Source organism: Nannobrachium achirus (assembly GCF_963921795.1).
Source record: "Nannobrachium achirus genome assembly, chromosome: 10".
Classification (NCBI taxonomy): Eukaryota; Metazoa; Chordata; class Actinopteri; order Myctophiformes; family Myctophidae; genus Nannobrachium; species Nannobrachium achirus.
Window position 1 is genome coordinate 1444023 of NC_137819.1, and position 63949 is coordinate 1507971.

Below are 63949 nucleotides of genomic sequence, written 5' to 3' on the forward strand. Positions count from 1 at the left end.
CTTACTGAAGGATTCGAGCAAACTGCATAATAATAAGGCAAGCCTTGCAGCCAGAGGTAGCATCAACTGACCTGTGCTCTGCTTCAGAAGGTTGTCATGTTGACTCAGAGTGGCCATTGCTGTCAAAGAGAGAGGAGGAGAATCATGAGTTAATTTGCACTGCTCAAGAATACAAGTATTTGCCCTTAAGACAAATGCATTGTTTGGGGTGGAGACACCTTAAAACATTTCCATGGGGGAGGGGGGTAGCCTATTTGTGTTTTGTGTAGGCCAGGGGTCAGCAACCTTTTCGAAATGAAGTGTCATGTTTTTATTTTCTAGATAGTCAGTGTGCCATGTCAACATACATTTTAATGACACGCCATCAAACATTCTGACATATTTTGATTGTCAGGAGTGGACATTGTTATAACGGTCATTCAGAGCAATAATCCACCTCTCCCAGACTCCCTCCCCAGTCAAATAATTATGTGCAGGATGTTATTTGCTGCAAATTAGGTGATAATTTAATTGACCACATGTAATACAATATTTTAACCTGACTTTCGCCAGATGGTGGCAGCATTGCTTATGCATTGCTTTACCATCTGGGCTCGCTCCAGCACAGTTGATAACACTCGTAAAGTCCCGGGCCGGACCAATCAGCGGCAGCTATGGGCGGGCTCTGAGCGGCTCTGAGCCAATAGAGTCTGATTGCAGACCACGTGGAAACCCAGGAGGCGGATTCTGGGTGCAACGTCATGCAGACAGGCCAATATGAGTGGTTGGAGTTGGCACGGCCATATCCAATCACCTGCTTTAGAATTTGAAAAAATGGCCCGCCCCTTACATCGGTTGTGCTGGACCGAGCCCAGATGGTAAAGCAGAGCGTTATGCAGGCATACGCAATGCTGCAAACCATCTGGCGAAAGTCAGGTTAACAATATTTGATTTTAAAATAAAAATCCTCTCTCACACTTCTGCCAGTGTGCCAGTGATCAACCTCCCCTGTGCCAATGTTGGCACCCGTGCCTAAGGTTGCCTACAACCTGGTGTAGGCTATCTAACCCAGTGGTTCTCAACCTCTTCAGGCCGCGACCCCCAAAAGTGGAGGCCAAGAGTGGAGGCATTACATTTTGTATAAAAAGGTTCTATTGTGAAAATAGCAGATCTACATGCTCACAAGGCCTCGCAAACGCGAGGCGTTGTGAGCATGTAGATCGGCTATTTTCACAATGTCTGCCTCTAGTAGGCCTATATGACAATTCGGCCAATGTTTAATTTGACATTTTAGAGGTATTAAAAAGTCCTTAAATTGTCACTTTAGAAATGTGCAGATACACTCTTCTATACACGTAAACTTTATGTTGGTTTGTTTACTGTTGATTGAGAAAACAATGTTGCACATAATTTAATCATCTGGGGACCCCCCAAAATAATTTGGGGACGCTTGGGGACCCCCCTGGGGGTCCCAACCCACAGGTTGAGAACCACTGATCTAACCTACCTGACAGTAGTAGAACAGTCCTGGATGATGAGCCATCATTGAAGCTGATCAGGGGAAATCTCTCAAGAATATATTCTGTGCTGCGGTAAAAGAACAGCAGAGGGCGCTGTTTTCCCCCTTTTTTCAGACGATGGGTCCACCATAGATTGGATCAGAGGAAACTCCAAGGAATGGACTGTGCGTGGCTGCGTGCGTATTTGATAGGCTACACTGTAGTAATAAAAAACACCCTGAATAATTATTTCCACGCTGTTCAGCTGTCCTGTCGCTCAAACTGCCCATGCCTCCGCCGAGTCCGCTCCATGTATTCAGTGTGTAAATAAACTTGTGCTGTCACGTGAGGTGTGCGTACGTGCCGTAAAAATGACAGGAGGAGGGATATTATCACAGAGGCGGTGCTTGTGATGTCACTGGGGGCGAGTGGGGAATCCCCAGCCTACTCGCAGTGTAGCCTACTGGCTGACACTTCTAATTATGATTGATTGATTGATTGATTGATTGATTGATTGATTGATTGAATACCTTCTTTATTAGGAGTTAGAAAAAGTAAAGCACAGTGAAAGAACACTTCAATTAATACCAACAAGGGCATTAACGACTTGTGATTTTTGCAAGTCGAGTTGAAGTCGACTTTATCGTTTGATGACATCATCACATCACACACAACCCCCCAATTATTTTGGGGGGGTCCCCAGACCCCAGATGATTAACTTAATGTTAAACATTGTTTTCTCACTCAACTGTAAACAAACCAACATAAAGTTTAAGTGTATAGAGTATCTTCACATTTCTAAAGTGACAATTTAAGGACTGTTTAATACCTCTAAAATGGCAAATTAAACATTGTCCAAATTGTCAAATATATAGAGGCAGAAATTGTGAAAATAGCCGATCTACATGCTCACAACGCCTCGCGATGAGCAAGATATCTGCTATTTTCACAATAGATTTTTTTTTTACTTCGACTTTTGACTTTCTCTGGTGGGAATCGACTTGTGTAATGAAGTCGACTGAGTCGACTTGTCGACTTTTTTGTTAATGCCCTACTACCAAGAGGATTTTAAACCCAAGAAACAGTTTACAGTTTACAGTTTAGGCATTTAGCAGACGCTTTTAATCCAAAGCGACTTACAATGAGCAGATAAAACATTACAATAATAAACAAGGTTAAATGTCAGTACATGCGGGCGCCCGCTGGCCTGGTGGTCAAGGCGCATACCACATACTAGGCTATGATGCCTGTTGGCGTCGCCGGTTCGATTCCCGATCCGGACAATCTTTGCCACATGTCATTCCCCATCTCTCTCATTTCCTGTCAGTCTACTGTCCTATCCAATAAAGGCATAAAAAGCCCAAAAACAAATCTTAAAAAAAAAAATGTCAGTACATCAACAGCAATATAACAAATGCAAATGAATATCTATCTAGAAAAACAATATAATCCGTAAAGAAAAAACAGTTTTCTAAAAAACCTAAAAACAAATGCTATAACTAGCTTCATGGGTAATTGATTTTTCCAGTAGTGCTAAGGGTTTAGGTGGAGTCTGAAAAGGTGAGTCTTCAGTCCACGGCGAAAGCTAACGAGTGAGTCCGTTGTTCTAAGTGCGACAGCCGACAGGGAGTTTATTCCACAGCTTGGGGGCCAGGAGGGCAAACTGTCTAGCGGGGTCCTTTCCCCTTTGTTGTATACTCAATTCATAGACACATTTAATGATGATTGATAGATTTATTTATTGATTGATTGATTGAATGCTTTATTAACAGTTTGACTAGTGGTACGATTATACAAAGTCTTGTTCCCATTGTGGTCCTGTGTATTGCATTAATCGAGACATTTAAAGACATACAATGATATACAATAATGTTCACAACATCATCAACACATAGTAATAGTATAGCAATAAAAACGTATAGGCCTACAGACAGGTGTCAGACAGACTTCTACAGCCCAAAAGCCACAGTGACAATCAGGGGCGTCACACCAAATTCTGGGCCCTGGGTACAAGGATTCACTGCGGGCCCCCCATGAATGTTAACTATTATACAAGCTCACAGCGCGGCAAAGAGTGCCGCGCTGTGAGCTTGTAGATCTGCTATTTTTGAAAAATTGAGAAAATAACCCCAGAGTCAACCAGAAGTGTAACTTCATTACACAAGTCGACTCCCACCAGAGAAAGTCGAAAGTCGAAGTAAAAAAATAAAAAAATAAATCTATTGTGAAAATAGCAGATCTTGTGAGCTTGTAGATCTGCTATTTTTCAAAAGCTAAAGTTACTAGGGCCCCTCCACCTTGGGCCCTAGTAACTCAGTCCCCCCCCCCCCCCCCCTTGTGACGCCTCTGGTGACAACACAGCACAGTTTACATGTCTTTCAGGTGGAACATGTTTGTCCACAATGCTGGTAATTGTGGTCAAAAGAGAACCACGTGGTCAGAGAGCTCCAGGCATCTAGCTGTCTCATCATGCTGCTGTATTATAGGTGTCAGCAGAGATTAAAACAAAACAATAAGACAATATTAATCCCCCACCTTTTATTTTCTTTATTCAATAATTATTGCAGGGTTGTCAACATTGGACTGTCAGTTGTACAGATTTGATGACTGAAGCAAAGGACATCTTTAATAATGACTTCTCATGTTTAAGTCATTACTTAAGTGAATATCTGTATGATCTTTCGTGCATGCATTGCCCCCACCCCTAAAGCGGGGGGTCTGCCCAGACAAATTTTAACATATAGATGTCATTTCCTGTGTTCTGGTGAATTTTGGGAGTTTGATACAAAATCCAGGAGAAATCCAGGAGATTTGCCAATCCAGGAGATTCCCAGGAGATGGGGTCAAAATCCAGGAGACTCCTAGGAAATCCAGGAGCATTGACAAGCCTGAATTATTGTGTTATTGCGACCGTAGGTCGCATGCATGTTTATTATGAAAACCTGCAGATCCGTCCGTCCATCACATGAACCCATTGATCCCTGATGTCATCAATACACGCTTTGTCCCTTTTATGCCCATATGTGGAAATCTCTGATCTCATCAGTATTAAGAGCGGGCCAGGGGCCGCGCGAGTTACGAAGCCGTGGTGAATGCAATCGTTATATTTATGCCCAGGCCGCACACGATAAACGCATGAATGGGATGAAGATCGCTTGCTTTACAGTTGTTCGCCCAACTGGGACACCGCCCAACTGGGACTAGCCCGAGTTATAGGCTATACAAGTGATGACGCGCCATAGCCTATCTAATAATCAAATGGCTATTTGCATAACACGTTTACCAGGTTTACCAGTGAGTGGTGGGCTTGTGCATCCCCCATAGATTCACAAGCCTATTCATATGGATAGGCTACTTTAACACCTACTACTGTAGGTTTCCAGCGGTGACTGTATGTGCATTGTGTGTGCGTCCTCGGCTACATGGCTCCATTACTGTGGTAGGTACTGTTTGAGATTCGTTCAAAGCAAACTTTTTGTGTCTCTACTGCAGCGCAGTATTTTCTATTTGCTCCATGCGCACATGTAGGCGCACGCACACATCTCAAGGCACGCGTGCACATGACTTCAATAAATGACCGTCAGCTCTGAAAAGAACACCACTGCCTTGGGCCTTATAAAACACAAGTATCACACATGATGAGTCTACCCCTACTCTCCACTTCTGGTTGACTCTGGGGTTACCTTAGTCAGGGACCCACCCCTACAGGATGTGAGATGACCTGTGATTTTCTGCCGTACTTTTTATAAATATTTTTCTTTTCCTGTGTAGTCAGAGTGTAGTGGAGTCAATGGGACACTGAATATACAAATGGCCATAACTTTTTTTCGCGATGTTTCCGGCAGAGCAGGCCTCTCATTCTGTGGACCTTAATGACCAAACTAATAGTAAAACAGAAATAAAAAGTATGGCAGAAAATCACAGGTCCTACCCTATTCCTTGAGCTTTTGGGCTTTTGGGCTAACCTGTGATGTGACCATCACAGGTTAGAAAGTCTGGCAACATGGTGTTAAGCCAAAAGGTCCTGAACTCCTCCTGAACCTCATAAAACTCACTGCAGACAGACTGAGACCTCCAATTAAGCTGGTCTGAAAAAGGGGAGGGGGGCTCTTTTGTTATCTTATCTCTATGGTCAGAGAAAGTTCACGTTTCTGAACAGAAAGGGGCGTCACAAGGGCGGGGGGGGGTTGGGGGGGGGGGGGTTGGGCGACTGAGTTACCAGGGCCATAAGTGGAGGGGCCTTAATTATTTTATACTTTAGCTATTGAAAAATAGCAGATATACAAGCTCACAGCGCGGCACTGAGTGCTGAGCTTGTAGATCTGCTATTTTTTGAAAAGTTGTGAAAATGTGTGCAAATCTTTGAATGTATGTATTTTTTTAATCAAACATTTGTAACTAAAATGTTGCCTCTGGGTGGTCCCTGGAACTAAATATTTTGAGATGGGGGTCCGTGGCCATTTTCAAAATGTTTGCCTCGCTCTTTCTTATAGTATTTGACAATTTGGCCAATGCTTGACCAGTTTTTATTGCATCATTTGTTGATTGCTTTATGGTCTTTTTTTAAGGCATTAAAAAGGTCTTAAAGTCTTTAAACTGTCATCTGGGGACCTGTAGAGGCAAAATATAATCTTGAGCGTTATGCATGTACACAGACCATACCTATAATACCTACCTACCTATATAAAATGATACAAAAAGGTTCATATACAGCACTGTAACATTCACACATCATTAGACAAGTTGCTTCAGCAAGGCAACAAAAGTGGACTAACTTGCCCCCCACAGGTCAATATTAAACGCTAAAACAAACAAAAACATCTTCTTCTCTGCAGAGCTCATTAAAACCTTATCTCTTTCTCACATAGCCATAAAACAGACCACTGTGGCATCTATGACTCCCTTAACTATCCTCCCCCACCAGCAGTTGCATCTCAGGGTCATATAGCGCAGTGGTTCTCAACCTTTTCAGGCTGTGACCACCAAAATAATCATATTTTAACTGGGGACCCTCTCGCCCTACGATCAATTCGAGCTGAGGCATATCATGTTGTATAACACGGTTCTATGTGAAAATAGCAGATCTACATGCTCACAACCAGTGGTGTGATATATGGATTTTAGAAGTGTGGATCCTCTAAATTCATGACGTCATGCGCGCACGCTGTTTTTATTGTTAATTAGTGTTTTTATTGTTAATTAGTGTGTGCATATGAGGCGCGCGTGCGTGCAGCAAAATAAGTGTGGGCTCGCCGAGCCCACACTTACGCGAGGCGTTGTGAGCATGTAGATCTGCTATTTTCACAATTTCTGCCTCTAATATTTGACAATTTGGCCAATGTTTAATTTGTCATTTTAGAAGTATTAAAAAGTCCTTAAAGTGTTACTTTAGAAATGTGCAGATACCCTCTATACACTTAAACTTTATGTTAGTTTGTTTACGGTTGAGTGAGAAAACAATGTTGCACATTAAATTAATCATCTGGGGACCCCCCAAAGTTATTTGGGGACCCCCCAGGGGGTCGCATTCCCAAGGCAAAAAGACAAATCTTAGTAAATTTACCCCCATTGATTCCGGAAGGGGACCCAAATGGATCTGGGTCCCCATCCGAATCCGGAATCAATTGAGATACATTCATTGTAATATTTTTTTTGTCTTAGGAATGCAACAAAAAACTAAACATATTATTAAACTCAAGTCTCCACGGCATGAGTAATCAATAGGAAAAAAAAAAGTCATTTTGAGGGTGAACTACTCTGTAGTATATTCAGGGGTTATGACTTGTCCACTTTCTCTCCAGCAGTGATGTAAGGCGACACAATAAGAGGCAAACAATAATCCTCGTTTCACCCGTCACAGATCGGGCTGGGTTTTATTAGTTATCACAAGTAGGTTGCAGTCAGCGTCACGGGCTAATTGACCAAGGTTCGCTGTGTGGCCTCGTTCGTTGGTACAAAGAGCCCCGATTCTCTCTGTTGAACCCCTTTTATACCCCCCAGTCTAATGTGTGTCTTTGTACGTGCATGTTCACCGTGCGTGTGGCGTGTGCGGTGTTAGAGCGCCACCGAGTCTAGAAAATGTGTACATGAAGGCAATTTAGGTGACATGCGTTCTTCACAGATTAGCATATATGGAAGGAATGACCGGTGGAACTCCGGCCAGCTCCGGCCACCTTCTGACCCTAGTTCATTAGTCAGTATCAATGTTTCGTGCGTTTCACGTGCGTCTAAGTGCTAAGGTTGTGTATATGATGTCTTCTTCTTGACCTCCACACGCACGGGGCTCATGATATGTGTGTGTGCTGGGGAAAAGAGTGTGTGTGAGAAGGGAAACAGGTGTTCAACCCCAGCTCAGCAGTGTCCCGGCCTGGTGGGTGGCTGTGTGTTCGTGTTAGACCAAAACTCTTACGATACTGCAACTCCTTTAATGTTTCACTTACCGGTGAAAGCATAAGAGGCTTTCACATTCGCTTCAAACTGCCATATGTCATTCTCTGCACTGGCCCTGTTCATGTCGTAATAAAACCTTCTTCATTTGATACTTTTATATTGTTTTGAGTTATTCTCTGAACAAAGTGTTGTCTTGTCCTTTTGTGAATCTTTCCACCACATTTCTGGTGTCAAGAAAGTGGTATTCCACGACTGGATGTCGCGGGACGCCTGGTGCGGTTCCTGGTTGGTCAACCAGAGCCTTCTCTGCCCAGGGGTGTCGCACCAAATTCTGGGCCCTGGGTGCTTTAAATTAGGCCTAGAATTATTGAATGCTTTAACCAGTGAAAAATAGCAGATATACAAGCTCACAGCGCGGCACCGAGTGCCGCGCTGCGAGCTTGTAGATCTGCTATTTTTGAAAAAGTCGTGAAAATGTGTGCAAATCTTTGAATACATGTATTTTCAAAGCGAACGTTTGTAACTCAAATTTTGCTTCTGGGTGGTCCCTAGAACTAGATATTTTGAGATGCGGGTCCGTGGCCAAATACATATAATTTTGGGGGTCCTTCACATGAAAAGGTTTGAGAACCACTGACATAGTAGTCTCTCAAGAACAGACTAAAGCCCTCCACAGACTAAGAGATTTCGTCTAGAATAAGATATTATAATTTTTTCATCGGATCGTATGAGCACACACACTACACCATCCTCAGTCTTGACGATTATTGGGTCGTGTGTCCCGCTGTGCGAGAGACGCGCGACAGAACCGCACACACAACAAGACCTCTTCCCCGACACCCCTGTGGTGAAATCTGGTGCGAGACGTGACGAGACAAAAAAAACAAAAACATAACTGAGCTCCAGTTGAATTGAAAAGGACCTTTTCTTTAACGATGGCTGGCCAGATTGCTGACATAGAAACATAGGTTTTTAAAAAAACCTTAAAAGGATTTAAAAAGACACTTATAGAATCGGGTTTTTCAAAAATAGCAGATCTACAAGCTCGCAGCGCTGCACTCGGTGCCGCGCTGTGAGCTGGTATATCTGCTATTTTTCAATAGTTAAAGCATAAAATAATGATACACAATAATGTGTACCCGTTCTAAATGGGTTAACTATTGAAATATAGCAGATATGAAAGCTCACAGCGCGGCACCGAGTGGTAGATCTGCTATTTTTTTTTTTTTTTGAAAATGTGTGCAAGTCTTTGAATATTTCAAATCCTTCTAAGGTTTTTTGTATTTATAAACTATGTTTTTATGTCAGTGGTGCTCAAACTATTTCATGTGAAGGACCCCCAATGATATGTATTTGGCCACGGACCCCCATCTCAAAATATTTAGTTCCAGGGACCCCCCAGTCCCCAGAAGCAAAATGTGTGTTCCAAATATTCGCTTAAAAACACATACAGATTTGCACACATTTTCACGATTTTATCAAAAATAGCAAGCTCGCGGCACCTGTGAGCTTGTATATCTGCTATTTTTCAATAGCTAAAGTATAACAAAATGAAGGCCCCTCCACCTTGGGCCCTACTCAGTCCCACTTCCCTCCCCCCTTGTGACGCCCCTGCCCAGAGCCTTCTCTGCCATACATCCCCATCTGCGGCTGCAAACCATCATTGGACCCGCCAAGGAGGAGGCGGGGTTGGCGTGGGGGCAGGGTCGTCACAAGGGGTAGGAAAGTGGGACTGAGTTACCAGGGCCCCAAGGTGGAGGGGCCCTAGTAAATTTAGCTATTGAAAAATAGCAGATATACAAGCTCACAGCGCGGCACCGAGTGCCGCGCTGCGAGCTTGTAGATCTGCTATTTTTGAAAAGTCATGAAAATGTGCGCAAATCTTTGACTATATGTATTTTTTAAGTGAACATTTGTAACTCAAATTTTGCTTCTGGGGGGGTCCCTGTAACTAAATATTTTGAGATGGGGGGTGGGTCCTTCACATGAAAAAGTTTGAGCATCACTGACATGGAAACATAGGTTTCTTGGCACACGTTTTCAGGATTTTTTCAAAAATAGCAGATCTACAAGCTCGCAGCGCGGCACTCGGTGCCGCGCTGTGAGCTTGTATATCTGCTATTTTTCAATAGTTAACATTCATGGGGGGCCCGCAGTGTATCCTTGTACCCAGGGCCCTGAATTTGGTGTGACGCCCCTGCGTGGGGGACCCGCTCCGTGCTCCTGCGGGGGCCAGCGCTGGGATCTTTGACACAGTGAGATAATTCACACATTTGTTTTGACAACCATTATTATTACCACGTGCTTTTATCTCCGTCCTGACATATTCTTTTTGCGTAATCTTTTTTTTCTCCCCTACATGGGCCGTTTCCTTTTTCTCACTATTGTTCCATACATGGTATCGTGTATATTGTTCTTGTGATTTTCCTTGGGCTCTGCGGTGCTTGTGTGGCTTGGATTTGTGAGACGTACAGGCCCTTTACACTTTTGATTTTAATTATATTTTAAAGGATTATAAAAAAAAAGAAAAACAATTCTTGAAAGAATTCCAAACACTTTTAAGAAGTAGTGGAAAATAGCAGATCTACCACAGCATCCTGTTGTGAGCTTGTAGATTGGCTATTTTCACTAGTTTGGGTCCAAAGGAGACATAATAGTTTTCTTTCGGGTCTTGAGCTAAAAGGCGGTGTAGCATCTAGTGATACTATGATGTACCCAACATACATTTGGTAACAGGCACTTAACCATATTACCTAACCAGGTTTCTGTCACATGTACTTTGACATGTTACAAACTTACAATGTGTTGTAAGTGGATGGCAATAAAAGAGGATGTCGTCATTTAATGTGGTACACTACAGTACATGCATCAAGAATATGTCATGTTTGGGCTTTTAACATGGTCCATGCATCAATGATCTGATATGTTAGTTACAGTATAAAAGGCCTCTGTTTTAGCTTGTCTTTGGTCTTGTGCAAACCGATCACTCCAGAAGACCCCTTCTGTCCGTTTCGCTAGGATGGAAGAAGTACAAATCTAACTTAGGAAATCACTCGATTAGGAGACTTACTGTGATTTCCAACCTGAGAGGAAAATTGTGCTGTTGACTGAGAAGATACACCTGTGAACTTTGAAAATAAACAAGAAGATCTGTTGTAACTGAGAAGCTGTTGTGGACAATCCCTTTCATAATTTTTTCCTTCAGATGCAATAGTGGGAACCACTGTTTTAGAAAAGGAACAGCATCGCTTTGCCTCACAGCTAGAAGGTCTTGGGTTCGATTCCCGCCGGGGGACGCTGTGGGTGCTGGGGGCGTGTTCCTCCCTCCGCGTCATCAGCACCCACACCCTAGGTGGGGTCGGCGATAGGGCCTTTCTGTGTGGAGTTTGCATGTTCTCCCCGTGTCTCCTAGGGTTGATACCCTCACAAAAACATGCAGTAATTCTAGTCTCAATAATGCCTCCCCCTGGCCAGCTGGGGTGCTTGATGGAGGGGAAAGGAACTGGTTGGAATAACGTGTTCCTTCCACGCGCTACGTCCATCCCGGGGAAATCCCCCCTGTCAGGTGAAAAGAAACAACTTGGACTACTCATGCATTGAAGGAAGCATGAGGTCAGTCCGTTGTCTCCCCAGGCGCGGCAGAGGGAGAGCAGAGCCCAGGATTACATAGGCAATTGGCACTGGGTGAAAATGGGTTGCAAAATCGTGGGATAAAAATTATAAAAAAGAAAAAGAAAGAAAAGGAACAGCATAATATCATGATATAACATGACAATAATATGTAACGCAAGACAATATTAAACAAAACATTATACTGACTGTATGTGAATTGATTTCACTCAGCTGACAATATGAGATTAATTAGAAAGTGTATAGTGTATTTGAAGTTTAGTACACCCTCTCTGTGTACTGTGGAGTTATTAAGCAGCAGGCCAAGTACAGTAGCTATTCCCCTATAGGCAAGCGGCAGACTCATACAACAAGACGGCAAGTTATAAGGTGTTATGATATGCAAGAGAATGTTTCTCATATCAGGCGTCAGCTCTGGCTAGGGCAGTGACTATGGCCTTGGCATATAGCGGTCTTCCTATATATTCCTTGGCATATAGACCTTCTCAGTCGATAAGAATGGAACACATGCTGCAGCAGTCGGTCAGGGTAGTGTCGCCGCTCTCGGACGCTGAGCGTGGAGCAGTGTTGCATCTGACAGGGAAAAATGATGAAGGGATGTCCACACAACTTCTCAGATCTTGACGTTTTATTTTCAAAGTTCACAAGAATCTCTTTCCAAAAACAGCACAATCTTCTTCTTCAGTTGGAATCACAGCTGTTCTCCTGTCCTGGCGGACAGGGGGGTCTCTCTCTGAGTCACGAGCGAGAAGACCACCGCACAATTGTGGGTGACTCCTTTTACATGATCATTAAAAGCAGGTACGTACAGAGAGATTTGAAGGGGCAGGTGCTTAAATCTAAGAGGCACCATTAAACTAATTTAAAAAGAGACAATGCTCAAACCCCCTTTCCAATCTATCTCTGCACGTGCCTGGTCTTAAGTGCCCCTTCATGAAATAGTGCCCAGCCATGACACCACCATGACATGTCTTTGATGGCACAGTAAATGATGTTCTCTCCATCAGCTGATTGCACATTGTTGTATGTCAAAGTACATATGACAATAACCTCCTTAAGTAAGTGCATGTTGCCAGATTTATGGTTAAATTCTAAGACAGCCTAGTAAGACAATCAATACATTGATTCACCAATCAATACATTAATTCACCAAATGCATTAAACCAGTAAAGTCACCCATTTGGTAATGGCTTTATGTCATTCTTTCTTTTGTGCGTTAGAGGAGACTTTGACCTTCAACAATTTAGGCCCACCAGCTGTAGAACATTGAGAACACAAAGGATCTATTTTATTCTTTTGTTACATTTTGGTACATCCCTAGTATCACTAGATGCTACAGCAGCACATTTCATAGTCAGGCATAATAATTGACAGAGGTTCACACTAACTCGGTTCGAGATTTTGTGACTCCCCGAACCAAAATAAATTCGGCTCTAAAGTGGAGTATGCGTTGGCCCTAAGGCCTCGGAGTCATGTAGGTCTACAGGTCAAGTTCTAAAGGTCATGCTCACTTGTCCGAAAACTGCGAAAAGTAAATCTAATTAATGTTCAATCCAGTCGGCAACTGCTGAGTGGCAACACGACAGTCACTTTGGAATTCTGAATTGACTTATTAGCGGGTAGACCTACTTGTAAAATGGTAACGTTCAATTATTTGTTTTCTAGATTTTTCTTTTATTTATAAATGAAATTAGCCTACTTTTTTCTTTTAATCATGAAAATCTTAGCTTTTTAGGAAAATGATTTGAAATAATACGGTATATGTATTTATTTTACATGTAGCTAAAAATTAAGGGACCCATATGACATATCATATTAAAAATGTGGACCGTGACCCACAAATGGGTCCCGACCCAGAGTTTGGGAACCAGTGGGGTAGAATGCTGATGGGGGGAGGGGATTGTGGGTATTGTAGTTTGACGCTGTTAAATGTTGCGTGGAGTCAGTCAAGAACATAAGGACGTCGAGACCCGAAACGCCCCCAATACCAGTTAACTGCTGTGAAGGAGAACAGGGAGAACGTGTGTCTGTCATTAGCCGTAACGTAACGTCAGGATTCGAGCAGAAGGTGGGAAACAATACCTTGATCGACATTTTTTGATTGCTTCCATGTGAAAGTGAAAGTAGATTGATTCCGACGCGGACGTTAGAGGTAAGTTACTTTAACGAGGAAAGAAAACACGGAGCTGTTTAGTTGGTGTGATCGCTGATAGCAGCTGTCTGTTCCTGAACGGTGCGTTACACGGTCATCGGTGACTTGTCGAATGCCGCCGCGAGCTGATTCTCGAGAGTTCAATGTGAACATATGTTTTCTCGGTTTGAGTTTCAGTGGTTTCAAATGTTACATCACGGCACTAGGAATGTTGAAACGGTGACAGCTGGTCACATCACATGTTTTATAGCCTATCTATTGATCTCTATGAGTCTGACTGAGACGAGAGTCATTGAATGATCTGGACAGTGGCGTCAGTTCAGAAAAACTAAGGTATGGCAACATGACTGGTGTCTTGCACGCGCGCCCTCGCGCGCGTGCAAGACACCAGTCATGTTGCCATACCTTAGCAACAGGCAACGAGTACAGTACATTTTATTATTTCCCCCCCTGTAGCCAAGGTATGGCAGCTGCCATAGCTTGCCATACCCAATTGACGCCTCTGATTGATCAGTATCGGTTTCCTGTTTTCAGGAAACAAAAACACGTGGAAATCTCTCAACAGTTTGTGTTGACATAATTAATTGTTGCGTAATCTTCGCAAAGAACAGTCACTTGAATGGGAACATCTCGGTTTGAAACAGCAGGTTACTTAATGTTTTAATCTCAATTAAATTGGTGCCGTGGTCGTTTTGGGGTCAGATTAGATCATTCATTGACTGTAAATCATGCCGCCCTGTTTAGCTGCTGCTGTGTCGCCATCTGGTGGACACTGTAGGAGAAGTTTTGATTGATTGAAGCATTAATTAGAAGTTTGCATAGAAGTACAATTTCATGACGGTAGCCTACAGTTCACTGGTATAAGGTCAACTAAAAGAAAACACGTTTTTTCTGACTATCTACTGCATAGTAGTGTGTTCTATCCGTCTGTCAATGTTATAAGAGATACTTCTCAATGTTTTCCTGTGCAAATAAGCCAAGTGCTTGAATACCAGAAAACTCGCCCTCTTTCAAAGTCGCCCCAAACTCGTTTCCCAACGGGTCTGTGGCCTTAAGCTAGATGCAGATTAGACTAAAATCAAATTTGTGCTTCTGGGGGTCCCTAGAACAAAAACGTTTGCAATAGGGGTCCATCCGTGGAACAAAATGTTTTGAGATGGGGGTCCACGGCCAAAAACACATTTTGGGGGTCCTTAACCACTGATAAGCACATTCTACAAATGTCTTCTAAATCATAACAATTTTCTGAAAAAAACTTATGTTGCCATCAGTGTTTCTCAAACTTTGTCATGTGAAGGACCCCCAGAATGATATGTATTTGGCTACGGACCCCCATCACAAAATATTTTGTTCCAGGGACCCCCAGAAGCAAACATTTGATTTTAGTCTATTCTGCATCTAGCTTAAGGCCACAGACCCGTTGGGAAAACTGGGAAATGAGTTTGGGGCGACTTTGAAAGAGGGTGACTTATCTGGCTACCAAGTGCTTTCTAGTATTTCCTTTTAGTTGACCTTGTACCAGTGAACTGTACCGTCATGAAACTGTACCTTTTTCTATGCAAACTTCTAATAAGGTCTTCAATCAATCAATCAATCAATCAATCAATCAATCGTGTTTCAATTGGGGTTCTTTTTTAAACTCAACATTGAATGACAGACAAATCAATGACGTACTTTTGTTTTTATATTGATTGAATACTTTATTGAAGACGTGACACTAGTCCAGTTCAGATACAAGGTCTACTACTAGGATTTAAACCCAAGAAACTGAAGAAAGCACTATGTATTGTTTTACATTGGGGTCCTTTGTACCCAATTCATTGAGACATTAAATGACCAAGTATACAATAATACTAGATTTTTTTTTGTTTCCTTCAGACATTGCGACAGCATTGCTAAACATGGCACTTCAAGAAAAGGGGAAAACTAGCAAAAGACAAAAGTAGGCTAATAACAATGGAAGAAAGTCAACGTAGGCCTAATATACAGTACAGTGTTTATTATCCACAGTGTATTTTATACACTCAACACAGCATTTTGCCAGCAGCTGCCACAGTAATCATATTATATTGTATTCAGAGGAGAGGGAACAGTCTAGCACTTAAAAGTGACAAAAGGAGCAGTGCTGTCTGCTCTGATGTTATAAGGCAGGGGTCTTCAACAGGGGGTCCAGGACCCCTAGGGCAGTGTTTCTCAACCACTGGGCCTGGGGACCTTTGTGTACCCCTGAGAAGGGTCAAGTGTGCCCCTTGAAACTGCTTGAAAGCCAGTATTGTATTTATCATTTTAAAAACGATTTAAACTAGCACACAACTACAAGCACTCGCAGTGCGAGGCGTTGTATGCTTGTAGATCTGCTACTTTGTTTCACTAATGTTGTGCGACAGCCTTGTATGATGAAGCAGGGCTTTACTTTGCGAAGAAACATACAAATTTGAAACTTGGAGATACAAGGTTTCTTCCCGACAGTGACGATATTTACACCCCCGTATTATGTTGGTGTGCCCATGGATTCTTGGGACATGAAAAGTACAGAAAAAACATGGTTGAGAAACATTGCCCTAGGGTTTAAGAGTCTTGCTCAAGAACACTTAAACACTAACTCTGGGGGAGCCCAGGATCGAACTGTGAACCTTGCGGTTCCCATCCGGCCGCTCTACCTCCTGAGCCACTAAGTACAGGTCTGCCTGAGCATCAATTTATACTCCATCCCACGACTGTGTCGTCGGCTTGCCTAGTATGCCTACAAGAACTGATCTTCAAGCTACGTCTTAGTTTGTGGAGGGTATTATCAGCGAGTAATGCTGTTGAACGTCAGAGTTTGAATTAGGCATTACCTGGCTTCCATACTTAGTTAGTGCTTCTTTGTGTTGTATATACTTGTTGTCAATACATCAATCAATCAATCAATCAATCAATCAATCAATCAAAAAGTTCCAAGACAAGTTGCATTATAGAGATGCTCAGATTTTTTGGCCGATACGATCAACTGGAATCAGTATCTGCCGATACCGATATTCCCGATCACAGCGTCAAATCCATAAATTCTATTTATTGTGTTACTGTAGCAACATTTATATATTTAATGATTCTTCTTACAAAACATTGACATTGTATATTAAGTATAAACATTAGGAGATTGCTGTGAGAAAAAGAACTTCTGGGAACTCAGATTGGGAGATTGCAGGCTGAGGTCCTTTAGTATCCAATTCAACTTGTAGGAAGCTGAGGTTACATTCAGTCCCACAGATAAATATTGTGAAAACAGCTGATCTAGCTTGTAGATCGGCAAAGCCGATACCGATCAAAGCCGGTAGAGGCTTCATCGGCCGATCGCGATCACTCACCGATCAATCGGCACATCTTATTATCAAACGAAACACTAAAAACAACAATCAATAACCATGTAGATTTTGTGTGTGTGTGTTTGTTTGTACAGATCGTATCCTGGCCCTTCTCTCTGTGGGAACATCTAGGAGGGATTTTAAGGTCCCTTTGTTCAAGTGTGTGTGGTGGGTGAGACGGTAGGGCATTCACCAAATATTAGAATATTCGAATATCAAAGTCACTATTCGACGTTGTTCGCCAAAGTTGAATATTCTCTTTTTTTTTATTGTTTTCTCTTAAAAAGAAATATATAGTTTATAAAGCTTGGCTAGATAGGAAGTCATAAGAATGAGTTGTCAATGCTTTCTCAAACCTTTTTAGGCTGTGACCCCCAAAATAAACAAATTTGAACTGGGTGGGGACCCCCACCCTGACAAGCACTTGGAAGTGCAGGTATTACATTAATTTTAATGTGACTTGGTTCCGCAGATAAATATTGTGAAAATAGCAGATCTACATGTAGATCGGCTATTTTCACAATGTTCGCCTCTTGCTTACTTAATATTTTGACAGTTTGGCCAGTCCTGTTGAATATTCGACTATTCGAATACTTTGAGGTCGAATATAATTCGAATACTAAAAATCAAACCTCGGTTCGAAGTGGAGCGGTGAATCTGAGCGTGCGTGCGTGCGTGCGTGCGTGCGTGCGTGTGTGTGTGTGTGTCTGTGTGAGTGAGTGGTGAGTGTGCCTGGCCTGCACAAAACAGCGCCCCTCCTTTAACTAGTGTGTTGTGTGTGGCCACTCAAGGTATTGCCAGGCTACGGACACGGCCAGCCACCCAGCCACCCACCCAGCCACCCAGCCAGGGACATACCCACGGACATACCTGTCTATTGGGAGCGCTTTCACCGCTCCAAAAATCACTATTCGTGAATGCCCTATGAGACGGTGGTTGACAGTTTCTTTTGTTACATGAATCTGTGTTGGTCTGGCTGGCTGGCCTTGATATTTCTGGCAGTGTTAACTTGTTCTACTGTTACCTCGGTCTGTTATCTGTCTTTCTCTCCCCTCTCTCTCTCTCTCTCTCTCTCTCAACCGCATGCAGGCTCCACCGCAGCATGCAGCCTGCCCGGGCCAACACAGGTACGTCAGGGAGGGTCTGGTTGCAGGTTAATCTTAACTCCACTATACTGTCACAGTCTGTGTGCAGGGGTGTCTGTCACAGCAAATTCTGGGCCCTGGGTACAAGGATTCACTGCGGGGCCACCCATGAATGTTCTTCATGGGGGGAGGGGTTTAAGCCATTTAGACTGGGAACGCATTATTTTGTGCTTTAACTATTGAAAAATAGCAGATATCTGCTATTTTAGAAAAAAAATGATTTTTTTTGTTGTTGAAAAACCTATGTTTCTATGTCAGTGGTGCTCCAACCTTTTCATGTGAAGGACCCCAACATTATATGTATTTGGCCATGGGCCCCCATCTCAAAATATTTAGTTCCAGGGACCCCCCAGAAGCAAAATTTGAATTACAAAATGTTCGCTTAAAAATACATATATTCAAAGATTTGCACACATTTTCACGACGTTTCAAAAATATCAGATCTACAAGTAAAGCTTGCAGCGCGGCACTCTGTGCCGCCCTGTGAGCTTGCATATCTGCTATTTTTCAATAGCTAAAGTATAAATTAATGAAGGCCCCTCCACCTTGGGCCCTGGTAACTCAGTCCCACTCCCCCCCCTTGTGACGCCCCTGGCTGTGTGTGTGTGTGCTTGCAGGTTAAGCATAACTCCACTCTACTCTGTCTGTGTGCTTGCAGGAATGTCAGGCAGCAGTCTGCTCCTCCACTCTCTACAGGTCTATCTGAACAACCAGAACAGACTGCAACCCATCATTGGTGAGTCCCCAGACCTCCACTAGGTTAGCACACACACAGTAAAGTCTTCAGAGATATCCGGGTTCCCTGTCTACACGGATCCAGTGAATCGGATATTTTTCAATCTCTCCACTTATTTATCCGGTTTAAAAAATATCCAGCTTCGCGGCCGAAATATCCAGCTTCATGTGGCTACAAGCCCCAACAGCACAAAAAAATGTCTAGCTTCAGAAATATCCAGCTCTGTGTAGCCATGGCCTGAAATGTGTGTGTGTGTGTGTGTGTGTGTGTGTGTGTGTGTGTGTGTGTGTGTGTGTGTGTGTGTGTGTGTGTGTGTGTGTGTGTGTGTGTGTGTGTGTGTGTGTGTGTGTGTGTGTGTGTGTGTGTGTGTGTGTGTGTGTGGAGCGCTGTTAACTTCGTGTTAGCACTGAACCAGTGGCTCAAGTGGCTCTGTTTGTGTGCCCCTGTCAATGTCATTTCCCCTAACCCCGTTCAGGGGTATGCAGATGACGTTCAAGTTGCCTCTCTTCATGGAGCAGTAATAAAGAGCATGCTCTCCAAAACCGACTCCTTTCTGGAGTGGTCTGGTTTAGAGGTAAAAGAATCGAAATGTGCAGTACTTTATGAGAGGCGGAGTGGGGGAAACCGCTGGTATCACTCCAAAACAGATACAAAAACAGATTTCACAATTTGCAATAAGCCCATTAGAGTCTACTCACGTCACGAGACTTACAGTTATTTGGGGCACAAGTTTAATGTTGCAGGGGAGTGGAAAGAGCAGGTGGATGAATTAATATCTGAGTACTCCAGCAGGCTGGATTTAATTCATACATCACCCCTGCCACTAATCATGAAACTGGAGGCAGTCAGAGTAATTGCAGTGGCCAAGGTGCAACATCTTTTCTCCAATGTGCATGTTCCACGAAAATCACTATGTGATCTGACTGACAAAACTGTACACTTAGTGAGACAATGGACTGGTCTTAACACACACACAACACGTGACATCTTATTTCACAGCAAACGTGAGGGTGGTCTCGGTGTTCCCAATTTTGAATGGACATATATTGCTACAAGGCTCTCCCATTTGTTAAATATGTTGAACAATGATGACCAGTATGTGAGAGAGCTTGCACGCTCTTCTCTTTTTCTGGACCTAAAACGACGTAAGGTCCCTCTGGCCTGTGGCTCGGATCCTAGCTTCCTAGGTTTCAAGAGGAAGCTTAGTGGAAAGCTGGACAGTCGCTCTCCTGGCTTTGGTGTGTGGTCAGACTGGCTGGACTTAAATGATCTATGTTGCTGGGCGGATGTTACCTTGGAGTGGGTAGGGTCTAACTCTGAGGCGTTGGCTGTCTCGGAGGACTTTATATCTGACCCCAGTATCTCTGTCAGAGCAACTATGACTGTGTGTGGAGCAGAACACCAACTGCCACTGACTAATGCCCGAGGTCGCCTCCTATGGGCACAACAGCAAAGGCAGCGTCAGCACTGGACTGAGCTGAGACTGCAGGGCAAGACTGCATGTCTCCCTGCTGCGGACCATTCTGTATCTCACTCTGTGTTCAAAAATGTTGCCATAGACGAATGCATTGTTGTCTTTACCCTGAAAGCGAGGTTGCAGGTTTTACCAAGTAAACTGAATCTCTCCATCTGGTTTCCAGGCAATCATGCTCCTTACTGTATACATCATGGTCATGAACAAATAGCTGAAACCATGTCCCATATCTTAAATGGTTGCCATGTATACAGGGGACTCTACATATGTAGGCATGACAGAATAGTGGATTTGATATCAAAAGATATCTCTTCCATCTTCAGGTCCTCCATCATGCTTTATAAGCATTCTACTGTGAAGCCGAGCATGTTTAACCTGTGTAATGATGATTCTGTGTTCTCTAACATCTCAGCTAACACCCCTGATGTCATTGTTGTTAATGAAACCCACAGGGAGGTCTTTATTCTCGAGGTCGGCTGTACCTTTGATTACAGCTTAGAGGAAGCCTTCTTAACCAAAGTGTTAAAATATCATCAGCTAGTGCAGACCATCTCACAGCTAGGCTACAGATGTAAACTTATAGTTTTTATCTTTGGGAGCCTAGGGCACGTACACAAGTTGGTTGTGAGGGGCCTTCAAATGGCCGGCCTCTCCAAAAGGAGGGCCAAACAGTTAGCAAGGTACTGCTCTGTATCAGCTATTATAGGAAGCCGCTCGATTTGGAGGAGGCGTTGTTTCCTTTATCCATGATTGTTGTCTGCTATGTTCGACTTGTATTGTATGTAACAACGTTCTGCCCTACATGCACTTTGTAACGGTCTGTTTTCCTAATTATCTAAATGCACTGATATTGTTTATGTCCTTTGTACATTCGTGTACTTCTACTTATGTGGGCATAAATAAACATTTCATGTGTGTGTGTGTGTGTGTGTGTGTGTGTGTGTGTGTGTGTGTGTGTGTGTGTGTGTACTTTAGGCCTGTCACAATTCTTACGCCCCAATCTGAGCCCTTATACTGTATACTGCGTGATACAAGGAAAATTGAGGACATGCATGACATATCATGATGAATGTACCGTGCTTAATTACCAGGCAGGACTCATGTAACATATCGTCGTTTTCGGGTGAAAACCTTGTATGTCCAAAAGCGTTAGTTTTGTATTTATCGTTTTAAAAATCAAACCTCGGTTCGAAGTGGAGCGGTGAATCTGAGCAGCTATACCGTGTGTGTGTGTGTGTGTGTGTGTGTGTCTAGTCTGCACAATAGTGCCATAGAAGCTGTGTGTGTGTGTGCCTGCACAACAGCGCCCCTCCTTTAACTAGTGTGTTGTGTGTGGCCACTCAAGGTATTGCCAGGCTACGGACACGGCCAGCCAGCCACCCACCCACCCACCCACCCACGGACATACCCACGGACATACCTGTCTATTGGGAGCGCTTTCACCGCTCCAAAAATGATCTAAACTAGTGAAAATAGCCGATCTAGTAGATCTGCTGTTTTCACTACTTTTGTGCGACGGCCTTGTATGATGAAGCAGGACTTTACTTTGCGAAAGAACGTACACATTTGAAACGTGGAGATAAGAGGTTTCCACCCGACAACGACGCTATGTATGTCCGAGTACATGTATGAGAGAAACCAAGTTAGGTAGTGCATGGTTAGGTTCTAAATGCAGGCTAATGAGATAATCAATACGATAAATGCATTACATACAGGACATACACATGAGATCATCATTTGTTAGTGGGGCAAAATTACATTTTCAAACATGGAATTAGTAGATCTAGAAGCTTCAGAACACGCCACTTCCGTCATGTGTTGTAAGCTTCTAGATCAGGTATTTCAGCTTTTTTCTCTTTTTTTTTTAACATTATCTTGAAGTATTATTAAATGTCATTCGAGTCATTTGTCATACATATCTGCCCCGTGCAATTTGTGATTATGAAGCCTAAAAAACAAGAACATTTAAAGCTGTATTCATATTTTCTAATGTTCAATGCCAAAAAAACACAATTAAATCGCAATTATTTGTGTGACAATTAATCGTCAACTTAAATTTGTAATCTTGACCCTAGTGTGTGTCAAAAAAAAGAAAGTGTTAAGGCACATGGATGAGTGTGTCTGTGCAAAATCTGCATTAAAACCTGTGTGTGTCAGTGTTGTTTTTGACAGCAAATTTAGATTTAGTTTTAGTCATAGTCTTTTGAATGAAATGTCTTTTAGTTTTAGTCATAATTTAGTCACCTGAAAAGTTTCAGTTTTAGTCTAATTTTAGTTTACTAAATATCATACGATTTTAGGCGACTCAATCTACAGTTGATTTAGTCAACTGTAAATTTGTATTTTGGCAGGCTTGATGGCATCGTAATGGCTGATTTTACACGACCAAACATTTTACATGACCAAACATGAAATGCCTCTCTTCTCCACTACTCCCTCCCTAACGTTTTAGTCTAGTTTTTATTTTGTTGACGAAATTGTCAATATATTTAGTCTTAGTTTTAGTCATCACAGCTTCGTTTTTATTCTGCATTAAAAAATGCAGTTGACAAACATTTTTCGTCATAGTTTTAGTCGACGAAATCAACACTGGTGTGTGTGTGTGTGTGTGTGTGTGTGTGTGTGTGTGTGTGTGTGTGTGTGTGTGTGTGTGTGTGTGTGTGTGTGTGTGTGTGTGTGTGTGCGTGTGCGCGTGTGTGTTTCAGGTCTGAGCAGTGTGACAGAATGCGTGAAGGCGGGCACCGGCGGCTACGAGGTGTTGTATCTGTGTGAGGCGTGCTCCAGTCGGGTCGGCAAGGCCGACATCCGCAGCCACATCATGGGAAGCCTCCATAGATGCAACTACATCGTAAGTACAGTAGTCACTAGGGATGGGACGATACACGATATCATCGTTTATCGTGATAAAAAACACTCGCGATAATCGTATCGTGGAGACTTAATTTATCGTGATATCGTCCTCCGTCATGCACTGGGATCAATTCACCTTTTATTGGCCGAGCTGCATATCTGGTATCATTTAAACCTTCTATTGGTAAAAGGTATAATTTCTTTCTTTCACTCTATCAAATGTCTTTGTGACGCGTTGTGAGCTTGTAGATCTGCTATTCTTTGGCAAATCTTCCGCCCCAGGATAATGGATTTTGATTATCGCGATAACATCGTAAATCGCGATTTCTTATTTCTTTTGTGATATGAAATCTTCACATCGTCCCATCCCTAGTAGTCACAGACCCAGCGTCTTTGGGTGGTAAACAAGAGAACACCTACAACGCATGCTTACTGTTCCGCTTAGCCCCTGCTCTGAGATCCTTCCTGCGGTTTCTTCTTTTCCTCGAGGTCTTTGTTGAATTGTTCCTCACATGATTCCAGGGTCATTGTGAGCTCGGCTGGCACAGTGGTAACGTCCCTGCCCGCCGTCCCTGAGAAAAAAGGGGTAGAAATAATTGGCTAGTGGCTACTCTAAATTATGGGTAAGTGTCAAGGCTTTTAATATGAAAAGCCTCCCGAAAACATAGAGACAGCAGAGTAGTTACAGTATGAAGATGCTCAGTGGCGTCAGTTCAGCAAAAGCTAGGGTATGGCAAAGATGGGAGTCCTCATGGAAAAGAGGCATTACATTTTGTATAACACGGTTCTATTGTGAAAATAGCAGATCTACATGCTCACAACGCCTCGCGCTGCGAGGCGTTGTGAGCATGTAGATCGGCTATTTTCACAATGTCTAAAAAAACGAGTTTTGTCAGTTTTTTACCCAGGTTTCTACAGTTTCTTGGGCTGTATATGGCAGCCTGGAATGGTTGTTCAAGTGCAGCTAAACTTGGCATGTTAGTAAACTTGCCACAATTAATAATAAAATCATGTTGTAACATGTGTAGCTATTTTACTGTAATTTAACAACATATTTACATATTTACAAGTAACTTTTATTTTCCCCCCTGGACCCAGGGTATGGCAGCTGCATACCCCTGCCATACCCAATTGACTCCCCTGAAGATGCTTGGCAGACAGACATGTTATCTTGTGTGAAAGCACCTTATCTCTTCCTGTGGAGAGCAGGAGGACACTTCAATGGTTTACTCCTCTCTGTGTTCTGTTCTCAAGGACTCGGTCAAGGACTAAGTAGGAATCACAGGCTGCTCATTAGTTTGACTTAAGATAGAGTTCAGCCAGGACCAAAAGACCAATAATAATAATATCTGGGATTTATATAGTGCTTTTCTGAGTACTCGAACTCTCAAATACCTAGAACTCGCCCGAGTCGCATTAGATTTTAACCACTTTAACCATTATTTTATGCTTTAACTTGTAGATCTGCTATTTTTGAAAAGTCGTGAAAATGTGTGCAAGTCTTTGAATATCTTTGACACGATCTTTGACCCGCCTTCTAAATCCTTCTCCTAAATCATGCTGTTCTCAAACTTTTTCATGTCAAGGACCCCCAAAATTACAGGTATTTGGCCACGCACCCCCATCTCAAAATATGTTGTTCCAGGGACCACCCAGAAGCAAATATTTGAGTTACAAATGTTCGCTTTTAAATGGATATATTCAAAGACTTGCAAAAAAAATCTGGATTTTTCAAGAATAGCAGATCTACAAGCTCACATGAGCTTGTAGATCTGCTATGAGCTTGTATATCTGCTATTTTTCAATAGTTAAAGCATTCAATAATTCTTGGACTAAATGGGTTAAATGTGTGCTAGGGGGGGCCAGGGGAGAGGACGCAAAAGATAAGAACCAAAAGCAGGGAAAGAAACACTAAAAATAACAAGTTGAAATCAAAGTAAACTCTGAAAGGCTATTCTAAACATTTGGGCTTTCAGGGCGGTTTGGAAGGTAGGAAGGGAGTGGGCGTCTCTGATATGTTTGAACCTTTAGAAAAATAAAAGAAATGTATCATTTTCCTATAGTAAAGTCAATGAGACTTTGATTGGCTCCCACAAAGTTTCCCAAGGGAGTTGGGTTTGACAAAGTTCAGAGGTGATAGTAGACACCTTTATGAACACATTTGTGAAGAAAGCTATTAGAAAGCATTTGGTTCCCAGATTGGTCCACCACTCGGCTAACTTTCCCTCACTATATCATTCCTGAAGAAGATCCAAACGGATCGAAACGTTGAAGCAATACAAGCCTGTGGAGCTGAGTATAAACCAGTGTTGACTCTTATTTTCTTTTTGTATTGCCGTTTGTCCAGCACCGGGGGTAGAGTGGATCTGTGCATGCACTATCACCCATGCCGTCTCTCTCTCTGCTCACAGAAAGTCTGGCACCCGTACATTATGGGCGGATGGGAGATCCCGGACCTGTCCAAGCTGGCCTGGCCCCTGATGGAGATGGCCCGCGCTCTGGAGAGGACAGAGGGAGCCGGGGACGTACAGGTGGGGATGTGTGTGTGTGTGTGTGGCTGTCACAATTATTACATAATCGTTTAATTGCAATTATTTTACATAATCGAGATTATTTTTCATAATCGTCATAATCGTTTCCATGTTGAAAAATGTTCATATGTTTTTTTTAAAAGTAAAACATAGTCGAAATAGCCGATCTACAAGCTCACAACGCGTCGCATCGCTCAGTGTTCTTTTTTAACACATCTACTGCCTCTTAATCTGAAGGTTGCTTGGTGCCTCGGTGCCACGTGGTTTCCTCCATAGGCCGCCGCTATTATTTTGAAGGGCTGGAAGGGGGTTGTTTTTGTTTTTTTGGATTATCACTTGACGGCAACGATTACGTCATCTAGTCACATGACAGTGTGGGACAAGAAGAGGCAAGATGGCTGCGCCCTGCCTTGTGCCTTGTTTACATTTAGATCTGCTGCAAAATGTCTCAAAATGGCTATTTTGTTTAAATGAAGTTTCTTTATGGGCCTCTCCATTGACTTAACATTGAGGAGCTTCACTTCGCGTGCACGCCCAACGTGCGTTGTAAACAAATCGCCGACATTACCGATGCGAGCGGGACCGGAGCGACATTAAGTAAGTAATAATATCTTTACTGTATATACAGTAAGATTCACAGTCCTCACCGTCAACGGCGCCATGGTATTAACCCTTTCAATGACAGTCCTCACCGTCAACGGCGGCAGAACAGTTAAGTATAAAGTTGTCAAATATGTCAGTAATTTTTTTGTATATTTAGGTTATGTGTCATATCTACCATGTGCAACGTCAAGTTCAAAGCCTAAAAGCCAAACAGAAATGTGGTTGGCAACGACAAAAACACAATTAAATCGTTAATCAATTATGTGAGTGATAATTAATCGTCATGTAAAATGTCATAATCGTGACAGCCCTGTGTGTACATGAGAGATGAGCGATTCCTGTATGTGTTTTGTGTGTATATTCATTATTGTTTCTTTGTCAACATGATGTTTCAAGGTGATGGAAATGGAGCAGGCGGCATACGACATGATGGCGTCCCTCAGCGAGGCTGAAGGTCAGGGCTCATCTTTTGTATTTATTTTATGCTTTAACTATTGAAAAATAGCAGATATACAAGCTCACAGCGCGGCACCGAGTGCCGCGCTGTGAACTTGTAGATCTGCTATTTTAGAAAAATCGCCCGATCTCAAAATATCTAGTTCCAGGGACCACCCCGAAGCAAAATTTGAGTTACAAACGTTCGCTTTGAAAATACAGTATATTCAAAGATTTGCACACATTTTCACTTTTTCCGCCCCGAGATTGGGAGGTCGGGGTTAGATCCCTTTAGAATTAGAAAAATGGGACCCATTGCCTCCCTGCTATGGAAAAGCCATAGACTATTATGTGGGTGTGAGACAGAGATCCATATATTCAATATTGTCCAATATTGTCGGAGAAAAGACTCGACACAAGACAGACAGGTTGTTGATATTCAAGATGTTTTATTATGCCATACAAAGTGTCTGTGGACTCGGCAAGTTTAGCTCAAGACGGGGCGTCCGGTGGCCTACTGGTCAAGGCGCATACCACATAGGCACCGCCACATAGGCATGGTTGCCGTGGTGTCGCCGGTTCGATTCCTGATCCGGACGACGTTTACCGCATGTCACTCCCCATCTCTCTCCCCATTTCCTGTCAGTCTACTGGACCTCCCTTGGTCAATTAAGGCAAAAAGCCCCAAAAATAAAATAAAATTAAAAAAGTTTAGCTCAAGACCAGGGTCGCGTAGCCTGGCGGGCCATCCCACATACTGCGCTCACTCACTCATTCCTTGCCCAGTATGAGGTCTGGACTTCTGCGTATAGGCAGCGAGTATGAGACATTGGCCCCAATAATTTTCTGATCGGGGCCAACCAGTGACTGCGTTTCAGCTGCTGCCCGCACAACAAGTGAAATATTTACTGTGAAATTGTCCTCCTCTGTCATGCACTGGGATTGATTCACCTTTTATTTGCCGAGCTGCATATCCGGTACCATTTAAACCCTCTATTTGTAAAACGTACTTAAAATATACATACTTTTTTTCACTCTCTACCAAATCTCTTTGCCAAAAATTAGCCGGTCTACAAGCTCACAACGCGTTGTGTTGCGACACGTTGTGAGCTTGTAGATCTGCTATTTTTTGGCAAATGTTCCGCCCCAGGATAATGGATGTTGGGTAAGCAATTTACCCCGAGTGAGAGGACATTATGCTCTCATAATGTCCGCAGTGAGGTTGTTATCGGACGAGGCGCCAGCCGAGTCCGATAACAACCTCACTCAGGACATTATGAGAGCATAATGTCCGACCCCGAGTGGTAAATAGCTTTTCTACCACTTTTTCCCGTATACATGAAAGAAAACACATAGTTGTAACTTGCAAGGATCTTAAGTTACAATCATTATTGCCTATAAAACTTCCGCGAGACAGCAGATAGTTCCACAAACAACATCTTCTACTCACCAACAGATGGCGCCAACTCCATACTAATCCATGCGTCTAGCTTACAGCTAAGCTAACGTCAGTTAGAAGTACCGTTCCGGCCGTAAATAGAGGCTGTTCGCTTCCAGAAAGGCATAGGTTCAGAGAAAAGGGGCTTTAAAGTTGGCGGATTGCATTGGATCCAAATAAATCGGCGACTATAGCATGCACGTTAGTAAACATAGGACAGTTGCGACCGTCATTTGTTGGTGGGGGGAAAGGTGTTCCGACTGCGACCGAGTATTTCCCGGTGAATCTGTGCGCAAAGGTGGGGGCTTGGGAGTGTGGGGGGACACGCACCACCACTGACTATTGCTGATGATGGAGAGGTTCTATAGCTTAGCCTTTATGTATTGAAAATGAGAGGCACTCTTGCCGATTTAGTAAGAGACTCGTCTCCAATTGCAAGATATTTAAAAGTTATTTGGGGCCATGATGATGATGATATCCTTTTCTTCCCACAACTAGACTAAGGATTTTATATTGTCTGTGTTATTGTTTACAACCACTGAACCACAATTATTCACGTGTGGCAAGATTCACTCGTTTTTAGTAGGCTATATAGTGTAGGCTTAGAAGAAGCCTTTTCAGAAGTTAATTTAATGATTTCCATTTAATGATTTCATGTATCCTCATCTAATGCACCGTATGCACGCTGTTTAAAGGCCGTGTAGGCTTTTCAGAAGTTAATTGAATGTTTTCCATTTGCGCTAATGCACGCAACTGTTTTCGCCAGGTTTTAAGGTCTTATTTTAGTTGTTTCTCATAAGCTCGCAACCCTCCTTGCCCATCGGCCCCCACCTTTGCGCACAGATTCACCGGGAAATACTCGGTCGCGTTCCGACTCCCTCCTGAAGTCCCCGGATGCGTTCATCGCGTATTGATCTCGGAAATGTGCCTCATTTGCATGTACATCCGGGCATTTCACACATTCCGGCTATTGTGGCCTCATTTACTACTGTTTTAAGCCAATCACAATCCAGTATTTGAACACGTGACTAGAAAAAGTGGTAGAAGGATACTTTGATTATTGCGATATTGTAAATCGTGATTTCTTTGGTCACAATAATCGTGATATGAAATGTTCATATCTTCCCATCCCTAATGAGTACTGAATGATATTACAAGTATTATTGCGACCGTAGGTCTCAGTTTAGTATGTGAACCGTCACTGCTTGTCCGTATCTCTGTCTATAAAGCCTGACACTGTGGTTCCCCTGACACATCACTGTGACATCACAGGTGTTCCTTTTATGCCCATATATGGAGTTCCCTGATGTAATCAATATTACGCCATTATCTAACAGGACTTCATATGGGAATGCCCATTTATGGGGGCCACATCGGCAACATGCCACACTAACAGAATCCATATATGGCCAAAACAGCGCATATCTGTTTGGCTGATTCTACAGACGGGGATCTCCATGTATGGGCATAAAAGGGTATGATGTCATATTTCATAGAGACATCATAGGACTTTCACATAACGAATAACTGAGTAAGCATGTTTGGGCTCTCACAGCATATCTCCATATACAGTACATGGATTTCCATATATGCGTACCAGGGGTCTCCATAAATGGGTAACTGGTCCGATATACATCACTGGCCAGATGGCCAATAATTGGCGTGATTTAGGGCGAGGTCGCATGTCACCCTGAGGCGTCTTACTAGTATCTATAACAGTATGTGCGGTATGAGAAGTTTCTCCTAAAATGATTTTTAAAACATAATCCTGTCTTACACAAGGATGAAGGTACTGTACTGTACTGTACTGTACTGTATGTCTCATGTAGATCCTGTGATGTTCCTGTGATTCTGATCATGTTTTTCATGCGCACAGAGAGGCTAGGTTAGGGGTGCAACAATTCATCAAACTAGTCGAATTAGGCAAGAAATGATTTTTAAAACATTTCAAAATAGTCAAAATGATGCTTGTAGATCTGCTATTCTCACTATTTCTAAGCAGAACTATGGACCCTATTCACGCCCCGCCCACTCAACAAATTTCTCAGCAACTTCCTGGTGCTGACGTCAGCTTTGAAGGGTAAACCCTGCAGAAAGCCCATAGAGTTAACACAGACTTAAAGCCTTTTACCTTTTAGCCTTTTTTGTGCCTTTTACTATCTTGTGTTCTTGATCATTCGAGCCGTATTTTATACTTTACTATTCGGAAATTGCATTAAATTTGAGATTTCTCTGTTAACTCATTGAATGCCCTTTTCAAGATGGCCGCCAAGTACCAGGATGCCACGCTCCTAAATTTCTAGTGCACGGATACATTTTTAGTGCACGGATCGTGCACGCCCATGCACCATATATGCACCATATGTGTAGTACTTTTTAACAGCTTTCAAACAAAAAAATCCGCTTGGAAATCCGTTCAGGCATTCATGAGATATAAGCCTTCAAAGTCAGACAAAACAAACACTGCCACCTTCCTAAATTTCTAGTGCACGGATCAATTTTTAGTGCACGGATCGTGCACGCCCATGCCTAGATCATGCACCATATGTGTAGTACTTTTTAACTCTATGGGCATAATAGAAGGGTTTCCCCTTCAAAGCATGACGTCAGCACCAGGAAGTTGCTGAGTGGGCGGGGCGTGAATAGGGCTAATTGTGCAGCAAAGTATAAAATGTATAAAACAGGCCGTGAGTGGTTAATTGATAACTTGATATCTAACATGAACGATCTCTCTTTCTCCACAGCGATATCCTTTTTACACGCCGTCAAAGATGGACGATGGGCCCAGCTGTACTCTTCCGTCCAATCGGCCTATTCCCCCGCTGCACTCACCCAATCACAGGAGCCGTCGGTTGATTTCACCCAATCACGGAAGCCGTCGGTTGAGATGACCAGGTCTCCTGCCCCGCCCCCTACGGTAGCCACGGTGCAGTTGGACAATTCGGCCATGTTGTCCGGGACCAATCAGATGCCACTCAAGCCCCCTGCTGGCCAATACGAGCCCAGCAACGTCTTTCTCCATGGCTATACAGGCACAGAGCCGATCATCGGTGAGTTTTACACATGTATTCACTAGGGCGTTAACGAAAAAGTCGATAAGTCGACTCAGTCGACCTCATTACACAAGTCGACTCCCACCAGAGAAAGTCGAAGTTGAAAAAAAAGAAATCCTTTGTATTTTTTTCTATCATTATTTTTGCTCCATGTGTGCGTCTGTACAGCATTCAAACAGTAGGATTGCTTATTGTCAAGAACTGAATGATCCAATATTACAGTGCTACATTACATTTGGTACGAAATTGTGAAAATAGCCGATCTACATGCTCACAACGCCGCGTTGTGAGCATGTAGATCTGCTATTTTCACTATTTCTGCCTCTATATATTTGACAATTTGGACAATGTTTAATTTGTACTTAAATGTTATGTTGGTTTGTTTACAGTTGAGTGAGAAAACAATGTTGCACATTAAGTTAATCATCTGGGGACCCCTCAAAATAATCGGGGTTTCGTGTGTGATGTGATGACGTCATCAAACGATAAAGTCGACTTCAACTCAACTTTTTACTGAGTCGAGTCGACTTGCAAAAATCACAAGTCGTTAATGCCCTAGTATTCACATTAAAATTACCTTGAACCTTGAAGTTCAAGGTAAAAAGACCAATGCCTATATATGGACCTTTTCTCCAGCCTCGGTCACATATATGAATAATTTTCAACATGGAAACGATTATGACAATTATGACAAAAATAATTGTGATGTTGTCAAATACTTGCAATTAGACGATTAATGGGGCAGAAGGTTCTCATCAGGAATTTAAATAACAGTCTCCTGCTCTAGTACTAGGCTTATACAATATACGATTAGATTTATAATGCTGTGAACCTTTTCAGTTGTACATTTCCCAATACCGACTTTTTTTTTTTTTAAAAACATGTCTCCTATAATGACATGTCCAAAATAAGAATGTCAATAAGTTAACTCATTGAATGCCATTTCAAGATGGCCCCCAAGTACCAGACTGCCACTATCCTAGATTTCTAGTGCACGGATCAATTTTTAGTGCACGGATCGTGCACGCCCATGCACCATATATGCATCATGTGTAGTACTTTTTAACAGCTTTCAAACAAAAAAATCCGCTTTTTTTTGTTTGAAAAAAACAGCCATTTTTGACATTTTGAAAGATGTGTTTGTTTGTTATGGGGCTACACATGCAATTTAACAATTGCGATCATGCCTAATACATTTGAGGCATTTTTAGAAATTTTTTTATTAAAAAAAAAATTGAAAAAAAAAAAAAAAAAAAATTTTTTTTCAAAATGGCTTCCAACTCGGGAAACTCGGGCTCTGGCAGCCTGGGACTACTGTAATAACTCGGGAAACTCGGGCCTTGGCAGTCAATGAGTTAACTATATTGTGCATGTGTGTCTCTCATAACGTGTGTTTTCCCCCAGGTCTGGGCCGTGTGGTGGAGTGCAGGGGAGAAGAGGACGGCCACCCGCACTGTTTCCTGTGTCACTCCTGTCGAGTGAAGACCCTCCATGACGGAGTCATCCACCACCTCACCACTTCCTCCCACTACTACAACTACATGGTCCGTGTGTTCTGTTTACCAATAGTTCACCACTATTAGTACCTCCCACTACTACAACTACATGGTCCGTGTGTTCTGTTTACCAATAGTTCACCACCATTAGTACCAGTAAGACGCCTAAGGGAGAAACGCACAAGCTGTACTCCTATCAGTTTAGATGTGAAGCCTGATAGTCGCTGAGAGGAAAATGGGAAACTGGAAGAGAGAATGGGATTGGCGTTGGCCACAAATCGTCCGTAATCAAACCGGTGTCTCAACTGTCAGGCATTAGATCCTGTGTGGTACGCACCCTAACCGCTCGGCCATCAGGTCGCCCCAGGGTACGCATTATTGCGTATTATTATTTTATGCTTTAACTATTAAAAAAATAGCAGATCTACAAGCTTGTAGATCTGCTATTTTTGAAAAATCGTGAACATTTGAATTTTGACCAGATTCTATAAGTGTCTTCTAAATCCTCAAGCTTTTTTTTGGTAAAACACGTGTTTCTATGTCAGTGGTTCTCAAACATTTTCATGTGAAGGACCCCCAAAATGACATGTATTTGGCCGCGGACCCCCATCTCAAAATATGTTGTTCCAGGGACCCCCCCCCCAGAAGCAAATATTATCTAGCCACTATCTTATTGTCCTTTTGATTTAGACTTGGATACTTTTGAGTCTATTTGTGATTTGGGTGCACTGAAATAATGTGTGTGCAGGTGGAAAGGCACCCTGAGTGCGAGGGCGCAGTGAGAAGCCGTGACAGGCAGTGTCTCCTCTCCATGGCCCAGAGAGTGGAGCGACAGGGCGGCAGAGGACAAGTGAAGGTATGGTCTTCATCACGCCATCGGTCTCCTGCTGGGTTGGGAGAAGAAATCTGTCACACTTTTTTAACACTTTAACCCATTTAGGCCTGAACACATTATGACGCAATATTTTATGCTTTAACTATTGAAAAATAGCAGATATACAAGCTCACAGCGCGGCACCGAGTGCCGCGCTGCGAGCTTGTAGATCTGCTATTTTTGAAAAAGTCGTGAAAATGTGTGCAAATCTTTGAATATATGTATTTTCAAAGCGAACGTTTGTAACTCAAATTTTGCTTCTGGGTGGTCCCTGGAACTAAATATTTTGAGATACGGGTCCGTGGCCAAATTCATATCATTTTTGGGGTCCTTCACATGAAAAGGTTTGAGAACCACTGACATAGTAGTGTCTCAATAACAGACTAACTGAGCTCCAGTTAAGTGAAAAGGACCTTTTCTTTGACGATGGCTGGCCAGATTGCTGACATAGAAACATAGGTTTTTCAAAAAAACTTTAGAAGGACTCAAAAGACACTTCAGAATCGGGTCAAAATTCAAATTTTCACGATTTTTCAAAAATAGCAGATCTACAAGCTCGCAGCGCGGCACTCGGTGCCGCGCTGTGAGCTTGTATATCTGCTATTTCTTTTATATTTAAAGCATTTATGCTTTAATATTGCGTCATATTGTGTTCAGGCCTAAATGGGTTAAGACTCGGAACACAATTGTGTAACTCTAGATTTGATGAACTACTTTAACCATTATTTTATGATTTAACTATTAACACATTTCGTGCCAGCGATTTATGAATTCATCCTATAACTTCTGCCGGCGTTTACTTTCATTGTGTTTAGCGTGTTTTCCAACGGTGATCACGCGCGTGCATGTGGAGCACACTGAGGCTGTCCTCTGTCTAAGCGACTCGAAACATTTCCCACCCTGTTGTTGTAGCGCCGCCCAGGCACCACTACACAGTGTGTGGAAGGGAGCATGTGGCGCTGTGGAGAGACAGAACCAGAGGAAAGATAGTTTTGCAGTAGAAGAATTGAACCCGGATGGAGGAGTCTGTTTTGTTTCCGGGTTATTTCTGTATGCACTCGTCTTATAGCAATCGAGGATCGACTCCAGACTGTACATAACGGTGATATTAATCAGATTAAGAGATCTCCTTTTTTAAAGTTATACCATGTAACTTTTTTTATAAAACAAATCTTAAAATTGTCCTAACTGTTAAATCGCTAAAGTTTTAGAACACCCACTCCGTTATTTTCAGCTTCTGAAGCCTTCTCTTTATATGTTTTCTTCTTAGCAGTGACAGGGGCGGGATTTCGCGGCAAAATGACGTAATCTGCATCATCTGTATACGTTGTGTATACGTTGACCAATCACATCGCAGATCATACACACATGATACACTACCGGCCAATCACAGCTTATCTGCTCTGGTCTTCAGGAAGCGCCTCCGCTCAGCTACAGTGTTTACCATGGTGAAGGATTTTAACCTCTTAATCCCCAAATCCTGGCCAGAAAATTACGTCCTACCATGCGTTCTACCCCTCCACGGATTAATATCGGTCGCGGTGGTTTGCGGCGCCGCTCCGGTGGTCCGCGGCGGTGGTCCGCGACGACTCCGGCCGAAAAATGATATGTTCACACCATGACCATATCATGTCTCCTAGGTGAAGTGGTTGCCGACGTCCCTGTGCATCCAGCTGGCCGTCAACAGTTACCACTGGTGTAAGTGAACAACGGCATGGGCTGTCCTCTCTAATCCTGATTCTCTCCTCTTTTCCTCCCTCTTCTCCTTCTTCTCTCCTCTTTTCCTCCCTCTTCTCCTTCTTCTCTCCTCTTTTCCTCCCTCTTCTCCTTTTTCTCTCCTTTTTAAATCCCTCTGCTCCTCCTCTTCCATCCTGTGTTCACGAGGAGCGTCCGTCCGCTGATGTAAGTGCAGCAATTTTAATCCCCTCTAGGACTGTCATGATTATGACATTTTATATGACGATTAATGGTCACTCAAATAATTGCGATTAACGATTTAATTGTGTTTTTGTCGTTGGCAATTACATTTCTGTTGGGCTTGTAGGCTTTGTAGTTGCACATGGCAGATATGACACATATCCCAAATATACAAAGAAATGAAGGACATATTTGACTGCTTTTCACTTTAAAAAGAACATTGATAGTGGAAATAGACGATCTACAACAGGGGTGGGTTCGATTAATCGATTTGGCGATATATCGATATAAACTCCAGACGATATGTGAATCGATACAGAGGTTGCTCTATCGATAGATTCTATACGGCGTGAATTCTGCGGGTTACAACAACACAACACCCACAGCTGAGCTGGTGACTGGCCCGGCCAGCAAGCAACATGGAAGCCACATCCACAGCCAGTTAAAAGCTAAAGAATGGAAGCATTTCAGATGTGAAAACCAGGGAGTCGGCAGTTAGACGACATAAAAAAAACAGCTGAAACCTGCGCATTGACATAAAAAAATTAAATAAAAAAGCTGCCATTTGCATCGCATTGTAAACGACTGCGTCGTGCTGACTCGCGCAACGTGTCGTTTTAACCACATGAGCTAAATTGCGGTTGCGTCGCGATAGTTCTTTGTTCGTTGTGTTTTGATGGATGTTACTGTACAGAAGTTTTATATCCACCGTCCCAGTGAAGGAGCACGGCTCATCATCACAGAACCGAACACAGAGACGCAGCCGAGCCATGATTATGCTAGCCAGCCAGTGGGGTTGTTGCCAGTTTCTCTTTTGCGATAGAAACAAGCAAACAGGTCTATAAACATAAGCCAAAAATAAGCAACTAGGGCATGTCAGTCAAACTTTATTGTCTAATATTGTTTTAGAACAGTGGTTCTCAACCATTTTCATGCCAAGATCAAGGACCCCCAAATTTTACAGTCTACTTTACAGAAAGAAGATCTACTTATAATAAACCGATTTGGCAACAGGCCAGTGCAGCAGCTACTGTATTAGTAGCCACAAATCCTCACTCTCTTCTAATAATTAATTAAATACTGTAGGCCTATTCTTGATTCTGCTTCATCAGATATTTGATATTAACTAAGTAAACAAAAAGTAATTTAGCAATTATTTTGTAATTGTAATAAAAAATATATTATGTATATTTTCTTTTGTGTTTTAACACGTCAACCTATATATCGATATATATCATATTGTGGCCTCTCTATCGTGACACATATCTATCGTGAGATTGCTGGCAATACCCACCCCCCTAAGCTACAAGCTCACAACATGTCGCATCGCGACGCGTTGCGAGCTTGTAGATCTGCTATAATCCACTATTTTTAAAATGTTTGAACATGTATAAACATTTTTCAACATGTAAACGATTATGACGATTATCTCAAAATAATTGTGATTATGTCAAATAATTGCATTTAGACGATTATTTAACAATTGTGACATCCCTAATCCTCTCCCTCTCCTTTTGACCTCTGTGTGTCTGTCGTTTGGCAATAGTTTAGCATCACTTCCTTCATTCTCTGTTCTTCCCTCCTCATTTCTCTACTCGATCCTTCCTGTTTCGTCTGTGTGGTTGTTGCGGTCTGTTTTCGTTGCATCAGTCAGCAGCCATCTTTCATATTCTAACCTCCTCTTTCACAATCAGTCATTTTTCTTTCACAGAACAAACAACCACTTCTTCCTCTCGCTCTTAACCTGTAAGCTGTTTTCTAGGTCAGTGGTTCTCAATCTGTGGGTCGGGACCCCTCGTCGGCAAAATTATTTTGGGGGGTCCCCAAATGATTAACTTAATGTGCAACATTGTTTCATCACTCAAACGGTAAACAAACCAACATAAAGTTTAGGTGTAGGCTATAGAGGGTATCTGCACATTTCTAAAGTGACAATTTAAGGACTTTTTAATACCTCTAAAATGACAAATGAAACATTGGACAAATTGTCAAATATTAGAGGCAGAAATTGTGACAATAGCAGATCTACATGCTCACAAGGCGCTTGCCGTTGTGAGCATGTAGATCGGCTATTTTCACAATAGACCTGTGTTATCTTAGTGCTCGTCAGGGTGGGGGGGGGTCCCCAGTTAAAATATGATTATTTTGGGGGTCGCAGTCTGAAAAGGTTGAGAACCACTGTTCTAGGTTCATATCCTTCCATGTTTTCTCTCTTTCTCCCGTTATTTGCGGTCTTTGTTTCAGGTATAAGGTCTTTGTTTCAGGTATAAGGACGTTGGGGGATGGCAATGCGTGGACGCCGGCTAACAAGCCGAGGACACAGCGGTCTTTACAAGGTGTGTGACACTTTATCGCCACGTCATCACTGTATGAGAAGGAAAATGACCTCGGCACTTCAAAAGAGACTATAGCCAAATAAAATGACCGGAGCACTCGACTGGGTGCGCACGTTTTATGATTTTGCAGGGTGACTATATTGTCACTGTGTATTTGTGGTATGGCTAATGCTCTATTAGCAGCCTCTGGTGCTGGAGAGGTGTGTGTGAAACACCACCAAAGTTATGCTGAAAATCCCACAAGGGTAAAATGTGTATGAATGTGAAATAGAGGTGGGACGTTCGCGAACAAATCAAGTCTTTTGAACGGCTCTTTGAAATGAACGATGGGATCCGGTTTGCAGTATAGGGAGCCGTTCCTTTCTAAATGAACAGTTACATTTACTTATGTAAAAGTATCAATACTGCAATGTAGAAATACTCTGCCACAATTAGAAGTTTGGAATTAAAATGTACTTGAGTAAAAGTACGAAAGTATTGGTATCAAAATGCACGTACCAATAGTAGAAAGTACTCAAGTTTTCCAATGAAGAAAATGTAGGAAAAAAAAAAAAATCTACTGCGACACATTGTGAACTTGTAGATCGGCTATTTTCAAATGGCCAAAATGTATATATGGACAAAATGTATGTAGGGTTGAAGTGATTTGTAATTATAATCAAAATCTACAAAGTGATAAGTAACTAAAACGAGTCTTTTGAACAGCTCTTTGAAAGGAACGGATCCCAGAGATCCAGCTCACTTCAAAGAACCATAAATCCTATCTCTAATGTGAAAACGACAACACTTCAGTCACTGTTTTTTAGCTGCTACCTTGGTTGTTGTGACGTTGTTCTTGTTATACTCATTCTCACTCTCAGGTTGTAAATCCAAAATCGACGAAGGAATCGTAAATCATGTCCTCATCAACGAGCAACGCGACAAGAGAATAATCCTGTGTGAACAGGTTGATGTAATGGCAGCCATAGACGGTATGGGTTTCCGGGAAGTAATGCATCATGGGAATTGTAGGAATGCTGAGAAATGCACTGAGAGTGATGATTCACGCACTCTGCTTCTTTATACCAATGTCGGGCGTTAGGGAGATAACATGGTCATTTCGTGCATCAGTCTAAAAGCGCCACATGTTGTACAGATGTAGCCCAGGGCATGCTCTAATGATTTAGCTAGGGCGCCCGAGTCGGCGACCTTCGGGGTCACCACAGCGGCCAAATCAAGTTGGGCTCCCATCGACTTTCTATACAGGAGGAAAATACCCAGCTTTAAGTAGGATGTGAGGGTTCTAACTAGGGGTTTGTCATGATGCTGAATCCATTGCAAGCATTTGTTTTGCACAAAAAATATTCCTTGGGCTAAAAATGGCCCCAGAAAACGATGGTTTAGTGGTGAAAAGTGATGAGTCATCACTTTTCAAAGTTTTGTGGGCGTTTTCTGGGGCCATTTATAGCCCAAGGAATGTTTTTGGTAGCTGTGGCTGTGGAGACCCCGAAGGTCGGCGGCTCGGGCGCCCTAGCTAAATCATTAGAGCAAGGGTCCCTAGGAGGTCCTCCAAATCTTTGTGTGATAGAAACCTTTTTTTATATTAACCACTTGAACCCTAGAATCCATATTCTGAGAACTTTAGCCAAAGATAGCAGATCTACAAGCTCACAACGCCTCGCAGCGCGAGGCGTTGTGAGCTTGTAGATCTGCTATTTTCGGCAAGAGGTTTGGTGTAGAGGGGGAAAAGAGCAGACTATGTACAGAGTGAAAGGTCAAGTTTATTAAGTATTGACGGTTCAAGTGGTTAAATATCTGAAAACACAAATTGACATGAATCCAAAACACACTGATGATCGTGCTGTCAAACAATGAAACTACTGTATATGGAATCTATGAACAGGTTGTGGGGGTCCCTGCTTCATCTCTCTCTCAACTAAGGGGTCCTTGGCCTGAAAACGTTGACGACCCCTGCATTAGAGCATGCCCTGGGCTACATCTTTGCAAAATTTGGCACTTTTAGACTGATTAGCACGACATATCCCTCACGCCCCCGACTAGTTGAAGTTGCTCAGGTTTACAAATAGCATAGCAGAAGCAGGCAAAGATCATCTCTGTCAAAGTCTTCCCTCTTCCCTCTTGTCAGTCAATTCTATACTCCTCACACTTGGTGCACGACTGCGCTACCTCTCTGCCTTTCTGTCCACATCTGCCCACTGTATTGCTCAATCCAAGTTGAGTTTAGGCCAGGATGTTTGGGGGGGAAAACACATTTCACCACGGTCACTGTGACCCAGCCAGCTTCGTGAATAACCTCTCTTTTATCTCTTTTTGAACCAGACTTCCCTGGCTTATCTTTCCCCGGCAATAACAATGCGTATCCGAGTAGGCTGCGCGTGATGTTTTGCTGTATCTTTTCTCTCTTGTCATTTTGACTTCTTCCAAGGCCTCTAAGCCAGTTTTTTGCCACTTCACTGTTGCCTTTTAACCCATTTAGACATGGAACGCATTATTTTATGCGTTTGCTATTGAACAAATTGCAGATATAAAAGCTCATGGGAATTGTAGATCTGCTATTTTTGAAAAATCGATAAAATCTGTGCAAGTCTTTGAATATTTTGACCCAATTTTATAAACGTCTTCGAAATCCTTCTTAGAAATCAGTGTATTTGGCCGCGGGCCCCCATCTCAAAATATGTTGTCCCAGTGACCCCCAGAAGCAGAGATTTGAGTTGCAAATGTTTGCTTTTAAAAATATATATTCAAAGATTTGCAAAATATTTCAATTTCTTTTCCAAAATGGTAGATCTACAAGCTTGCAGCGTGCACTCGGTACCACACTGTGAGCTTGTATATCTACTATTGTTCAACAGCTAAAGTATTAAATAATGGTTAAAGTTCGTTCCAGGTCTTAATGGCTTAACCCAGGGGTCTTCAACAGGGGGTCCGGGACCCCTAGGGGGTCCTCAGAGTTACTACAGGGGGTCCTCCAAATCTTGTTTTATAGAAACTTTTTTCTCCTTTTTTATATTAACCTGAACCCTAGCATCCATATTCTGAGAACTTTAGCCAACAATAGCAGAGCTGCAAGCTCACAACGCCTTGCGCTGCGAGGCGTTGTGAGCTTGTAGATCGGCTATTCTTGGCAAAGAGGTTTGGTGTAGAGGAGAAAAAGAGCAGACTAAGTACAGAGTGAAAGGTCAAGTTTATTAAGTATTGACGGTTCAAGTGGTTAATATCTGAAAACACAAATTGACATGAATCCATAATACACTGATGATTTTGCTGTCAAACGATGAAACTATATGGAATCTATGAACAGGTTGTGGGGGTCCCTGCTTCATCTAAGGGGTCCTTGGCCTGAAAACGTTGAAGACCCCTGGTCTATGGCTTAACCTTTTCAGCGTTCAAATCGCCTTTCCGTTCCGTTCTATTTCTCTGCAGGGCCGAGCGCCGCCGCCGCCGCAGAGGCTCCGGGCGCGGCGGGGACGCGGAAGCGCGCCGGCGAGCCGTCGACGAGGCAGGGACGGAAGAGGAGGAAGAAGAAGGAGGAGGAGGAGGAGAAGGATCCGGTGTTCAAGGTAAGCCTCCCGCTGAACTACGGGCCTCTGGTCCTGCAGAGGACCTCCTTCAGTCTGGACGCCCTCCCCGTGGTGCCGCCGCTCCCCCCGGCCCCCCCCAGCCCCTCACCGGAGCCCCCGCTTCCCCAGCCCGGCCACCGCCACCAGGAGGAGTTCATCTCCAGCCCTCTCTTCGTCGATCGGCGGCACGACGACTTCTTCGCCGAGGAACGGCACGACCTCCTCTTCGTGGCGCGCCCGGGTAGGCTCGCCGATAGGCCCGTCACAATTCTTACGTAATCGTCTAATCGCAGTCACTTGACGTAATCGCGGTTATTTTGTCCTGATCGTCATAATTGTTTCCATGTTGAAAAATGTTATGTATTCAAACTTTTTCAAAAATAGTGGAAATAGCCGATCTACAAGCTCACAACGCGTCGCATCGCGACGCGTTGTTAGCTTGTAGATCGGCTATTTCCACTATCAATGTTATTTTTTAAGTATAAAGTTGTCAAATATGTGAGTAATTCTTTTGTATATTTAGGTTATGCGTCATATCTGCCATGTGCAACTCCAAAGCCTTAAAGCCAAACAGAAATGTGATTGTCAACGACAAAACCACAATTAAGTCGTTAATCGCAGTTATTTGAGTGACAATTAATCGCCATGTGAAATGTCATAATCGTGACAGCCCTACACGCCGAGGAACGGGAGTCGCAGCACGAACAACTCTTCGGCGGAGACGCAGATACTTTCGCCGAGCAGCAGGAGTCCTATCACGCGCCGCATCACAAACGCGAACACTTTGGCGTAGAACGAAGAGTGGCCGAGGAGGAGGACCGCCGCGGGGAAGACTGCTGGGACACTTGGGGTCCCCAGGAGGCCAGGGACGTGGAGGACGCCTACTTCACTGACGGACACAGCTTTGACCAGCAGAGAAACCCGGCCGCAGAGGAAAGCCACCGCATCAACGTTTGGTTTAATTAGCCACTTATAAGCCCCAGATCCTTGGTTTTTATAGTTGAAACCTTTGTGAAAATAAGCTAATCTACACGCTCACGCCACGTAACGTAGCATTGCGTAAGTGAGCTTGTAGATTGGCTATTTTCACAATTTTTCTTTTATACACAAATCGGCGGCTTCACGGAGCTGGATATTTTGGCCGCGAAGCTGGATATTTTTGAAACCGGATAAATAAGTGGAGACATTGAAAAAATATCCGATTCACTGGATCTGTGTAGACATGGAACTTGGATATCTCTGAAGACTTTACTGTGTGTGTGCGTGTCACCCTATAGTGGAGGTCTGGGGACTCCGATTATTCTAGACCTAGATATCTTTGTCGTGTGGACCTAGATATTTTTCTATGTGGATATCTGAAAAACCGGGATATATGAAATATCCAGCTCCGTCTGGCCTAGGCCTAAGTGGAGGTTTAAAGGACAAAGGATATTGAAGGGTTTCCTGCCTCCATGCATGATACCGTGATGTCCTTACACCTGCTGCAGTCCAACCACATTAGAGACATCCAGCGGTCTCTCTAATGGTTGATTGTAGACCCACCCAAAAGGAAAAGAAAGTCCCTCACAGGAGGGTGACTGGGGACCACTGTATACACAACTCTTTTATGCTTTTATACTAGAGTATGTTTTTTTCCTTTGTTTTTATATACAGCCATTTGTCCAATTCTCTGCCTTCTGTTTATTTCACATGGGTCATTTCTCATCCATCACATTCTTTTGGGACATCTGTTATATTGAAAAAAGAGAAAGAAACATTTGAAATGTATCACAAGCTAGTTGGCTTAGAGATCATTGTTATCCTTTCCCTTTTGGTATGCCTGGGGGAAAAAAGGTTTTTTCCACACTTTTCATTTAAACAAAGCCTGCTTGATGTTAAACGGACGCAATTATGTTGTACTGGAGACTAACTCAACTTTGGCATCTTGAGTCGCCCACCAACGTTCTCAATAACAAAATGGTTATTGAGCAAGGTTTTAGGGAAGGGAGGACTGGCTGCATAGTGCATACAAGTTCAAACTTAGGTTTTAAGATCTTTAACGTTTAACTGTAATCTCTTGACTTACAGAAATGACTTCTAATTGTGAATCTGTAAGAACATTTCAAGGGCAATATATTGGCAGGTTGTGCACGACTCACCTAAACATGTCACAAAGCCATGCCACTGTGCACAAAAGCAGCGAAAGACCTGCTCTTTGCTATTGATTGACCCTTAATATTGCATTCATTTAATCTAAGCTTTATTTAACAACCTGCCAATATGAAGAAGCTGATAAACGGTGACCAATGACAGAGACATGATTGTCTAAATATTCCAATTGTCAGATTTTGTTTCTGGCTAAATATGACAATGGACCTGAAACGATTTGTCTTTGTTTGCTTGTCCAGAATATCTACGTTGAAAGCTTTTATTTTATTACGATTTTGTATTCGTCTTGAATTATTCTGTTCTCCTTTAACCACTTGAACCCACTTACAGTATACACTTCATCCTCCAGGAGTGTCTATACTTGGTCCCTGTCCTTTTTTCTGCACCAAATCTCTTCACTAAATGTAAATGAGCTACATGCAAGCTCACAAACTGCTGCGCTGAGATGTGTTGTGAGCTTGTAGAGCTGCTGATTCCCGGCGCGCGGAAAGTTTGCCCCAGAATAGGGAACCAAGGGTTCATGTGGTCAGAAGTCGAGACTTTTTACCCCCTGTGTTTGAATTCAAGGCTCCATGGGGTGAGTAATTGATAGAAATTTGGGGGATGAACTATCCCTTTAACGTGCCACAGAACTCTGTTGTAAACAACACATATTAACACATCGAGTGCCCGGATGTATGACGTGTGTGTGTTGCTGGTGCCCATGGCAACGCGTCATTCTACCTACCGGCGAGAGTACTGGCGAGAAAAGTAATCCGAGTAAATGTAATCGGAGTATGTCCTGTTTATTTCGCGAAAATCTTTTCTTTCAGTCAGGACCGTTTTTTATCATTTCTAAGCCACATTGTTTGTGTTATGGCAGGTAGAAGAGGCTGCCGTTTTGAAATGAAAGTGATTTAAAAGCTAGATTAGGAGAAAACCACGTTTTTGTGCAGCCGTTAGACAGGAAGTCAACGAGACACACAGCGCGTCCGGGTGACGTAATTGCGCGCTGCATGTTGGGAAATGGAGTTTGTTTCATCACCGCGGCAGCCAAGTGCAGTAGCTACAGTACAGTATAGTTTACTGTAAAACGCGTCAAACGCGTCGTGGGCCTCCAGCGACATCAAAGAAATTTACTTGTAGACACCACGTGGGCACCCGATGTGTTAATGATGTACAATCATTTGCCAAAACCAACCAAACTCCCAAACACTCCCAAACATTTTATACATTGCTGTGAGATTGACTGTTCTAACTCTCTTTCAACTGAAACTGTTGAATCTCACAATAATGCTGCTTATTGTTTTATTAAGCCAATCATTCCCAGACCAGATGTTGATGAAAGTCCTTTAGTGCTTTAATCACTGTTATTTTATTCATACCGTATATATGCTGCTTTAAGTGCACTGTAAACAAAGGGCTGTTTATTTAATTATTATGGGTCTTATTTTATTTTCACATGCTGCTTCTAAGTGCATTTAATTGTAAACCACATGTGTTTTATTTCATTATTATGGTCTTGAGTTAGGTAGGTAGGTAGGTAGGTAGGTACACTGTAGATGACAATGTGTTTAAGCCATTACCACAATATGCACTTCACGGGCAACTTTGATGATGGCGAGGGCCACTACATTTCCATCCTTCACTCCAGAGGGCCACATTTCATATTGCTACGTCCTACTTTGTCATTCTAGTATCCCATACAAAAGAAGCAAAAATTGCAGATCTACAAGCTAAAAACGCATCGCGCTGCGGTGTGTTTTGAGCTTGTAGATTTTATTTGGAATCCCGAAATGTAAAACTTTTATTTAATTTCAAACACATTTAGTTATATAGTCAGGTTAACTTTATGTACCTAAATACAAATACATTGGACATAAACAAATACATTTTAATACTACTATACTAGTCATTACGTCAGTCTATATTATATAGACGGACGGAATTAAAGCAGGTCATGTTTGGAATTGACAGCAGAAATCAATAATATATCAGTATTCCGGTATCAACCTGCGGGCCACATTAAGTGAAGGTGGGGGCCGCATGTGGCCCCTGGGCCGCCAGTTGCCCATGTATGCCCTTAAGTGTCACTCAGTGAAGCGCTGAATAAAACCAGTATTATCATTCTGGGATAATGCTGCGAAACCAAGAGTGGTTCGCTATTATCTAGCATAGCACACTTGATGTTATTTTAATTTAAATCATTTTTGTTGATATTCAGTATGGGTGAGTTGGTGTCATTGCTGGATTTCAAGTGTAATCTTTTTTTTCTTCTTTTTTTCGGTGCAGAATAAAGTATCAAGTCTTGTTTTGCAGACTTTGCCATGGTTTCTTCATTGAGTGCTTTTGAGTTTTTACACTTCTGCTCTCGACTCTTAAACTTTGAACCCCATGCACCTTGTTGGCCAGGGATCTGGGAAGCACTGCGTCGGGGGGACATTTGAACCTCCAGAGCAGTGGTTCTCAACCTGTGGGTCCCAAATTATTTTGAGGGGTCCCCAGATGATTAACGTAATGTTTAACATTGTATTTTCACTCAACATATACATCTAAAATGACAAATTAAACATTGGTCAAATTGTCAAATATTAGAGGCTGAAATTGTGACGATCTACATGCTCACAACGCCTCGCAACGCGACCAGGTAGATCTGGTATTTTCACAATAGAACCAACCGTGTTATACAAAATGTAATGCCTCAACTCTTAGTGCTCGTCAGGGTGGGGGGGGGGGGGGTCCCCAGTTAAAATGTGATTATTTTGGGGGTCGTGGCCTGAAAAGGTTGAGGACCACTGCTCTAGGCAGGTGTACTTAGGGAAGGATGATCACTGGCACACTGGGATAAGTGTTTAAAAAAAAAATAAAAAAAAAAAAATATATAGTCAAGCGAAAGACGGAGGGAGTCATAGAGGAAGGCGCAGAAAACGGAACCAGATAGAAACTGAACTAATTCTGGTGACAGACATTGCCGGAGTCAACTTCCTTACCGAAAGGAACAACTTATGAATGGGGTGTTGGGCCACAGCTGTGGTCAAAAGATCTCCTTTTTAAAGTTCAGAGGATGTCAACGTTCTCATATCTGTGTCTCACAAGAAAACACACCACATTTACTTTAAATACACAACTACGCCACAGTATTCAACCCTTGTTTTAAAGCTCCCTTTACAATATATGGGCAAAATATAGCCTTTGCTGCCACCTTGTGGTGTTAATGCTTCATAATTCTGCCACCAGTTCTGAGTATGAATGTATTTTATGTTCATTACATTGTCTATCATCACTGACAACTGATGAAGACAAGTAGTAGACAACTAATATAGAGATATGAAGGGGGTGATAAGTTAATAGATTGATAGGTAATACATTGATTAGCCTATAGATTGATAAGTATAGTTTATCTACAGATATATATGGACAGATGGCAGAACAGAAGATCTGATATTTGTACAAAACTAACATTCTAAACTGACAGACCAGAGAGAGAGAGAGACAGACAGGCAGGCAGACAGACAGACAGGCAGGCAGGCAGTGTAAAGGTGGAGTGTTTTCAGAGAAAGTCCAGAATTCTTAATTGAACAATGTATTCAAGTTTACCGAACCCGGGTGAATTGATATCAGGCAGGTACAGCCAGGTCCCAGCACCAAGTGCCTTTCAGACAGAATGAAAAGGCATTTATTGTAACCCAGAAGGTCTTGGCATCATAATATGTCACGGTGGAACACATAACATAGAGCCTGACATTACAAAATATGTGCCAACACATCATATCGTGTACAATTCCGCCAGACTCATTGAATTCCAAATCCTGATATGGGCTTGAATGCATGAACAAGTTATAATGGGAGCTTTTGGCTGTGGATTCCTGCGTAGCTCAATGCTGTGTCAGATACCTCTCCTCCCATCCCAGACAGGGGCGTCACAAGGGGTAGGAAAGTAGGACTGAGTTACCAGGGCCCAAGGTGGAGGGGCCCTATAGTAACTTCAGCTATTGAAAAATAGCAGATATACAAGCTCACAGCGCGGCACCGAGTGCCGCGCTGCGAGCTTGTAGATCTGCTATTTTTGAAAAGTCGTAAAAATGTGTGCAAATCTTTGAATATGTATTTTTGAAGCGAACATTTGTAACTCAAATTTTGCTTCCGGGGAGGGGTCCCTGGAACTAAATATTTTGAGATGGGGGTCTAGCTGTGGCCAAATACATATCATCTTGGGGGTCCTTCAAATGAAAACGTTTGAGCACCACTGACATAGAAACATAAGTTTCTGGCACACATTTTCACGATTTTTCAAAAATAGCAGATCTACAAGCTCGCAGCGCGGCACTCGGTGCCGCGCTGTGAGCTTGTACATCTGCTATTTTTCAATAGTTAACATTCATGGGGGGCCCGCAGTGATTCCTTGTACCCAGGGCCCAGAATTTGGTGTGACGCCCCTGATCCCAGACACACTCAGCCTCACAACTCCTAGATTTCTTACTCCCAGACACTTGCTTGTCCCTGACAGATTCTATCCCTTACCTTGTAAACATGTCATTAGACAACGTTGTAAAGGTGCAGTGTTTTCCAAGAAGTTAGGCAGAGAGCAAAATTCTCAATTGAACCATTATTTTTTTTTAAACAATATTTTTATTGATACATTTTTTTGTTATATAGACCAGTGTTTCTCAACCACTGTCCCTGGGGACCTTTGGCGTGCCCCTGAGAAGGGTCAAGTGTGCCCCTTGAAACTGCTTGAAAGCCAGTATTGTATTTATCATTTAAAAAAATGTAAACTAGTGAAAACAGCCGATGTGCTTGTAGATCTGCTGTTTTCACTACTGTTGTGCGACAGTCTTGTATGATGAAGCAGGGCTTTACTTTGCGAAGAAACGTACACATTTGAAACTTAGCTGGGCTAGAAATGGCCCCCCAAAACGTGAAAAATGATGACTCATCACTAAACCATCGTTTTGTGGGGCCATTTCTAGCCCAATGAAAGTTCTTTGTGCAAAATGGATTCAGAATCATGACAAACCCCTAGTTAGACCCCTCACATCCTACTTAAAGCAGATTTTTTTCTGGGTATTTTCCTCCTGTATAGAAAGTCGATGGGAGCCCAACTTGATATGGATAATTCTATGGGTAAACATCAAAATAAAGTTTGGTACCCAAGGCTAAAATCCATCGTTAGGTCCTAAAGAAGCCTTAAAAAAAGTTTGGCGCTTTTATCCGCTTCGTTTCGATAATTTTGTTAAGCCAACCCACTAAAAGGCTTTTATAGCAGCCCAGAAGGGCTTGGCATCATAATACGTCACAGTGGAACACAGAAAATAGACCTTGACATTACAAAATGTGTCAACACATCACATGGTGTCCAATTCCGCCAGACCCATTGAATTTAATATCCTGAGATGATATTTTGAATACATGAACAAGTTATAATTGGACTTCTTGGCCGTGGCATCCTGCTTAGCTCTACACTCGTCAGGAGCCAAGCAATGTGAAGACCAGTGCATTCACATTCGTACTGAGGCAGGGCATTCACGAATAGTGATTTTTAGTATTCGAATTATTCAATCTCAAAGTATTCGAATAGTCGAATATTCGACAGGACTGGCCAAACTGTCAAATATTAAGTAAGCAAGACGAACATTGTGAAAATAGCCGATCTACATGCTCTCAACGCCTCGCGCTGCAAGGCGTTGTGAGCATGTAGATCTGCTATTTTCACAATATTTATCTGTGGAACTGAGTCACATTAAATGTAATACCTACAATTCCAAGTGCTTTGTCAGGGTGGGGGTCCCCAGTTCAAATATGTTTATTTTGGGGGTCACGGCCTAAAAAGGTTTGACAAGCCCTGGTATGGAGCATTAACAAATTCATCCACCAGGGGCATTGACAACTCATTCTTATGACTTACTATCTCGCCAAGCTTTATAAACTACCGTATATATTTTTTAAAGACAAAACAATAAAAACATAAACGAATATTCGACTTAGGTGAACAACGTCGAATAGTGACTTTGATATTCGAAATAATCGGATATTCGAATATTTGGTGAATGCCTGAGGATGTTCCATACATGCGAATATTTGTTTCAGCCTGCTCCCATCACTCCAGGAAGTGAACCCAAGTCACGTACGCCCCAAGAGCAAAAACTGCTTAGTTCCCCATTCCTCCTCCTGACCTGGCCTTGAGTGACCCTTTAGGGGTGATAGTGCTGCTGTCTATATAGCGACCTTTAGGAATCTGCCTAGTCTGCATCATGACATCTAGTAACCCTTAGTTGCAACACTGTTGAGTTTGCATCCTGATATTGTCATGGATGGCAACAAACCTAGGAGGCCATTTGGTACCTATTTGCTCTTCCACAAAACCGAGGAGGGTGTTGATGAGAAAAAGCATTATTTGAACCTAAATGTATAAGCTAAATTTGTTAACACTTTTGTCCTCAGGCGGCCGTGCATACTTGCAACCCAAGTTTAGGGGAATTCAAGACAATATGTCACGAGTGATAGGCATCTTTCCCAGGTAGGGGAATTTTAAGATATAAGGTCGCAAAGATTCTGACGATAATGTTTTTTAAGAGTGACATCATGCACTTAGCGCAATGGACCGTGAAATTAAAATATATCAATATGACAGCAGTTTATCATTAATTCACTACAACTGTCATAGGGAAACTAGAATGTGACTGCAGGGTGTATTTAATTTGGTTTAGCTGTCAAAGAGAAACCAGACAGAGGTCATGAACCCACCTACGGAGCTCAGAAAATGTACAACAAGGTGCGGAAACTTATCGTTTGATAACAAGTGTTAGACTATTACTGGCGATATGTTGCACTTTGTTCTGCACAATTGTTTTCTTTTCAGGAAGCGTGTAGGCGTGCGCGCGCTCGTACGCACACTCAAGATTGGTTACAATACTCCATCACTGTGACAGACCGAAGTTGTCAACAACCTGTCATCGATCATTCTGTCATATGAACTGATTAGCTGAGATCACCCCACAACGAGACCCATCCCATCCTCTTTGATTAAATTGTATAAAAGCTCTGTAGTTTAGATACTCGGTGTGCAGACTTCATGAACTGACACTTGAGTTTACTCTGTGTTGGCAATTAAAGGTCTGGACCTAGACCTCTGCTGTATTGCTGTTGCTGTGTTGCTGTATATGAGTTTCTATCATTCTTTTTTTGCATTCGTTCATTCATATTAGCATAGGTTCAGCAATAATTGTATACTTATTGAATAGGAAATAAATAATTTGGAATATTGGATTATAACTCTTGCCTGGACATTGTTTCATTTGGGTCCCTCTGTTCCTCATATAAACGGGTTCAACAAACCCTTCTGGGTTTTATGTTGTAATAACAATCTTTGTCTGATATCTATTGTCACAAGGTAGACATTTTAGAACCCATCAATCTTAAAGTCTTTGCATCCTGGTTCAAACTGTCGTTGTTCATGAACAGTCTTATTAAACTCTTTACTTTATACTTTGTAGAGCCGGTTGACTTAAAATGATCACATGAAATGATTGAATGAAACAGTACATAAGGCACACTAGAATATATGGGCTATTTAAACTAGTAATACGCCCCAAGGGTCTACACACAGAGCAATTCTTTCAACATAAGATGCTGCATTCGAGTTCAGGAGAGTTTGGGGACAAGGGAATTCTCTTGAATGCTGCCTTCAGGTATGGCATGGAAATAGGGCATTTGCATTTCTTTCACCATAGTTGTTGTGATCAGAGTCATCAGACACAATGCAATCTCACTTAGACAGTTCATGCTAACTCTTGCTTTACTCCTGTGACCTCCTGTGATCGCTGTGACCGATCGCTGTGACCGATCGCTGTGAAACACTGACCGCTCATGACTCGGGCAGTGTTTCTCAGAAAGATTGTTTCCAGTTGTTTTTCTAATGTTTCTCAGAAAGATTGTTTCCAGTTGTTTTTCTAATGTTTCTCAGAAAGACTGTTTCCACTTGTTTATCTAGACACCAAATATCTATGTGATGTCCTGTACTTGGTTACCTGAAGTTCACCAAAGTGTCATTTGACATGTATCTGCCTTGAAGTGTTGGGTGGGCTTTACTTGGGCTCTGCATGAGTGCATACGTGCATATCGTCGGTGTCGGGTGGAAACCTTGTATGTCCAAAACTGTTTGTTTTGTATTTATCATTTTAAAAATGATTTAAACTAGTGAAAACAGCCGATCTACAAGCACACAACGCCTCGCACCGCAAGGCGTTGTGTGCTTGTAGATCACTACTTTTGTCCGATGGCCTTGTATGATGAAGCAGGGCTTTACTTTGCGAAAGAACGTACAAATTTGAAACTTGGAGATACGAGGTTTCCGCCCGACAACGACGATATGCAGAATGTCGCCCCCGTCCCACTACACCACTTCCTGCCCATCCTTCGCTTATGTGCCGTGACCCAGCAATGTCACCTGCACGCCCAGGAAGCACGTCTCTCCATCTCGCATTCGACTTACATTGTATTTCTTAACCACAGCGAGCATTTACTCAGAAAGTTTAACCAATGCACCCTTTTGATCTTTCTCAATATGTAACCTGCTTTTGACTTTAACCAGGGACGTGCTGGGCCCCTGATTCGGCCCGGGAAAAAGAGTTGGAGAGGCCCTCATTGCGCGCTATAGAGAGATCTCTCTCTATAGCGCTGCTGCTACTCAAAGATTTGCCATTTCAGATCATGACAAGTGACAAGCCAGTGGGCCAATTACATGAATTAGGCCTATATTTTGTTGTTGTCGTCGGGTGGAAACCTTGTATGTCCAAAACCGTTTGTTTTGTATTTATCATTTAAAAAATGATTTAAACTAGTGAAAACAGCTGATCTACAAGCACACAACGCCTTGCGGTGCGAGGCGTTGTGTGCTTGTAGATCTGCTGTTTACTTTTGTGCAAACAGTTTAATTTTTACTTTTGTGCAAACAGTTTAATTTTTTCCTAATGGCCGGCCTGGACCGGCCCGAGAATGAACCGGCCGTTCGGGAGTTGTCCCGCTTTTCCCAATGGCCAGCATGTCCCTGACCTTAACCCACGTGACTGCCACTTGGATGGTTTCCTACTATGTGTACATAATATCTTGTCTGAGTGTAATAAAATCGGAACTCATTGAACTCCAACACCTGTTGTTTGATTCAGCCTATTCACCGATGCATCGCTTCCTTTCCTGCTGCTAAAACGTATCACTCTGGGTGCTCATAACTTCTTTTCATCCACATCACCATAGCAAGGGACATAGTGGCGATTTTTCCGCTATGTACGAAAGGTTATTGTCTCATTGTCATGCTCATGTAATGTATCTGTTGATGGAACTAAAATGTTACGCTTGTGACTGCAGTTTGTCTTCACTGTCAAAGAGAAACCAGACACAGGTCCAGTGGCGTCAGTTCAGCAAAAGCTAGGGTATGACAAAGATGGGAGTCCTCATGGAAAATAGGCATTACATTTTGGATAACACGGTTCTATTGTGAAAATAGCAGATCCTACATGCTCACAACGCCTCGCGCTGCGAGGCGTTGTGAGCATGTAGATCGGCTATTTTCACAATGTCTGAAAAAACTAAAAAAACGAAGAAAAAAAGAGACTTTTGTCAGTTTTTTACACAGGTTTCTACGGTTTCTTAATGGCAGCTTGGAACGGTTGTTCAAGTGCAGCTAAACTTGGCATGTTAGTAAATGTGCCACAATTAACAATAATGCATTGCACCTGTGCAGCTGACCTGCGGAACCTGGGAATATACCATTTTGTCAAGATGGGGAGAAGTGTGGAGAATAGTTAGTGACCATTTTGTTACATTTTGCATTTGTAGTTATTTTACTGTAATTTAACAACATAATAACCAGCGCAGATAGACAAAGAGACATTAATGGATTTATATTTAAAAGTAACTTTTATTTCCCCCCCTGGCCCCAGGGTATGGCAGCTGCATACCCCTGCCATACCCAATTGACGCCCTTGCACAGGTCACAAACTCTCCCACGGAGCCTCGAAACTGACAACAAGGGTGGAGGAGGACGTTCATCAACCGAAAACAGGTGACAGACCGGCAGCTGGCTATAGTAGCCTACTGCACAGCTGCATGTCTTCTTTTCAGGAAGTGTGAAGGAGGTACACGCGCACCGTGCGTGTTTAAAGTGCTCCATTCTCGAAAGACTGAAATCTGTCAACAACCTGTCATCTATCATACTGTCATCCATCTGTCGTCACCTGCGATCGCCTCACACGCAAGACCGTCCCATCCTCTTTGGTCTATCTAAATTGTATAAAAGCTCTGTATCTTAGAAATGCAGCCTGCAGTCTTTGTGCCCTCACACTGAATAATTGCGACCGCCAGGTCGCAAGTTACTATGAAAAGCTCCACCCTCTGTCTGTCTGTCTGTCCGTCCGTCCGTCCGTCACGTCACACTTTTGCCCCTACTCTTATCTCTGCCACCGTTGGCCCATCGATGCCAAACTTTGCACACCCACTCCTTGGATGGCAAATCACAACCTCCGCCCCTGATTTCTCACATGGCACTCTTCTAGCGCCACCATCAGGCCGACTTTTGCAAAACACATTTTTGGACACTGCTCCTACAGATTTTTGGCCTAAAATCACGCAAAGCGGTACACAGTATCTCTAAAGTCCTGTCATCAACATGGATCTGTCCCATTTCCCATATTGGCTACGATTGCCTTCTGAAGTTTGTGTGTGCGACGTGGCGGTCGCTTATCGATTAGGGAGTCTTACTGGTATGTATGTTAGGGAATTAAGAACTGGACCCAGAGCTCTGCTGTATTGCTGTTGTTGCTATATACAAGGTTGTATCATTTTATATTAGATTAGGTTAAAAAAGAATTGTAAACTTAGCAAATAGGGTAATAAACAATTTGGATGATTGGATTGTAACTCTTGCCTGGACATTGTTTCATTTGGGTTCCTCATATCACAGGATCAACGATCACGTTTGGGTTTTATGGTATATTGATTTGACAATATCTTTCTCTGGTATATTTTGATACAAGGTGGACACATGAACCCCATTCACTCCACAGCAGGCAGACAGACAGACAGACAGACAGACAGACAGACAGACAGACAGACTGGATGAACAGCATTGACTTCTTTATATCCTTTCAAATTAGCTTTATTTGCATGAGAAAACAAGTGACAGAGCAAGTGTCAAAATACAATAAAAACAGTTGAACATTGGGAACATAATATACATTTGGAGGGGGTACAGTATTGTGTAAATAGCGCATTGAGTCGTTATACTGTATACTGTATAGGCCTACAGGGTAAAAAGCTTATATAAAGCATTTATCTTTTGTCAATACGATTTAAATGATAAAAAAAGACTCAGGTTTAAAACGTGTTTAGAGCAGCTCTGTTTATACTGTATGTGCAGGTCTATTAATGTCAAAGAATGTTATCAATGCAGCTGCTAAGGGACAGATATTATGTGTCACCTAACTGGCTGAAAGCCATGTGGGCTAAAAGGTGTTTACTTGTTGCCACTGGGTTTTTGGGCAGTAAGAGGAGCAGTCTACTCTAAAGCATTAAAGGGTCAGCTGCTACAACACATCATGATACACTATCATTCTGGCTGGGTGGGTGGGGATCCCCCCCCACTCACCATCCCCCATCAGTGACATCACAGACTCACAGGCACCGCCTCTGGAGATCCCTCCTCCCCCTCCTCCTCCTCTCACTATTTAAAACCAATGAGCAGTAGACCTACTACTACTGGGCAATGGGCATGTGTTTATTTACTGAATGAACGGAGGCATGCATGGGTAGTTTGAGTGGTATGGGAACGATTTTTTTGTATTCACATTTATATTTTTAATTTATTTACCACTATCAAAAAGGCTACGCACGCACCGGGTTTCCAGCTGGGGAATAAACAAGAGTATCCTCTGAGCAGCTTTGATGTGGGTTCCTTGAAGAAGGAGGTCATTTCTCCAGGTCAGGTCAGCTGGAGTTCAGCATGGCTCATGCAGGACTCTACTACTACTGCCAGGTACGTAGTGAGTAGCAGCCAGTGGTGTGTAAACATTTAGTAGCCTACTGTGCTTAAGTAGGCTACAATTTGAGTTATTTGTAGCTACTTTGCTTGAGTATTTCCAATTTCCAATACTTTTACTTCTACTTCACTATACATCTCGGATCTCCACCGCATTTATTTGAAAACTTTAGTTACTAGTTACTTTGGTTTTGATTATTATTACAAAGCATACAAAACAACTTCAGACATATTATATATACATTTCGGGCATTTGAAAATAGATGATATAGCAAGCTCACGATGCCTTGCTATTTTCAAAAGATACATTTTGAAAACTTGAAGTAAGACATTTTGCATAATGAGCTCTTTCTACTTTTGGTACTTTTTGATACCAATAATTTACTTTTACTCAAGTACATTTTGAATTCCAGAATCTCACTTGTAACAGAGTATTTCTACATTACTTGTTTTAACTTACTTACATGTTAGAAACTTTTTTTTTTCTTGTCAAGTTGTTTTAAATGTGACTGTAGGCCTGTTGTTCCTGCAGCTGACAGATGCTTTCCCCCCCCCCGTTTATTTATTCTACAGGTCTGCCAGTTTGAGGGCAACTGCATCTCTGAACATCTGAGATCTAAGCTACATAAACTGGTTTGTAATAATATTAACCCCAATGATTTAGGCTAGAACAGCTAGACCTACTAGAGGAGTTTGAAACTTTCTTTGACAAAGACAGGAAACATTGAGAGAGAGTATAGGGAAGTGGCATGTAGCAAATGGTCTGGTTTATCTAATCTAATCTGGACCTGGGCTTGTGTTGGGGTGGTGGGGGGTGGTCACTGGTCAGACTTTGTGGTCAATGGTCAATTATCCCCTTTCTTTGCATTTGTAGGCCTAAGTTAAATGTATTACTCGGGTGCACTTTGAGAGTCATGGGGTTCTCAGGAGTCAGGACATAATTTAACATCTTGAAAAGTTTATAATTCCAGATATTATTTGCACAAGATTGACACATTCTCCGGACTATGGGTTTACTTACCAAACCATTTTCACACATCATCTAGTAATTCATTCATGAAACGCACCAGACAGCCCTCTTATAATGTTAATGTGAATGTTATCTGATTATAATACAATTATTTAATTGCATTGTAGTGACTCTTGTATTGACTCGAGTGGACTCGGTGGGGGAACAGTCCCTTGGTCTGAGATGGAGTACTACAACACTAATGCCATTTAGTGAAATATACAGCCACTTTCCTTTCCACAAGATCCTCACAAACCACATTTTCTGTAGCTATTTGAGGAGGCAGCAAATATATGTAGGCTAAACATTCTTCAAGACAGACAGACAGACAGACAGACAGACAGACAGACAGACAGACAGACAGACAGACAGACAGACAGACAGACAGCAGGTGTGAGCAGCTTGACAGACAGCATGTGTGACCTGCACCTGTCAATCTGTGTCCATATAATTTGTAATTTGAAAGTGTTCCTTTATTTGCATGCGTAGGCACTCTCTCAGATGTTTAACTCTTCAAGTATTTAAGAATGGTAACTAAATGTATAATGTTTGCCAGCTCACTGGACTTCCCTCTCCGTCCATGTTGTAATAGGTGTGTTTAGGGTCTGACCGCTAGCCAAGAATGTGTTGCCTGGATCCAAATAATGCTTGGCCCTAGTTCCAGTCCAGTTTTGGACCCAGCTGTGTAATATGAGACTCTACAATGTAGAGTCTGCACATGTTCCATTTATTTAGACGCACCATGTGCAGTTCTCTTGGGTCATTTGAGGAAACAAACTGACCACACAAAAATAGCATAGAATGTGCTGACTTGACTGCTGTTGTGGAATTCTGGATCTATCAGTAACTGATGAGGCAAGAGGGATACAATATTGTAGGTGGTGATGGTTGCTTTAATGTAGATGGTATCATGGGTAGAAGTACAATGGGCGGCAGTGGCTCAGGGGTAGAGAAACCGTCATTAGACCACGGAGGGTTCCCAAAGGGTTCCCAGTTCGATCCCGGGCTCCCCCAGAGTTAGTGTCAAAGAGTCCTTGAGCAAGACTCTGAACCCCTAGTTGCTCCCGGTGAGCATGGTTTCCTCTGTCATAGTATGAGTGTGTGTCTGTGAATGGGTGAATGTAAAGCACAATCTCTGTAAAGCGCCTTGGATAAAGGCGCTATATAACATTTACAATAACATGTCATGTGTAGTACGATATATTCTGCCAACTAGCACAGGGATCAGACCAATATACTGTAGTTATTATTTGTCATTTTTCTTTTTACGTTTTTCAACAATTACACAAGACTACAACAGACTCGGACCTACATACAAGACAAAATACATGCAGGGAAATCATACGTTATAAACAGCTAGCCCGGATCTCACCACCCCGATGCGAGGAGGCCATAGTTATACTGTTGCTGCTACAAGGACAAGCTCAACCATAACAAGACATGTTTTAACGAAAACAATAGCTATTGAAGGGGACCTCCAAGGTCAAGATTCCTGGGCAGGATGTCTCCATATGTCAACAACAGCAGTGCCACGAGGAGGACCTTGTCCGGCAGGGACGTGCTGGCCATTGGGAAAAGCGGGACAACTCCCGAACGGCCGGTTCATTCCCGGCCGGTCGGGCAGAAACCTCGTATCTCCAAGTTTCAAATTTGTAATTTTTTTTCGCAAAGCAATGCCCTGCTTCATCATACAAGGCAGTCGCACAAAAGTAGTGAAAACAGCAGATCTACAAGCACACAACGCCTCGCGGTGCGAGGCGTTTGTGCCAAGATGTAGGCCAGATGTAGGCAACCACGCTACGCGTCCCGGACAAAGGACCATTCGTCGCATTTGTATTAAACTATGTTATACCCGGAACTTTGTTAAGCCTCTGCATACAGTCTTTCCCAACGCTGAAGATGCTTCACCTGCAGTGGGGCGGCATAGCTCAGGGGTAGAGAAACTGGTATTAGAGCACGAAGGGTATAAATCCCGTAGGGTTCCCAGTTCGAATCCGGGCTCCCCCTGAGTTAATGTCGAAGGGTCCTTGGGCAAGACTCTGAACCCCTAATTGCCTCTGGTGAGTAGGTTGGTGCCTTGCATGGCTTCTTCCGCCACCGGTGTATGAATGTGTGTGTGAATGGGTGAATGTAATGCACAATCTATGTAAAGCGCTTTGGATTAAAAGCGCTATATAAATGCACCATTTACCATTTCACCTGATTTATACTTTGTGTGTAAATGTCAAAGCATTACTAAACATGTCTCTTGTCCTCTACCCACAGGCAATGTCAGTATTCTTTAAGAAAGGTAGGTTTATTTGGTTAAAAAAGAGAACAGAAACGCCTCCCAGATAATCATTTCTTTTCAACAAAATGTTAAAATACAGAATTAAGTGCATTCTTCAGTGGCCAAGGTTATGAAGCCAAGTCCCGAGCCTTATAGGCGATGATTTGATTATATATCCAAGAAAAGAACATAGAATTTGATCTGTAACACATACTCAATATACTCAGTTCTAAGTTGTGAAATGTATTGTTGCAACAATTGGAGATTTAATCTAAAAACACAAAAATCGCCCTTAACAACATTTTAAATCCTTTTTCAACTATGAGTCAAATCTGTATCACTCTCTGCTGTTGTTTTCTGTCTGTGTGTGTGTGTGTGTGTGTGTGTGTGTGTGTGTGTGTGTGTGTGTGCGTGTGCGTGTGCGTGTGCATGTGTGTGTTTGTCTGAGCCCAAGTACAAAACGCTAGAATAAATGCAGCTACTAACATCTGTTCTGTTTGTTTTCTTTCCAAATGATCTCCTCCTGCTGTCTGTAGAGGTGTTCCCAGGCCCTGGTAAGATCACATCTGATAATTAATTTTTTGCATTTTTCAGTTCTATTCTGAGCGAGAGAGGGGAAGAGAGAGAGAGAGAGAGAGAGAGAGAGAGAGAGAGAGAGAGAGAGAGAGAGAGAGAGAGAGAGAGAGAGAGAGAGAGAGAGAGAGAGAGAGAGAGAGATGGGTAGCTTCATCATCATAGAGTAGATGCAGTTGAGACTTATTCTGTAAACTATTATTTCTTAGATGGGGCTTAACTGACAAACTTGTCGGTACAGGATATTATTGTGCTTAATAATAATATTACCGGTATTTAATGTTGTGCAATGCTAATGTGTCTCCATGTCTGACTCTCTCTCTCTTCCAGTTCATTGGCAAACGATTTCTTATCAGGAAGATTACCTGAGGCAATACAAGGACGATCAGGGAAGAAAAAAGGAAAATATATTAGGTCTGTAAAGTGTGTGTGTGTGTGTGTGTGTGTGTGTGTGTGTGTGTGTGTGTGTGTGTGTGTGTGTGTGTGTGTGTGTGTGTGTGTGTGTGTGTGTGTGTGTGTGTGTGTGTGGTCACAGCTATGTACAGTATGTACCCATAATATCTGGGATAACTGTCTCCGACAGGCCGAAAGGCACGAGGAACTGCATCGATCTGTGTAAACGTTTGTACTCCTTCAGATTTGATCCAAATCGGTACACATGATCTCTATTCATTTGATCAAGACGTATCTGTTAGATTTTTCATATTCCATCCTGATTGGCTAAGATTGACATCTAAAGTTTGCAGGAGTGGCAAGTTTTTTTTTTGTTTTGCCGCAAATCATGAACGCAGCGTCCAATTGTGGTGAAACTTTGCACGCACATTGGCACCACATTGAGGAACAAATGCCACCCTTTTAACATTGCCCTGTTATATTAGTGCCACCAGGAGTTGGTTGGAATTTTATTGCGACCAAGAGTCGCAGTTTACCATGAGAAATGTCACATCTTGTCCGCGTGTAGACGTGATGCCGTGAAGCCTATGTGTTGGTCCCCTTGACACATCACTGGTGATCTCACCGGTGACATCACCTATGTAAAAGTCCATAAATGGGTATTCCCCAGAATCCCTTTTATGCCCATATATTAAGATCCCTGATGTCATCGATATATATACAGTATCACTGGCCAGATGGCCAAGACATGGCCCATATCTGTGTGGCTGGTTCAGATAGGGATCTCCATGTATGGGCATAAAATATATTGTATGTTGTGATGTCATGGGAACCACTCTAACAGAATCCCTTTTATGCCCACATATGGAGATCCCTGATGTCATCAATATTAAGCCCTTTTCTAACAGGACTTCATATGGGAATGCCCATATATGGAGGAAGACAGCCCATATCTGTGCAGCTGGTTCAGACAGGGATCTCCATGTATGGGCATAAAAGGGATGTACTATATACAGTACATGGATCTCCATATATGGGTAACTGGTCAGATATACATCACTGGTCAGATGGCCAAGAATTGGCGCGACCTCGCCCTTTAGGTCGCATGTCGCCCTGAGGCATCTTAACTACTGTAGTAACTTGTTATACATTATTATATTATAAATACATTGGTACACATACTCATGTTGAGACCTTATACGGCCAGGAACACCGTGTACATCCCACTAGAACAGTACGGTGTGACAGGCCGCTTGGGCCTCAATTAATGGACAGGTGAAAGGACATCTGGATTTCATCCAGACCAGCTCGCATGCATGCACACACACTCCCCTTTCAAGATCCTCCTGTTTCTCAATTAACAGTCATGTATGAGGTTTGTTTTCTGCGTTTGCTTCCCTCCTAGGCTTGTCTCTGGTGACACTGTGTTTGAGTTCAGAGAAGAGGGACTCCCTGGTTTACCTGTGTCACGCGTGTGAGGAATCGGTCTCAAACGCAAGGAATCTGAAGCTCCATCTACAATCGACCAAGCACTGCTGCAATTACTATGTAAGTGTTGACCACCACCTTATACAGAGATACACATCAGCTTGGATTTCTACTTCAGTGGTTCTCAACCTGTGGGTCGGGTCCCCAAATTATTTTGGGCAACATAGTTTTTTCCCCACTCACCAGTAAACAAAACAACATAATGTATAGAGGGTATCTGCACATTTCTAAAGTGACAATTTTATTACTTTTTTAATAAATTTGACAAATTAAACATTGGTCAAATTGTCAAATATTAGAGGCAGAAATTGTGAAAATAGCAGATCTACATGCATCAACAACGCCTCGCAACGCAAGGCGTTGTGAGCATGTAGATCTGCTATTTTCACAATAAAACCGTGTTATACAAAATGTAATGCCTCAACTCTTAGTGTTCGTCAGGGTGGGGGTTCCCCAGTTAAAATATGATTATTTTGGGGGTCACAGCCTGAAAAGGTTGAGAACCACTGTTCTACTTGACATGTATCTTTCTATTTCCTATAGAACTACAACAATCCCAAGACGCTGAGATTCTCCTGGATTCCCTGCCAAAAGATTGAACTTATTGTGGATCCTGAGGCCCTCAGCGAAACACGGAAGTATTTGAGACTACACAGTGGGAGTCTGAAGGTTGGTTAACTTATGTGTGGACTCTTTGGAGCGCCCGAACGTGATCAGGGTGACGTGATTGTTATTTTCTTTGATGTCGGGGAATTCATCAAGAACCACAGCCGCCAAACTATATAGGGAATGTGTGCTTTTGCTAGCCTCGTAAACCTGGCTCTTCCTGCTAGAAGATGGGAGGAGTCAGTTTACTAGGCTATGCTTTCGCCAGCTTGTAGAGAAAAAAAAAAAGTTTTTTGTTTGTTTTTGAGATCAGTTCATACTGCCTCACAGAGGAGATTTGTGTCTTCCCTGTCAAAGCAAGCACTATAAAAAGAATGTTGCTTTCGCCTTCCTTTTTTTACTGGAAAGTCCTGGCTTGCGAAATAATTCTTGAAGGTCATCTTGCAAATGATGTCCTGCGATTAGACTCTGCATGCCAAATCTATTATCAAATATCTTTGATATACCCAGAATGAACAGGATATTTGATGCTTCCATTTCAATAAACTTTAGCTGTCTTATTCCATCTTTTCTATGTGCAGGTTCTGGACTTGCCTCCAGCTTTGTTTGAAACAGTAAAAGGAACCAGTTATGTCAAAGGTACAGTCCTGTTTTATTATTGTATTATTTACTTTGGCTCCAGATTTAAAGTATTAATCCTGATCAATATGTTGGATTGACAACAACATGTAGTGAATGCAGGTGAGCCTTTAGAGCAGAGTTTAATTCGGTTTGGCTCTGTCACAAACTACAATACGACATAAAGTCAGCTGTTCGGTGCTGCCGAGATGTTGCGCTTCCCGAACCGAACCAAATTAAACTTGGCTCTAAAAGTGGAGTATGCATCAGCCTTTATCCGTATTCTTAACTCTTAAGTGGTGCAAATCAACTCATGATTCTCCTCCTCTCTCTTTGACAGCAATGGCCACTCTGAGTCAACATGACAACCTTCTGAAGCAGATCACAGGTCAGTTGATGAGTGCCCCCCTCTGGCTGTCCAAAGCAAAGCAGTCAACAATGAATGGCCTTGTTTTCCAATATTCACATACCCTGACTTTGTTATTATGATCTGTCTAATCCACAGCTTCCAGGACAAAACAGATGACAATACAGACATATCTGGGAACCCCAAACAGGAAGAATCCTCTTCTAGGTCAGTGCTTGCATCTCAGAATAACACGTCTTACTAGAGGAAATTATCTCAAAATGTCAGGGTCTTTTGTGAGCTAATCCGCAGTAGTACGACTATTTTAAATGTACTATTTTTATTAGAGCCACCTAATGATTAATCTCTCGTAGCCAGACAACTATTCCACAAACTCCGAATGCTATATAGAGTCTGGAACTATACCTCTGAGTATCGGAAGCTGGCATATCTGTTCATGAAAATACATTTTAAAGTGTAATTTCTAATAAGCAGCAATATAACTGCTAAGATGATTTTTATTTATATTAGGATGAATGTGCGCGACTGTAAAAACGAAGTGGGGAGGAGGCTTCACATCCGCGTTGTCGCTTCTCAGGCCGGATACTCATGATCACAACGTCCGTCTCCCAGACTGTATGACGGGAGCATTTCGTCGTTGTCGGGTGGAAACCTCGTACAGTATCTCTCACACAACGCCTCGCACCGCGAGGCGTTGTGTGCTTGTAGATCGGCTGTTTTCACTAGTTTAAATCATTTTTAAAATGATAAAAGCAGAATGAACGGTTTTGGACATACAAGGTTTTCATTGGACAACGACGATTTACAGATTGTGGGAGTCAACAGTCTGAGACTACCTAATGATTGACTTTCAAATAGCTGTATCTAACTGGTGGAATTACCATTTACAATTTAGGCATTTACAGGTACTATAGCACAGTGAAGTCATGACGTGACTCGCTCATCCCGTGGTTCCACGGAAGTAATTCTCTATGGAGAATAATATTGGGTCATCTTAAATCGTCTCAAGCGTTGTGGTCCAAAGAT

At 42.5% G+C, this 63949-nt stretch overlaps 1 protein-coding gene across 1 annotated transcript; it reads left to right on the forward strand.

Moving 5' to 3' along the window:
• The first annotated feature begins 17922 nt into the window (after positions 1 to 17922).
• On the forward strand, positions 17923 to 45853 carry LOC308293242 (uncharacterized protein). The gene is made up of 12 exons (XM_080735682.1): positions 17923 to 18121; positions 18798 to 18875; positions 23055 to 23197; positions 25611 to 25730; positions 26730 to 26787; positions 30951 to 31256; positions 32664 to 32803; positions 33504 to 33611; positions 35270 to 35327; positions 37811 to 37882; positions 41306 to 41683; positions 42113 to 45853. The coding sequence occupies exons 1-12, from the start codon at positions 18097 to 18099 to the stop codon at positions 42406 to 42408; spliced, it is 1782 nt and encodes a 593-aa protein (XP_080591808.1). The 5' UTR covers positions 17923 to 18096; the 3' UTR covers positions 42409 to 45853.
• The last annotated feature ends 18096 nt before the right edge of the window (positions 45854 to 63949 follow it).

Excerpts from the sequence above, each read along its gene's own strand:
- LOC308293242 (XM_080735682.1), top strand. The coding sequence starts at position 18,097 with ATGCAGCCTGCCCGGGCCAACACAG. Across the intron at positions 23,198-25,610 it reads TCCATAGATGCAACTACATC|AAAGTCTGGCACCCGTACAT; the intron begins GTAAGTACAGTA and ends CTCTGCTCACAG. Across the intron at positions 25,731-26,729 it reads AGGGAGCCGGGGACGTACAG|GTGATGGAAATGGAGCAGGC; the intron begins GTGGGGATGTGT and ends TGATGTTTCAAG.